The sequence below is a fragment of the Medicago truncatula genome, chromosome 1, assembly GCF_003473485.1.
Source record: "Medicago truncatula cultivar Jemalong A17 chromosome 1, MtrunA17r5.0-ANR, whole genome shotgun sequence".
Classification (NCBI taxonomy): Eukaryota; Viridiplantae; Streptophyta; class Magnoliopsida; order Fabales; family Fabaceae; genus Medicago; species Medicago truncatula.
The window spans coordinates 38,324,278-38,396,366 of record NC_053042.1 but is presented as its reverse complement, the minus strand read 5'-3'; the positions used below and the strand labels follow the sequence as shown (position 1 = coordinate 38,396,366).

Here is a 72,089-nt window from a genome sequence, read left to right as displayed (position 1 = left end):
AAAAACAAAACGTTATTTATTCATTCTTTCAAATTGATAGAATACATCAGAATCAATATTGTTGAAAACGTAAAGATTGAATCTGCGAACAAACTCACATCACCCAAGTTAATAGTATACAACAAAAAAATGCCTACAAATAATGTGATAAAATTTAAATCACCATAATATTCAGGGTTCAGTTTGGTTAGACATGCTTCCGGCGGAGTTGCATATGAATTTCTTTCGTAGAGTTGGATTGCCTAACTACAAGTTTCCTTAGTCTGCTTTAGCATTTCTTTGTTTATTTTCTTCTGAGGGTTCCCCCCCCCCCCCCCCTTCTTGTATTTTAAATAAAATTTTAGAGTTTGGCGGCACAGGTTGGAGGTTTTCCAGGGTGCCAACCTAGTTGGGATGTCGCTGTTTCCTCTTGATGCCCGTTCTCTCTCCTTGCCTAGCAATAAAAAAAAAAATCAGAATATCCATGCTTCCGGATCTGCAACGTTGGCCCAAATCATTTTTTTTATAGGCTAAATCATTGATTGAATCTGTGATTGACTGAAGTTGATCTTTCAATATAAACCAAAGAAACACCGAAACAAGATGCGAAATCAAACAACACCGCGCAAGACGACGAACAACACAATGCCGCACTTAGACGATGAAAAAATACAAAAGAAAACACTTTATATATATATATGTGTGTGTGTGTGTGGAAATCACTTATTTAGATCGAAAGAAAGGGAAAAAGATGCAGAGGGGTGATTCTAGGTCAAAAAATGACATAAAACCACTCATCTTCGATGAGTGAAAGAAAAAGAAAACTAAGACAGAAGTTGGAGTCTCTTTCACTAAAAAAACTATGTTTAGTTTGTAACTTTTCAAATAAATTCAAATTTTAATTATATTTTTGTAATTTAATATATACCATTGAAATGACAAATATTCTCACAAATATAGAGATTACCGTAACATTTATTTTTCAAATTTCAAAATTTTCTTCAATAAAATTAATTTTTCTTTAATATACACAATAATTTATTTATTTAGTTTCAAACGGGTTTTCTACGGTTTCGAAAGAGGTAGCATTGGTCAAGGTACGGTCAGACACTAAATACGAACAATTTTTTTTTAATGAGTGTAACACTAGTGCTTGGTATTATATTTAATATTTTATTATATATATGCATATAAATAAATAATATTTAATAATGATGAACATCAATAATCTTTTTGATGAAATTTTATATCATTTACTCCCTCTCCCCTTATATATTAGCACTTATTTGACTAAAAATTTGTCCCTAGCCAAAATTCTGTCCCCACTCATTGCTCAAAATTCTTTATTGTGTCCGTGATTGTAATTTCTCTCGTATTATTGGGAACCATGTATGATTCAATGATGCAAATTAAACAATCTGACCTTAATGGTCATGCTGTAAAAAAAGTTAAACAATCTTTTCATTGAAGAATTTTATTCTTGTTATCACATCTCTCTAACTTCTAAGGTGGAAGGAATCCTTCATATATAACCAATGCTACACTCACCAATTTAACCATCGTGGATATTTTTTACCCGACTTACAATTATGTTATATCCACGCCGAAGTTAATTTCTTTCACTATGAATGATTCCCCTTTTAAGGCTGTTCATTCCTCCCTTCAGGTAATATGCATGATAATATATTTCTTTCTTTAATTTTGTTAAACTAAAAAAAAATTCAATGGCTAGAATGCTTTTGAGCATATATAGCTAGGAAGTATCAACTCATTTTAGTACATAAAATATTACTAATGAATGTGACCTGCATGCTGAATTCTTTGGTATAAATTCCTTTAGATTGTTTTTCTTTTCTCAGTTTTTGCTTCATGAGATGATATATCACTTAGTAAGTAAAATATTCGCCCTGCTAGCATTTTAATGCATTATTTTGTTACTAGATGTTTTAATATTAACTCCTCCAGATCCTAAATTTTTCCCCCTTTAGATACATGCATTATTTAGCTCACAATCTTGATGGATATTGTATTTGGTCTTTTTCACTTTCAATTTTTGTATCATTATTTCTTAAAGTGAATCTATGATTTCTGATTTAAATTGCCATACTATAGCATTATTTTATGAACCATCAAGCTAGTTGTGGTATAATTGATTATATGAATGTGTTTAATTTGCTAATTTCAAAATATCTTCCATATTGCAGTTTGGTTATATATCATGCATTATTAATATATTTGTTTGAAATTCTGTAGGTTATATATTATGCATTATTAGTATAAAAACTTCTTCCATTGGAGATAATATTGAGGTGATCTGTCAAGTGTAGTGTGTATTTCAATTCATGTTCAACAAATGTTATTACAGGGAATAATATTTTAAGGAGCTGTTGTTGATTCATAGTGGTTCTTGTGAAAGGAATAACTTTCTGCAGAACAGTTTGATTTTCTTCAAATATTAATTCTGTAACCAAAATGCACACCCCTGATTTGCATTTAAAAAATTACACTTATTAATTACTATCGTATAAACTATGCACTTTGCACCTCCTAAATATCAAGTCTTGCACTTGTGTCCTAGTCTCACCCGTTTTATTTGCGCCTGCAAACTATTTTGATGACATGTTTCGCTGGGAAGTGATTCTGACCGAATGTCATGTGTTTTGTTAGGAATCATTTCATGTGTTGTTAAGTGAATTTTAAATAAAATGACAATAGAATACTTGGAGAAAAGCACTTCAGCCATGATTTCATGTGGTTTTGTACTATTAAATACTTTCATGTTTAATAAAGTGAGATAGGACATGCCAACACAGTGCGACAAAATTGATAAACAATTGACTTCCTTAAACATGTGGTTAGGAGCTCGACCCTTGAACAATGTGATTGGAAGAGCACACTATTTTGAATGATTAGTCTCTGACATATAGTAAATTCAATTTCAGCCGAAAATGAATTTGTTGTAGTAACTACGTCGCACAATTACCAATCATAATTTTTTTTATCTAAATCGAAATGCAAAAATTTGATACCTTTTATTCTATCTTCTTCTCCCATGCAAACATATGTAATGTTGTGATTAATTCACCGCAACGCAAAAATTTTAACAGCCGAAATGCAAAATCTTATACACCACCGCGACCGTTATTTAAAACCTTGTATATCTTATTAAACTGTTTGTACGATTCTTCACTGAGAATAAGGATGGGACTCTTCTCCTTCCCATGTACATTCATATCAAAAGTTTTCTTTGTTCTTTGTGGTTCTCTTCGTTTTTTTTTTTTTTTTTTTGTGATAGTTCATTGTGGTAGTTTTTATTTGCAACCACTCCCATTAAATATTTGGTTTAATTGCAATTTTAATCCCCTATTTCGAAAAACTCCCCCCTATTTTTTATTTTTTTTTGGTTACAGAAGCAAAACTAAAGTAAAAGCAGCAAAACAGAAAAAAGGAAAAGCAACATACAGGAAAAGAGGCTAGGGCCTAGAAAAGAAGGTGCCCGACGCATCAAACTTCAGCAAAGGGAGAAGGTCGACAGGAGGCAAAGGATGCATGATGAAAACGTCTTCAGAGGAGGCTCCCAACATAGCCATATAGTCAGTACATTGGTTTCCCTCTCTTAACGTATGGCGGAGAGTGAAATTACGGATACCAAGCAGATCCTTAATATCTTGAAGGAGAGTATCATAGATGTGATAACTTGGAATGTCAACGGTGATACTGGATCTTTGATCCTCCTATTTTATCATCCCTAGGAATTTTTTGGTCCACCACCATTTTTTGTGATGTGGCAGAGTTGACTCTAATAAGTTAACTCCAAGTCATTAACCAATATCCATGTCATTCCATAATAAACCATATTAATTATTTTAATTTCAGAAAATTAATTAATAAAATAAAATTTGCTAAAACCTGGAATTAAACGTGGAACCCTAGAATTTGGGACTCATCCTTCTAGCTCCTTCATTCATTCATCAGTAACACTTTCAATAATTTTCTTTGTAACCGCCCAACATTCCTATCTACACACTCTCCTTCCTTATTCCAATCCTCATCGCCTAACACTTCCAAGTTTCAACTCATTCCTCTCTCTCATGCAAAGCTTCACTGCAGATGGATCTTTTCATACCACAATGATAGCGAAAATCCGGATCTAGTACGAGAAGATCTGGATCTTATAATTTTTTATTTGGAAGCATTTTGTGTCTTCATTTTCTGATTCGTGTATGTTCTTTTGAATGAAGGGACAACCCTAAACAATTCTATATTCATTGCTTCTGTTTAATACTATCTTTTCTTATTTATTTTTATTTTTTTAAATTATGTTGGTTGTAGATAAAACTTGATTCACGCAAACATTTTTTTTTGATTGTAAAGATGCAACCATTGCTCGAGAAGATAAAGATGCAGACGAAACCATTTTTACAACCATTGTTTTTTTTTTTTTTTGAGGGAGGCAACCATTGCTATTTTGTTTTTATCTAATTTTAGATTCTAAGTTAATTTTAATAATATTTAATCCTTATTTTAAATACAAAATAAATGATATGGATGTTGGTTAATGACATGGAGTCAATTTTATTATTGTCAATTCTGCCACGTCATAAAAATGGCGGGGAACTAAAAAAATCTCAGGGATTAAAATAGGAGGATAAAAAATCCGGTTTTAAAAATAGGGGATCAAAAGTTAAATTTTTATAAAATAGGGGAATTAAAATTCCATTTAAGCCTGCAAATTTTGATTGGAAACCTTTTTCAATCAAGTATTTATCTTTATACTCTCGTTGATTATCAGTTATGGAGTGATACTTTTCTTTTTCTTCAATGATTTCGATCTTACTTTTAGGTTTGTAAATTTGTGTTTTAAAGGGGCTTTGTTTTGGTATTTGAAATCAATTATTATCCATTCTATATAGGCATGGCAATGGAAAGTGGTGGGGACGAGTTTGATCTTCTCTATTACTATCATCGACTCTCATATACTTGCACATTAGTCTACCCATATTCAATCGGATGAGAAATTGAATCTCACAGGTTTTGGGTATCCCCTCCCCATCCCTGTACATAATAATTTGTTTATGTAAAAATAATAAGTTTTTTCCATCTTTGAGGTCGGTGTTGTAATGCATTATCGAATAATATGTTCACTTTAACATTTCATTGCTCGACTGATTTGATTTCTCCTTTAAATATCAATGAAATTATTTATAAGATGACAATTATCAAAAGACGACAAATTGGTCAAAGACTTTTGATGTTGCCATGTCTTTAGATGCTTGAAGTCCTCAAAGGCTACACTTCTTCAAATGCTACTAAAAGCTTCCTCTTCTGATCCAAAAGTTGACTTCTAGCAGACCTTTCTTCAGATCTTGTTCCAAGTCCCCAACTTCTCAATTTCTTTAGATGCTCTTATATGTTAAGAATCTTATCGTTTAGAACCAAAAATTGATTTTATAATTCGAATTTAATTCCATGGTCCTTCACACTTGAACATATATTAGTATATCTAATTGTTCTTTTCATACCATTTAATCTTGCAACAGGTACAAAAGTTTTAGTGTAATCTATACCTTCCTGCTGAATGTAGCCTTGAGCTATATGTCTAGCTTTATTTCTTACCACTTCACCTTTCTCATTGAACTTGTTTTTGAAAACTCATTTGGTTCCAATGATGTTCGTCTGAGGTTGGTTAGCAACTAACTCCAAGGCATCATTTCTCTAAAACTAATTTAGTTCTTCTTGCATTGCCACAATCCATTCATCATTTAATAATGCTTCATTTAAAAAAGTTGGCTCAATCAGTGAGAGCAGTCCCAACACGGAGTGTTCATTTCTGAATTGTTATACTGTCTTCAGATGACTGTATTTATTTCCAATGATTATCTCTTCTGGATGTTCTTTTGGATTGTGTTGCTTCTTTTATACCATCATGAACTTCTTCATCTGAATGTGCTTCATAGGGTACACCAACTTTTGGACTATCAAAGGCACTCACACGTTCTCAAGCTTCAAAAGCTTGTTCAAGTGCTGAAGCATCTTAAGTGATCTGAATTTATGTGAATCGTTCAACTAGATTTGGCATTTAATAGTCAGACTCTTCGTCATCCAATTTGATGTGTATTAATTCTTTAACAATGTTAGTTTCAAAATTATACACTCTGTATACCTTTGAGTGTTCAAAGTATCCTAAGATGATACCCTTATGAGATTTGGCATCAAATTTCTTTAGATAGACCCGGTTGTTCAAGATGTAACATGTACAGCCAAACTCGTGAAAGTAAGATATGCTTGGTCTTCTTCCTTTGAAGAGTTCATATGGTGTTTTGTTCAATATAAGTTCTTTTCTAAACATAACATGATGTGTTTGCAACTTCTGTCCAGAAGTACTTAGCCATACCAGTTTCATGAATCATGGTTCTAGACATTTCTTGTCGAGATATATCCTTTCTCTACACGACTCCGTTTTACTGTGGATTTCAAGGAGAAGAGAATTCATGGAGAATTCCATGTTTTTCGAAGAAAAAAAATCAAATGACTCATTTTTAAATTCTCCACCATGATCACTTTCTTACTTTAAGAATTTTCAATTCCTTTTGATTTTGTACTTAAGTGCAAAAATTGCTAACCACATCATATGCCTCATTTTTATTTCTAAGTAACTTGACCTGAGTCCATCGTCTATAGTCATCAACTATGACTAACCCATATTTTTTCTCACTTATGGATGCAGTAGTCACTGGTCCAAATAGATCAAAGTGAAGAAGTTCTAAGGGTCTGGAGTTAGAGACAATGTTCTTTGTTTTAAAATAAGTTTAAGCAATCTTCCCTTTCTGACATGCTCCATAAAGAGCATTTGAGTGATATTTCAATTCTGGAAGGCCTTTGACACGTTTTAACTAGTATGTCCTAAACGCTCTTGCCATAGCCATTTTTCATCACTTACTAATAGAAGACAAACTACCTTCTGATCAGCCAAATCAGATAAGTTGATCTTATAAACAATGCCTTTCCTTTGGAGATTTTGATTCACTATGTCAAGATAAAATTTGATCACATACATTTAGAAAATATATTTGATAGTGTTGAAAATAAAAATAAAAAATCATATAGCAACTTTTAAAATATACACATAGAGAATTATAATTCATAGATATTTAGATGTCTTTAATTTTTTAGATATTGATGGAAGAAATTGGCAAGTGCACCAAATCGTAACAAGTAATAAAATAGTAAGTTTATCGTTCTCCACAAGGATTGTTGTTCAAATTAGCAAAAATTATTTTAGAGAGTTAAATTAAAAGGGATTAAGAAAGGGTTGTAAGGTTTAATTGCTTGTCCAATGAGAGACTATGTTTGTGATTTAGAGGTTTAACGACGATTAGGGAATCCTTGAATCCCTCCTTCGTCTTTGTTGGAATTAACTTAGTAAATCATTAGTTATGTGGTGTCTACTTATGATTTAAGAAACTAAATTTAGAAATCCTTATTAATCCTAATGACAACATGTGCGATAAGTTAACCTAGTTAAAATTATAGTGTTACCTGAAGGAAGATTTATAAATTATCAAGTTTCATACTTAATTTCATTAACTATAATTAAGAAACAAGCAATTAGAACTGCATGGAACAAAAGAATAAATTCGGTTTGTCAATCCCACTATTCCTATACGGATCAATTTTCAAGATTATCGATACGGATTCTCACTTGAAAAAGCATTAAGCATAGTGATGTTGTATCGTCTCCACAAATACTAGTGCGAAGTTGTCGTTCAACAATTAATATTGTTCTAAGTGATAAAATTGTAAGGTGTTTGGTTTCATAAGCTATAAAACTAAAAAAAATGTAAATGATACAGAGTTAATAGAGATATGAGTATGTTGGGATTCAACTTCGTCAACATATTTCAGATGCATTCTTATGATTAGTTATACAGATTGTAGTTACTACTCGATATTATCACACATCGACCGCTCGACAAACATTATCTACGTCAACCTACTTAAATTAATAAATTTTAAAATTTCCCTTGCAAAATTAATTAATGGTCATCATTATTAAAAATTAAATATTGATATGCACAAGTAATTTATAAATAACATATAATATGGTATTGTGAGTTTAGCTCAGTTGGTATGGACAATGCATAATATATGCAAGGTCCGGGGTTCAAACCTCGGCCACCACCAAAAAATAAAATTAAAATAACATATAATAAATGGAAGCTTCGAAGACTAAAATTTATTATAAATTATTAAATAAAAGATAAATATGTATATTATTCTAAAATCTTTATATGGAAATAATATATTTTAAAAGTGTGAAAAGATTATATGGTAATAATATATTTGACTAATAATGTTTTTATAAACTATTGACCATAATAATCAATCTTGACCTTAATTAATCATGATTTTTTTTATTTGTTTTTGTATTTATTGATAAATTTGACCATAATCTATTTTTATTATTTTTTTATTCACAATTAATAAATTTGACCAGAATCTATTTTTTTATTCACAATTTATTGATATCTTTAATAACAATTATTAAATATTATAAATTTTTTTATTTTTATTGTATTTATTGATAAATTTGACCAGAATCTATTTTTTATTATTTTTTTATTCACAATAATCTATTTTTTTATTCACAATTTATTGATATATTTAATAATAATTATTAAATATTATAGAAAAAATATTGATTTTTTTAATAAATTTGGCCTTTATAAAAGCCAGAAGGCATTTGCATAACAAAGCAAGAAAAAACTGATTCCTTATAGTTTTTCCATGATTAGGAAGAAGGTGAAACTTGCCTTTATCTTGAATGATTCGGCAAGAAAGAGAACCTACAACAAGAGAAAGAAGGGTATCATTAAGAAGGTGAGAGAGCTCACTACTCTTTGTGATATTCCAGCCTGTGCTATAATTTCCAATCCGTTTGATTCTACAACAGAGGTATGGCCAAATATGGAGGGAGCTATACAGGTGATTGAGAGGTACCAAAATGCATATATCAAACACAAGAAAAATAATGTGGACCAAGAAAGTTTTCTTTTGCAACAGATTACTAAAACCAGGGAACAACTAGAAAAGCAAAGAGAACAGAATAATGAGAATGAGCTGGACATTCATATGGTTAGGCACTTGCAAAACCAAGAGTTGCCTGATGATTTGACTGTTACAGATTTAAGAGATTATGATAAGCTAATTGAGAAAAAGATGAAGGAGATTGATGACAAGATTGTTGCACTCAGTTTATGAAATTGTTGTTGTCTTAAACTTTATGTTGTGATTTTGATTGATGTTGATGTTATTTCAATAAAAAATTTATAATAAAAAATAAAATTGTCAAAATAAAAGCTTATTTTACTAAGTTATTCAGTTTTCCGCTTATTCAATATTACGCACTCCAAAATAAAAGCTTATTTCACTTTTTTTGTATCGCTTTACTTTTTCGCCTTTACCTTTATTTTATGAATTTCTTAATTTATTGGCTAACATTAATTTCAGGACAATTTTTTGATAAAATCTAAGGTCGATTATTCTTCTATGGCATTTTTGAATCTTTCTTAATAAAATCTTTCTTGATATATAGCATTGCTCTATCTAAAATGAACTTTTTTTTGCCTTGATTTGTTGTTGTTTTCCTTCCATGGGCTTATTTTTGGTGAATTTTTTCCCAAAGCTTTTAGTTTTTAGTTTTCTTTGTGTTTGGGCTTACAATCTTACATAAAAAAAAAAAAATCTCTTGAATAATCATATCCCTAGATTGATTTTTATTGATAGATATTATATTTAAAAGTATTATAAAAGATTTATTCCAGCTTAATCAAAGATCTTATGTTTGAATCTCTTGAATGAGAGTTTTGTTATTCATTGTGGTTCTACCCAATTCAAATCAAAAGTATTATATTTTTTTTTTGTTGACAAAAACAAAATGATATTCATTCATTCAAATCGAGGGATTACATCATCCATTACCGCTAAAAACGTAAAGGATGAATCTGCGAACAAACTCACAGGATCCAAGTTAATAGCAAATAATGACATAATGCATACAAAAATATATGATAAAATTAAAGTGACCGGAATATCCATGGCCTCCGGATCTGCAACGTGTCCAAATCGTTGATTGAATAATCGATCTTTCAATATGAATCAAATGAACACCACAAGAAGACGAGAAATCAAACAACGCCGCACAAAACGACGAACAACAAACCACCACACTTAGATGATGAAATCAAAAAGAAAAAACCTAGATCTATGTGAAAATCACTTATTTAGATTGAAATAGAGAGAAAAAGTATTATATCTTTTTTTACGGAAAATATTACATCAATATTATTTGTTTAAAAATTATATCTATCGACATTAAAATTAATAGTCACATTTTTAATAAATTTTATGATAATATTGAATCGTTTTTTTTTTTTTTTTTTTTTTTTTTTTTTTTTTTTAAGTCTAATAAACAATAGAAATTAGTACACAAGTCCTAGTTTAACTGGTAAAATATCTAAATTATTAGGGAAAGCGCCGTAACTGAGGTTTGAACCCTAACTCCTCCACTTAAGTATGTGAGTTTTCAATGACTCATGTGATTTCTTCTATCAGAAAATAAAAGTAGAAATAAAAGTTTATGTACATGTCGTCGGAGGTTTGGGTATATTGGAATAATATACTAATTTCTCAATCTCAGTCAAGAGTTATGTACATGTTTATGTCTGATAATGCTATAATTGAAATTTCTTCAATGGAGCGAGCATATGAGAACAAAAAAAAGCACATGTTTAAAATAGGTTAATCGTATGTTTGATCCCTTATGTTTATTTTAGTTTTTAAGTTGGTCCTTTATATTTTAAAAGTTTTAAATTGGTCCCTTACGTTTTAAAAATTTCAAGTTGGTCCAAAACGTTACTCACGTTAGAATAAGTTAGTCCCTCCATTCACTTAATGTTTAAATATTCGGGTTGACAATATGGGTGATGAAACTTAACTTATTTAGAAAATCAGTTTTAAAGCATTTTTTTAATTTTATTAAACTCAATATCATGTCGTGGAGGGACTAACTTAATTCAATGTGAGTAACGTTTTGAACCAACTTAAAACTTTTAAAACGTAGGGGACCGAGTTGAAACTGTTAAAACATAATGGACCAACTTAAAAACTAAAATAAACATAAGGGATCAAACATGCAATTAAACCTTTAAAATATTACTCCATGTGTTCCAATGTATAAGTACCCTTTGCTTTTTCACTCTTATTATGAAAAATTGGTAGAGTAGTAATGGGTCCATTTTATGTATAAATGTACTTAAAATACATTTTTTATATGCATGTAGTAAATTTTACTTGTTACACCAAGTGGAATAAATTATGAGTTTATTTTTTTCGATAAGCAAGGAGAAATGACAAGCATCAAGAAGAAACATCGACATCCCAATAAGGTTGGCATCCCGAGAAACCTCCATCCTATGCTGCCAAACTCTAAAAAATTTATTTAAAAAAGAGAGAAAATTATATACATAAAGAGGGGGGACTAGACGAAAATAAAAGGAATAAAAAAGAACAACAAACTAAGGAAATCTGTAATCAAGCAGACCACACCGATCACGAAAGAAATCAAAGTGAAGATTCGATGGTAACTTAGTCAACCAAATTGAGCCCTGAACCACCTATCAGTGAAAGAAATAACCTCGAACATTCCAATAGAAAATATTCATTCACTGAGTATTTGGAGAGGAGTTACCCCTTGAGCGGGTTCGATACGGCGGGTTTCCCAAAACCTGTTGTTGCTCCAATTTTTGTTTCTACTTTTTGGTTAAGACCGTTGCGAATGGCTCTTCAAATATTTGATCGTACTCATGTATTCTCTGCCACAATTCCATATCATGCTGAATATTAACATTGTTGTGTTGTTCTAAGCTTTCCCTTTGCATGACCATGTTGTTGTCCTCATGTATCATGGTTGTATTAGTGTTACCGTCAACCAGATGAACAATCTGACCATCTAAAATCTGAGTATGCACCGTGAGCTGCTCATGGAAAACAACTGTAGAGACAACCAATTCTAAAACAATGTGACTCTCAATATCACTAAGGCGAACCAGGGCCAATTGAGAATGAGACCTCACTATCAGATCCATCGGGTTGCCATTATCTTCTGAATATCGGCATAAAATCAGAAGCCAACGTGAGGATCGGTTGAACATCATGTACTGGAGATTGTGGCTTCACTATTTCATCGAAAACATTATGCAACGACATATGAAAGGTAGTCCCAGACTTGTCCATATGATGTGGGACTGTTTGAACAAGTTGACTCTCTATCTGTGCATCTAAATTATCGGCATGAACAACTTGCGCTTTCACTATTGGCTGCTCAAGCTGAGTGCTATGTACCTCGACACTCTCTTGCTGAATGGCGGCAATTTGGAGAGCCTTTTCCACCCTTGCATGTACCATTTCTGCGAATTTACCGACTTCTTCCCTTTGTCAATTGGATGCTTGTGTTTGTCTGCTTGTTTCGAATGTAACCAACGACAAGACGTTACCTTATGACCAAGTGCAAAAATACGGCAGCCCCTCATATTCAATCTCCACCGGGAATGCGAAACCTTCGTGTTCCACCATCACTTCATAAAAAATGTCTTTGGAAAGATCTAAATCCATCAATACCTTGACATAGTGTCCAAACAACCTGTGTTTTCAGTAACATTCTTAATTAATAACGGTGTCCCGACAGCCCTTGCGATTTTAAACAAAGTTCTCTCAATCTAATATTCCTGCGGCAATTCCCACTATCGAATCCAAACCTGTGTACGTGTCCACAAAAATTAATCGCTAGGATTCAAGGATGCTCAGCAGCGAAAAAAATAACAAGCCAACAATCACCCAATTGATGATTAAAGGAATGGATGTAATGGACAATAATCAATTGAAGGCAAAAGAAATTGAACACACGTGAATCAATAAATGGATATGGAATTGAGAAAAACAATAAAATTATTGAATAAGAGCGTTTGTTTCCATCCCATAAAAAAAACAATAAATATAGCTTGTATTCCTTGTGAGCTTAGTTCAGTTGACAGAGACAATGAATAATATATGCAAGATTTGAGATTCGAATCCCAACCACCACAAAAATAAATAAATAAATATATCTAGTAATTTGAAAAAGAGCATATATTTATAGACAAACTTTTAGACGTCCTCGTGAGCTGAGCTCAGTTAACAAGAATAATGCATAATATATGCAATGTCGGGATTCAAACCTCGATCATCGTAAAAAAAAAAGACAAACTTTTAGACATATGAGAACTAATAACATCTCCTTAAACAAAATTATTGAATAATAACACTTCTTCCAATTAATAATATATGTAAATGGCAGTGTAAAAGACAGTTTCAACACAACACTGTTAATTTCGATGATATATGTGAGTACTGTGACAAGAGATAAATGCTTCTATTATTGTAGGGAATCAATGGAACTGCTATAAGGATTTACATTTCAAAAAAATTCGGGAAACGTGACTTTTGGACAACCGTTTGATTCAAATCTTCTGAAGAACATTCCTTCAGCAAGTACTATGCCACCCTTGGCAAAACCTTCATTTGGGAGGACTCCAAACGAAATCAACCCTATAATTGGACTTCCTTATGGCCAACTTGCATTAAAATAAAATAACAACTTGATAAATTTGACTAATGTCACTAGGGAAGTGACTCTGACATGGGACTTAGGCGCATCTCTCTCTCTCTCTCTCTATATATATATATATATATATATATATATGTGGGATTTGCTATAACACACCCACTAGTTTTTATGTGGGAGTGTTTTAGCAAGCTACACCTTAAGGTGTATTTAACTACTTTTTAGTTATAACTTGCTAAAACACACCTTTTAAAAAATAAGTGGGTGTATTCTAACAAATGCCTATAGGAGTTGCTAACATACACCCACTTATTTTTTTAAGAAGATGCGTTTTAACAACATTCACCTTAAGGTGTATTTTACAACTTTTTAGTTATATCTTCGCTAAAACACACCTTAATAAAAACTGGTGGGTGTATCCTAGCAAACCCCTATATATATATATATATATATATATATATATATATATATATATATATATATATATATATATATATATCAAAAATATCATTTAATAAAAGAATCTAAAATGTTAAATATGTAATTTTTTTAAACCCATAACATGGTTTTAAACTGTGGTCCACAGTTGCAATATAACAAATTTTGAGGTCTACGAAATAGAATTGAAATCAAGATTCGGATGATATTGGCTGGACTTTTCCACAATATAATGTTTACAACGTAATAACAATCGTAACCACAACTTAAAACCATGACAAAACCTTACTAATTATGTGGACAACTCTCATTCAAATGGAACATTCAAGATACAATATTGATTGCCTGAAACTAAAACTATCCAATTAACTATGCCATTTAAATTAAAATTTGAATTTGGATTCAGTTTCGCAAAATTGTCTCTTCGTTGTTTAATAAAAATGTGACAATTTATAATTAAAAATGAAATCAGGGACACCACTTGTGTACCATTGGGATAACAATGTTATATAATATTGGCCAATGAAGATGTGTCACATAACACTTCACATGCATATCTTTTCTCTTTCCTCTTTAGACCTTCATATGTAGCACACTTTCATTGACCAATATTATATAACATTGTAGAGATGGAAATATATCACTTATGCTATGGACAAAAACCGAAATTTAATATTTTTTAGGGATGAATAACTTAGTTAACCAAACTTACTAAATATCCGTAGTTTTCCACTTGTTTAATTTTGTGCATCACAATGTTTTATCTTACATTAATCAAATTTGCTTGCTGACAATGATCCCATCATGAACTTCAAGGAGCAAACTTTGCTATAGAATTATCTGCTAAAAAGGGATGGTCACATCTTTGGTTAGAAGCATACTCCATGCTAGTTAACTTATCATTTAAGTCTCATAAAATTGTACCTTGGCACCTTAAAAACAGATGGGAAAACTGTCTCCACCTAATGTCGTCTATGTCGTTTATTGTACCTCATGTTTACAGGGAAGATAATCATTGTGCGGATAAGTTGGTTGTGATTTGGTTTAACTGTACAACATAGTGACTGGTGGGATCAAATACCTTCTCAAATCAGGAGTGATTTCTATAGAAATAGGATGGGTTTACCCTATTTCAGATTTTCTTGATTTCCTTGAGGGTTTAGGTTGATGTCCCCCTCTTTTGTTTGCTTATTCTTCTCTTATACTATAATTCAGGGTTTGCTTCATTCGCAAGTTTCCTTTGTTTTTTTATAAAAAAAAAAACCATCATGAATCTAGCCTTGAATTAGGGCTTGATAACACTTTAACACTTGAGTAAGGCTTGTTTGTTTTCACTGTAGTAGGAGAGTGGATGCATAGTATTTGCAAAGATTTTTCTTGGAGCTTTTCTTGATCGTTTGATGTGAGACACCTCATTGTTAAAACAAACCTTAGTGACCAAATATAAATTATTTTACAATCACTTCACTTTTAACTATTATTAATTAATTCTTGTAAAAAAAACTAAAATTAATTAATTTTTAATCAATTTTATCACTACGAAATCTAACACACACTTTACACATTTTAGGTTTATTCTAGTTTTTTTTTTTTTGGAGGTATTTAGTTCTTATATATGCAAGAAATGTGGTGAGCAGCACAAGTATCCTGCATAATATATTTTATACTCTTTTTTTTTTTTTTTTGCTAAATTTGATCTTACTACAAGAGAATCTAAGAAAATGGCGCCAACGTTAACGAGTGAGAGGCTGAAGATGAAGACGGACAAACACAATGAATTGCCAAAAATAGTTCTACTTTACATAATGTCATTTATGATGAAAAAAGACGTGGTTAAGACTAGCATCTTATCAAAACGATGATTGGAAACACCTCCCTCATCTTAAACTAATTTCATTTGAAATCAACAAGCTAATGTTTTTTGTTGCATATGTATTTGGATTGTGTCATCTCGTAGCAAAGGAAAATATCCCTTACGTACTCTTGAATTCTATCATCGTTGTTTCTTTCAACATAAGATATTCATTGATCTCATTCATAACACTTCAAGGCCTCAAGAAATTGAAAGCAACAGTGTACTGTCACCCAATATTGGTTTGTCTGATTGTGTTTTTATTTATCATTTTACCGATCTCTCTTCATATTTATGGTTCAACTTGTTATCCTTGAAGAAGAAATGGACCTCGATCGAAGTATCTTAATCTTCATGCTTTAACAAGTTTACGTCTTGACTATGTTGGGATTTAACCTATAAAAAATTAACCTTTTCATTAAAGATTTTTATTTTCATTATCCCAGCTCTCTAACTTTTATATGGTGGAAGGAATCCTTCTTATAACCAACACTACACTAAAAAATTTAACCATGATGGATATTTCTTACCCAACTTATAATTATGTGATATCCACACCAAAATTAATTTCCTTCACTGTGAAAGATTTCCCTTTCCAGGCTTCGGATTTTCCATTGGTGGAGGTTGATCTTTCCTTACTTCATGTAACATGAATGATAATATCTTAATTTCGAGGGTAGCTAGGAAGTATATCAACTAATTTTAGTACTGCTGTCTTTCATTGAATAATGGACTTCCTTAATTTTTCCCCTTTTTATATACATGCAATTAAGTAGCTCATAATCTTGATGGATATTGTATTTGGTCTTTTTCACTTTCAATTAATTGTATCATTATTTCTTATAGTGAATCTATGATTTGTGATTTAAATTGGCATACTAAAGCATTATCTAATGAACTATCAAGCTAGTTGTGGTATAATTGATTGTATGAAATTATACCTTATTATTCATATATTTGTTGTCTGGAATTTTGCAGGCGACGGAAGAATTAATGAGTTTATTTTAATGATATGTATAAAAACTTCTTGCATTTGATATATCGCAGAGGTATTTTGTCAAGTTTAGTATGTATTTCTATTCATGTTCAATAAGTGTTATTAATTAGAGGGATCTCCCAGCATGAGCGCCGCCGCCCCTTTCTTATGTCAAATTGATTTCATTTCTCCATCCTTTTTGATTGTTCGGTGCTGACTTCTGATTGTTTTTAATTGGAATATGGCATCCTTGAATTCATTCAACTCCTTCAATTCATTTTGTCCTCAAACTTATTACTTCTAATACATATTTGGACCTTTTACAAACTGTCCGTCTTTTTGAACCTCTAAGCGGTCATGCCGTTCGATTGGCAGGCTGAGTTTGCTGCTCCAGCCGTGCCAATTCCTGCTGCAACTCAACCTTTTGTGGCGCGTCAGGCTTCTCCTGCTCCATCATTTGCCCAAGTGTTGTCATCGTCGAACTCATCTCTTGCTTCGAATGAACCTGAATTGCCGCAGCCTAATATCCAAGGGGATTTGGTCGGTATCCGTATCTCTCAGACGGTGTATGAAAAAGGTATTGACTACTGTAAGCGTAATCTCCGAGGGAGATTGGTCTTAAACAAAGGGGATAAGCCATGCTCTTCAGCTGAAATTCATCAAAAACTTCAGAAACAATGGAATACCTCCGCCCCATGGTCGTTGACGTCTCTTGGACGAGGTTATTTTGAATTTTTTTTTTCGCTTCTGAATATGATATGCGCTCAGTGTGGGTGGTGATGGGAACAATTAATTTGAAGCCAGGTTTTTTGCGCCTTTTTGAATGGACTCGTGACCTTAATATGCACAAACAGAAAAACACTCATGCTCAAGTATGAATTTGCCTAATGGAGCTCCCACAGGAATATTGGATGGAGAGAACTCTTCGTGAAATTGCAAGCGCGGTGGGAACGACATTTGTTATTGATAATGCGACTACGAAACGGTTATACAGTCACTACGCCATAATCTTGGTCGATTTGGATTGTGCAGAGATTTTTTTATGAAATATTGGTGGAGCGGGAGGGTTTCTCCTTTCCTGTCGAAGTGGTTTATGAGCGGATGCCGGAATTTTGCACACACTGTGAGAATATTGGGCATAGTTTATCTAGATGTCGGTGGCTGTACCTGTAACGCCCGTTTCAAATTATTTAATTATTTAATTGAGTCTAGAAGTTATTAAGACGAGTTTATATTATATTTATATAATATATGTGTGATTTATATGATTTATATGATTGAGGTGATTTTATGTGATTTATGAGGAGTTGTGACTTATTTTATTGTTTAATAAAATAAGATTTGAAAATAAAATAAATATTGAGTTTAGGGGTTGTTTTGAGATTTTAGATAGTTTTGGGGGAGAAAGAGAAATAAGACAAGATAGATGGAGGAGATATAAATAGGGAAACCTAGTTTAGAGAAAAACATAACGTACGATCAGTTTTGGAGAAAAGGGAGAAAAAGCCAAGAGAAGAGCAAGAGAGACCTAGAGGCTGCGATTTTGATCTATAAGGTAAGGGTGAGACTAACTTACAATTCTATTAATCTATATAAGTATGATGATCATATTTAACATGATGTAGGATGAGTTTTAGAGGAATTGGAAACTAGGTCAAAATTGTAGAATTGATGATTAAACGATGGAAACTTGTTAGATTGATGTAGAAATTGTTCCTAGACATTAGATAATGATTATGATGAATTCTGGAATCAAAGTTAGGCTTAAAACCATGAGAATTAGTAATTTTTATAAAAAAACTGCACTTCTGCCCGTAGTGACATTCATCGCTCGCCTCCCGAGCCATGATCCTCGCCACGGCGAGGGATGAACTTCATCGCTCGCCTCGCGAGCAAACCTTACCCGCCTCGCGAGGTGCACCTTGCAGCTCGCCATAACGAGCAGATGAACTCGCCTAGCGAGCTTGACCAGAGAGCATGCAAGATTTCGTGATTTTGACTTTTGAGTTGATTCTTAGATGCTTTTGAGTGCCTGAACATGTCTAATAATGATTAGGAAAGAATGTAGGATGAGATTGAACCTGGAAAGATTGTAGAATGAACTTTTGGAAATCTGACCTGAACTCGCCACGGCGAGCAGAGGCTCTCGCCTCACGAGTGACCCAGAAACAGAGTGTCATGTTAGGTTTTTGCGACCTTTGTTGCACGAGTTGTTGAGGGTTGAACCTTGGGGTAGTATTGAGACTTAATGATGATGTTAACTATAATCTATGAAGCTGTTTAAGATGTGTTGATGTTGAATATGATGTGATATAATGTTATAAGCATTACTTGAGATATGAATGTATAATTAAGATGTTGTTGACTTGCATTTGATATCATTATGTCATGCTGTTTTTGTATACTGCCTATGTTGCTGTTGTTATTTAACTAAGCTGCATGAGTCGGTCTAAGTTGATGAAGATGATGAAGTTCCAAATTATTGGATTATATAAGAGGTTGTCGATTTAAGATGTTTAAGAGGTCGAGTCCATGCATTAGCATTTCATTGTTGGGGGCTTGATGCCCTGGAGCATTGTACTCAACACGATGGAGCTTTAGCTCAAATAGCGATGGGTCCTTGATGCCCTGGAAGTATATTAATACTCAAATAGCGATGGGGGCTTGATGCCCTGGATTGGTACCACATGCATATAAGAGGTCTAAGTTGCATTGTCACATTGTCGAGTCAAAGATGTTAAGTTGCCAAGATGTTGAGCTGTGTTCCATTTATGAACTATTTATGAAGTGATATGTGATATATTATTATCCATGATGTTATTATGATGTTTCCAAGTTGTTAAATATAATTGTTGAATTATATGTTTAATATTATTGTTTTGTGAAATCTCACCCCTTCTGCTTGGAAATGTTGCTCTTCGTATGAGTAACTTGCAGGTAACCAAGAGTAGGTTGCTGGTGTTGCTGTCGTGAGTGATTTATTCCTCACTGAGTCTTAGGTTGCTCTGATACGTAACGGGAGGGGATCTTTAGTGGCTATTTCTCTTTCCTTTGCGTATATGATATGATTATGTTGTTTAACTGAACATATGAGATGATTTTCATGAGGCCTGCGTGCCAAGACTTTTTATGATGTTGAACTTAATTCCGCTGCTAATATGTTGAATAATTATGTCGACGAGGATAATTTGTTAATTATCTCTTTTATGACTTTAAGAAGTGTGATATCCCGTTTATGTGATGTTTTACTCTGATAATATGTTTGAACTTTTTAAGTTGGGAAAACGGGGTGTTACAGTACCCAAGGAAAGAAATCGTGGAGACATCAGCAATTGACAAAGGGAAACTGAAGGTTCCAGTTAAGAGAAAAGAATGGGTTCCTCATCGCACCAATCCTTCGGGCATTGGTTCTTCTAACGTGTTTGAATCATTGGCCGACCCACCCCCTATAGAGCAGCCTCTGGTGACTAAGAATATTGCTGAAAATTCCTTTAGTTTTGCTTTGCAGGGTGTTACGGATGAGGTACCACAACGTGTATTGTCTACAACAGAGCCTTTATTGACGTTGGCGACAACTGAATCACAGGCTGCCGAACTATCTCCAGAAGGGAACATCACTATTCCGGCTGTTACATCTTCGGTGGCTGCTGGTTTCCCTTTGGTACATGTTAACGCGCAGGAGGAGCCTATTGATGATGATCTAGTAGACACTACAACAGCGACTACGGACACACTAGCTGCACATATCTTTGAAGGTACAGACACTGATGTCGACATTGTTAACAAGGATGTCTCACCAACAGCTCAACTTGTTGACAACGACGGTGCAGAATTGGAGGATACAAACAACAACTGTATTGTCCGAGAGGAAGGAATGACACATACTAATCCTTGAATTCAACATGATCTTGATATTTGGCAGAAAATTAAGGATTATGATAAACGTTCTTCAGAGACTCCATTCGTGCTCGTGTTATCCAAAAAGCATAAGCAAATGTTAAAGAAACACCAGTTCGACGGTAAACCGCCTTACAAGACCCGCTCCACGGGGCCGATTGGATAGGAATATGGTTTAGTCTTGTATTGGATGCCTTCATGATATTTTACATGAAAATAATACCACCCTTCACATGGATCGTCAGTTGCATATGGATTTCTTCACGATAGAGTTGGTTTGCCTAATTACAGATTTTCTTAGTATGTGGTAGTTTATTTCAGCATTTTATGTTTGTTTTTCTTCTGAGGGTTTTGGCCTAGTCCCCCCCTCTTCTTGTATATATTTTTCCTTTTTTTAATAAAATTTTAGAGTTTGGCTGCATAGGACGGAGGTTTCCCGAATGCCAACCTAGTTGGTATGTCAGTATTTCCTCCCGATGTATGTCCTTACTCCTTGCTTAGCAAAAAAAAAAAGTATTATTTCAAAAGAACATTAGTTTAACAATGGAGAAATCCCACATCATTTTCATAATGTAAGTTAAATTCTTCTATCACACCTCCGCGACAAACCTCAGTCAGAAGGAAATAGGGAAGTCTTTAGCAATGAGTTTGAAACTTTTATTTCACACATCATTATAATGTGACAATTAAATGTAAAATATCTAATACCAATAAGTATTGAGTCTAATGGAAGTGGTTAAACTCCCATAACACATTAGCTTGTAGAGATACACATATTTAGTGTCTAACACACTTTGAACATGATTATCTATAATGTATAGAATCAATGAAAAAAATCAAATTTAAATTATCCAAAAACTTTAAATTGATTTTATCACAAGTCTTCATCATTCTCCTGCCCACCTTTTTTTACACTTGATCGTAATTTTAAAACTTCCAACTGATGATTGAAAAACGATGAAGGAATTAAATGACTTCAATGAACTTAAAACGATTAATGAAAATTTAAGAGAGATATGGATATATAAATAAATAAGACGCTCTTTATTGAAATAACAGATAATACAACACCATTATGATTCAGTCCTAACCAAGTTACATACATATGAAACTAGTTAAGCATGTGTGCTTTAATTGAAATTAACTTAAAATAACATGAAACATAAAAAATATAAAATAAACTAATAAGAGCATCTTAAGATGGATCTATGGGCTTGGATCAATAGCATCCGGAGGGACCATGTCCACCATCTCCTCCTATATTGTTGAAACCAAACAAATGAGGTTGCAACATAGGGTTCTGAAAAAATCCAGCCGGGAAGATTGAAGCTTGTTGATGATTTGACTGGTGCTCGATAGGCATGTTAGAGGACGAATCATTGCCAACAAAAAATGGAAGGGTTTGGGTAGGAGTCCCCTGATTTACAACCATACCAGCATGTTCTGCAATTCGTTTCTTAAGATCCAATAAAGCATTTTTCAATAACTGAAGTTGGACCCTATTCATCCCTTCAATGGGACAAGCCCACCAAAACTGAGCCTCCTTCTTCTTGCGTAAATCGCTCTGCTCATTCTCGCGCTTCCTCTCGATTCCTTGTGCATCATTGATTTGAGTCAGCATAACATTAAGCTTGTGCAATTTGACGCTGCGGTGAGCGTCAATGAATTGCCAGATCCCATTGTTTTGGGGTGGGACCTGAGATAGATAGCGATCTATGATCGTCTCAACATCTGGGTGCCCAAATGAAAACACCTTATCACTAGGTGAGAATACAATGAGAGCAATATATGCACCACAAAGGGTGCAAAGCTCACTAGCTTTCTTGAAGAGGCCACTACGGCGCTTCGAGAAAGTCACTTGCAAATTGCTCTCGTTGCTCATTTTTTTCATCTCAATTTTTTGGCGACCTTGGCTTTTCTTTCCACTCGACATGATTGAAGCACAAAAAAAGAGAAGAAAAAGGTGGGTGAGTATGTTTGTTCCTAGGACTAAGAAATGGTACATTGAAGTTGGGTGTGAAGCGGTCGTTTTATAGACAAAATTCATGAATATATTTTTAACACGTGGTTCTTATTCAAAATTCTACCTTTTGCTTATATGGAAGGTTTTTCAATGTTTTATTTTTTATTTTTAAAAAGGGTTATTCAATGTTTTCTTTTTGAAAGAAATTCAATGTTTTTTTTAAGGATAAAGAAATTCAATGTTAAAATAGCGTTCTTTTGCCAATTTGTACATATCTTATCTCATTCAACATTTGTTAGATAAACTGCACTTGGATAGTTCTTGGAATTTGTAATAATGTTTTTCATATTAAATTAATTTTAAAAATAAAAAGAGTTTGTGGTATAGTATAAATAAAGAATGATGATTGTGTCCTCTAGAAACAATCTAGCAGTTCCTCGTATAATTAAAATGTGCAATGTATCTGGATTTTTTTAGAACATGGTTGGAGTATTCATCGTACTCTTTGTCATTTTTTTTACTTATCATATAAACCAATATGAAATATACAAAGTGATAGAGTAAACATTAATTATCAGACATATTTTTGACAAAATTAATTATCAGACATTTAATATAATTATTTAAGATTATAAAATTAAATTCCTTCAAAAATAAAATTAAAAAGTTTCACTTTGTGGAAAATATCATATAGTTATTATGAATTTTATAAAAAATGAATACAAATCATTTATTTTTTAATATCCTAGGCAGAGTCGAAAGGTAACATAGAAATCACGATTATTACTTTTTTCCTTTTTAAAAAGGTAATATTATTATTCATATATGCATGAGATTTGAAGGACAAAAAGAAAACAACAATCCACAAAAATGTTGCAATTAGGTTATGATAACGAGTTGTAGGAGAATACAAATTTTAAGAGTACACTAGAGCTGACTTAAAAACGGAGATTAAAATGTTGACAGAAAAATTTTGAAGGACCATTGTTTGAAGAAAACTATTAGAGGGATTAAAAACGAAATATAATATATTTATAGGAAGTACAAATTTATTTAACCTTTATTATTATTATTTTTTTTGAACACATCAAAATGGAATACATTGCTCAAAGAAAGATAAATTCACCCCGCATAAGGTGTGCTAAAATGGTGAATCACCTAATATCTATTACAAAAATCAGACACCTATGAAAAAAGTGTCACCACCGAAACAAACAAAAAACAATTACATGACATCCATAAAAAATAGAGGATGTCTCCACCAGTCGTGAAAAACCAAAAGCTAAAGGAATATAATTCGAAGATAACCATAAAAAGGAAGTCCGCTTCACCTTGTCAAGAATATTACGAGGATCGATTACCGCATTTTTGAAGACACAATTGTTTCTCTCCTTCCATATTACCCACACTGAAGCAAGCCAGATAACCTATAAATAATAGTATGAAGCTCTGGGCATGCCCGCCAACTGGGTAAATATTGAATATAAAATTCTTTAATACACCCTGGATAAACAAATGAGATTCCAAGCCAATGACAAATTAAATACCAAACTTTCTTAAAAGGGGTGCATTCAAGAAAGAGATGATATGTCGTCTCGATGCCATCACAACCACCAAGACACAAATTTTCATTCGGTTGAAGAACATGACACCGCACCAAATTTGCTCTTGTCGGAATTCTGTCTTGAAGAAGACGCCATACAAAAATTGATACCTTTGCCAGAACAAGCTTATGCCAGACATCATTGTAGTCACTATTAACCGTCGATTCATCAGCAGAAGTTAGAAATCAATATGTCCCGCGAACCGAGTAGCCATGAATAGGATCTAGCAACCACCGCCAATGATCTTGAATATTTTCCTGCAAAAGTACGTTATTCAACAAAACATAGCACTCCCTCACACTATCCTCCTCCCATGCCATCAAACGCCTCCTCCAGCCCCAAGCGCGACCACCTTCTTCCCACCCCAGACTCGCCATATCCGCCACCGAACACTCCTTATGAACTGACAAATCATATAGACGACTGAATTGAAGCTTTAAAGGAACCCCACCCAGCCAGTTATCAGTCCAAAAGAAAATGTTTTTACCATTACCAACCACCCGCCTAGTATTGTCCTCAAACCAATTTCCAACCCCTGACCCAACCCCCTCCCTCACGTGGCAAATCATCCTCCACCACAAAGAAGCGTCGTTACCCCCTTCCTTAATACGACCACCCACTTCACCATATCTAGCTTTTAACACACGGTACCACAATTCCTCCTTCTCCCATAATAACCTCCAACACCATTTTTCTAACAAAGATAAATTAAATATCCCAACCTCCGAACCCCCAAACCACCACAATTTACAGGTAAACAGATAGAATCCCATTTAATCCAAGCAATTCTTTTAGAGACCTCACAACCCCCCCCCCCCCCCCCCCCCCAAAAAAAAAAAAAAAATTTAAAAATAGATTCAATAAATACTAGTGGGTGTATCCTAGCAAACTCATATATATATATATATATATATAAGACTGATAACTTACACCCACCTAAAAACACTAGGGTGCAAGTTAGCAAGCTACATCCATCTAAAATTATTAAGATGCAAGTTACCAACCTACACCCACTTGATTATTTATACTTATTTTTTATAAGTATTATTAAGGTGCAATTTAGCAACCTTCACTAATTTATATCCATTTTCATCATTCCAAATATTGTATCATTAAAAGTTTGTTTCATATTATTACATGTTTTTAAAGCTTTTGTATGTTCCCACATCATTGGTTTTTCTTCTTTATTTACTTTTTTTTTATGAACCTTATGTTTAATTAATATAAACTGAAGTTTTTGTTTTGAGAAGAATAAACTGAAGTTTTTGTTTTAGATGTTAATTACTATCTCCGTGCGCTTTCGAAAAAACAACATGAATTAAGATGGTGAATATTTGTATTAAATATATTTGTAATTACTATTGCTTTTATAATTTTATCTTTTAAGAGAGAGGGTTGGTTTATGTTTTCAACATGTTATTTATTGCTGATTGAAAAAAAAAATGTATAATAAATATGGGCATGTATGTAAAGAAATAATTAATGCAGTTGAAAATAGCAAATGAATCTTATAAAAAAGGACGAATTTTTTTTTTCAAAAGAATCTTATAATTAGGGACGGAGGAAGATAAACTATATATTTTTTTTGGTTACTAGTTAATGCTTGAAATTTTTGCTTTAAAAAAAAATAATCCTGTGATGTACTATTATGCTTGCAATGCATTGAAATTAAATGTTCCTCCTTTTGTTCCCAGCATGCATCGAAGTTAATTGGAAGTAATTAAACTCTCACGTAAATTCCACCGGAAAACTAGGAGAAACAATTATGTCTTTAAAGTTAGTTATAAAATTGTCCTTCTATTTAAAATAAGGGAAATGTTAATCGGTGTTCCCAGACATTGGTTAAGGAATCAATATCATAATATTTGCATTGAAAGTTGTGTAATCAATGCATTAAAAGCTTAAAAAATATCTTTTTTAAGTTAAAATTTTCTCTTTTCCCTTCCTTAACCGGTGCCCCGGGCACTGGTTAACAAGACCCTGAAAATAAATATTAATAGAGACTAAAGGATATTTTAGTAAAATACAAGTGTGTAGCTTGCTAAGCTGCACCTTAATTTTTTTAGGTGTGTGTAAGTTAGCAGCCCTTTGTATATATTGCTCAATTTGATCTTATTAGAAGAGAATCTAAGAAAATGGCGCCAACGTTTACGAGTGAGAGGCTGAAGATGAAGAAGGATAAACACAGTGAATTGCCTCAAAAAAATATATAATGTCATTTATGATGATAAAAGACGTGGTTAAGACTAACGTCTTATCAAAACGATGGGAGAATCTTTAGAAACACCTCCTTAATCTTAAACTAATTTCATTTGAAATCAACAAGCTAATGTTTTTTGTTGCATCGCTGTATCTGGGATTGTGTCATCTCGTAGTATGGGAAAATATCCCTTACATACTCTTGACTTTGATCATCGTAGTTTCTTTCAACGTAAGATATATTCACTGATCTTATAACACATGTTGTTTTCCAAGGTCTCAAGAAATTGAAAGTAATAGTGTCACCCAATATTGGTTTGTCTGATTGTATTTTTATTTCTCATTTACCGACCTCTCTTCATATTTATGGTTCAACTTGTTATCCTTGAAGAAGAAATGGACCTCTAAGTCTCTTAATCTTCATGCTTTAACAAGTTTACATCTTGACTATGTTGGGATTTAACCTATAAAAAACATTAAGTCTCTAACCAAAATGCACACAATGGTTTTCATAGAAATCAAGCATAAGTAAAACTGATAATACATATATGTGGGACACACAAATTTCGAGAAATATAATGATTGATGGTTTAACATTGGATTGAAAGCTTTCTAATATTTACCAGCGGAAGAAGGGTCAAATGCGAAACCTGAAACAAAAATATGCGGAGTTTTCTGTAGGCGTGAGTTTTCTGTTTGGGAAGCCCAGTGTTTGACAAATATGTTGATGCATTGATGGAGGAAGCACATGACCAAGGCTCCTTCTTAGTTAGTTCAATTTATTTCTATCTTGCCAATTCTACTTTCCCTCCTCCTTTAGCTTTGATGGAGAATCTTGATTATTCGTCATTGGTGTGGGAGAGCTACGCACCATCAAAAGTGGTAGTTTTTCTCTTGATAATTGCTTCAAAAAGCTACAAACTCGGATGAATTTGTCTAAGAATTTGTCAAAGTAATGGTGTCTAATGAATGGTTGGGGGTAGAGTGGATTCAAGATGTGTTTAGCGTGCGAAGAAGTAAATGACTCGAAATCACGCCTTTTTATAACATATGACCTTGCTAGTGCAATTCGGTATGAGTGTTCAAGTGGATAGGTGCGCAGTGGCAGAGCCGGTAATTTATTAGATACTGGGCAAAATATTTTGCCAAATATTTTCAGAATATATATTAAACAGTTTTAAGATACTAACAAAATTGTGGGCTAGTGCGGTGGTTTGTTTGTTGGATCTAAAATAGAGAATGGTGGTTCAAATCCCTACATGACCTCCTTTTTTGAATAAAAATATTATTAATACAATAGAAAATAAAAAAAGAGGGTACCATGGATCGAACCCACACCCTTTGGGGATTAAGGAGCTCGGCAATCCACTATAACACCAATGTAATATATTTGAAATTACGGATAATATGATAATTATAGGTAACTTGGGGGCTGCAGTGGCTCCTAGGAGATCCGCCACTGAGCCCGGACGTGTGCCCAAGCTAGCTGGTTGGTAAAACCGCCCATGTAGGTGTGATGGTGGTACTTCTATATAATACTTAAACTTTGCTTAAATTTTTTGCGGATTAGGGAAGAAAAGGGAAAGGGTTAAAAGGTTTTCTGTTGATATGGCACACAATTGTGTGGCAAATTTGGAATGTAAGAAATTATTGAATCTTCAACTCAAAATTGACTTCGGAGGGAGAGGTTCCTGATGCGATTTATAATACCATATCTTCTTCTCCTCCTTCCTGATAAAAGAAATGTTTCACCCCATTCTAATCCATTTTTTATAAGTCAAGGGAAAGGGAAAAGCATCAAGAGGTAAAGAAAACCAACAGATTAGGGGAATATGTAATTAGGCAGACCACATCTGCACCGAAAGAAATAAAAATTAATACCGGTTTATGAGCTAGACCAAAATAATTTTTTAAAGAAACTCTTGTGTTCGAGTTACCAATACCTCTAATTTTTTTTAGTAACTCTTGTGTCCGAGTTACAAATCCTCTGTCAAATGCTCATATATATTATTAAGAGAGGGGGGGGGGGGGGGGGGGGGGGGGGGTAGTTTTACAAAACGGTGCAGTTTGAGAAGATGTCACATGTCCCAAAACAGAGAGGCAAAATTGCCTAAAGATAGAGGATCAAAAGATCATATTTCACTAAAGTTAGAGGGTCAAAAGAGCATATTTCCCTAATGATAGAAGGTAAAAAAAAAAATTATTTTTTTATTAGGGGGCCAAAATCGTGCCGTTTTGAAACACAAGGGAGGAAAATTGCATTTAAGCCAAAGTAAAATTGTCACTCGTTTGCCTTAAAAATGTATATTTCCATATTTAACAATGAGATTATATATAACCGATTATTAAATAAAACTCCCTCCAGTTTCAATTATAAGCAATTTTTCACTTTTTAGATTCATTGAATAAATAATGCATGTGGTCTATAATTAAGACTACGTACATCATTTATTCAATGGATCTAAAAGATGAAAAATTATTTATAATTGTGACGAGAAAGAGTATATAATTTAGAGTGGGTCTAGCAGAAGAGACTATTCTTCTACAACATGAAATATTAAGATTTGAGTCCTTGTAGAAACGTGCCCAAAATTATTGATCGACTGTAAGTTGAATAATATTGCCTCTAATGGAACCGTAGAGAATCTATCAGCAATGAAATAAATAATAAATTAAATTATAATGTATATTGAAAAAAATATATTATTTTATTGAATTTATATTTTAAACTTAAAAATTATTTGACTAAGATTTTCTTTTTAGCAATTTTATAATTATGAAAAGATTTTATTTTCAATATAAAAACTAAATTATAAAAATATAACTAAGATTGAATCAAATTTATTGGATACTTTACAAATAAATATTAAAGATAAAACTTTCAAAAAAATTGATCAAAAAAAAAAAAACGTTCAAAGAAAAACATTAATGATAGAAGAATATAATTTGACTGATATAAAATAAAAAATTTAAAATATTGACCATAATAATGAATATTGACCTTAATTTTTTGAAGAAGATAAACTATCCCACTCAAACTAGTATCGGAGAATATTATTGAACCTGAAACCTTGAAGATCCTTACCAAAAAAAAAAAAAAAATTTTTGAAGATGAGCAAACTCCAAAGGCCTAACTTAATACCATTAGTCCAACCTTAGTAGGTTAATATTGACAGTAATTAACCATAATTTTTTTCAATCTTATAGCATTTAGTAATAAATTTGACCATATTATACCTTGTATTTTTATTTGAAAGAACCTTCTATTACTTTTTTATTTTTCAAAATTAACCTCCTATTTTTTATTTTATTTTATAACTATCATTAAATATCGTTGAATATGTTTTTTTTAATATGTAGACCATGTAATAATATTATTTTAAAATATAGTATTTATTAAAATTCATTAATAGGATTATCTTTAAAATATATCATTTAGTTTTTTATTAAATACTAAAATTAATAAAATAATATATGTATTGCACTTTTTTTCAAGAGACTAGCGGTATAAACAAATATTGCTCTCTATAAAAGCTGGACTGCATTTTCAAACACAAAGCAAATAAAAAAAAATCGATTCCTTATCTTTTTCTGGTCAATTACATTGTGAAGCCATGACTAGGAAGAAGGTGAAACTCGCCTTTATGTCCAATGATTCAGCAAGAAAGGCTTCCTACAAGAAGAGGAAGAAAAGTATCATCAAGAAGGTGAGAGAACTCACCATTCTTTGTGGTATTCCAGCATGTGCTATAATTTCCGATCCTTTTGATTCTAAAACAGAGGTGTGGCCAAATCTGAAGGAAGCCAAACAGGTGATTGAGAGGTATCAGAACTCATATATGAAAGATGAGAGAAAAAATGTGAACCAGGAAAGTTTCCTTTTGCAACAGATTGCTAAAGCTAGGGACCAACTGAGAAAGCAAAGACAAGACAATCGTGAGAATGAGCTGAACATTCGTATGATTTGGTACCTGCAAAACAACACGGTGCCAGATGATATGACTGTTTCTGATTTGAGAGACTTGGATAAGTTAATTACAAAAAATATGAAAGAAATTGATGACAAGATGGCTTCACTTAGTTTATCAAACTGATGTTTTCTAAAACCTTATGTTGTGATTTTTATTGATGTTATTTCAATTGGAAAATTCTAATAAAAAGTAAACTTGTCAAAATAAAAGTTATTATATATCACCAGTTTTTCGTTTGTTCTATTTTGTGTGCTTCAATGCTTGATCTAACATCATCAATTTTTTTTGTTGATAAAGAACTGATCCTGAATCTAATCTAGAATTAGGTAGGAAATTGATCTTCTATTTCATTTAAGGTTATCATTTTCATTTCACACAAACTGAAAAATCTTAGAAGATTTTGGTTGGCTTTTAAGATGAGGGAGCAATCACGTTTCTCACCGGTGTACTTTTTATAATATATCATAAGATCTATTAAAGGATCTAGATTTGTTGAAAGAAAAAAAAAAAGAGCAAAACATATGCCTTGACACCCCCGTTTTTTTCTTCAACAAAACCGTCCATGTTAGATAGTAAGGTTCATCGATGATTCCACTTTGAGAGAGAATATAAACCCATCAAGAGGGGTGATATTAAGAATGTTGGATATAGATTGATGCAAAGAAAGCCATGGTAAACTCTTGCTTGTATGAATTGGACAAGACCATTGTTTAGGATACAAAATGATGGTTTGGGTGTATGAATTCTTATCATGTTTCTCTCCAACATATAAAAATCGGTTTTATTGTACTTAACTTTTGCCTGCAAATTTTCCTATTACGTGAAATTCTTGGATTTTAGGGATTTGGATTAGTTTCTTGAAAATAATTTATAGTGATTGTTGAATCAAGATGGGTTTTAGAACAATATCTCTAAGGTTTTTGATGATAACAATGTCTAGAAGAAAAATTGGGCACTCTAAAGTAAGTTCAAGTGAGAAAGACCATATAATTAAACTATGACTTTGAAGTCAACATTTTGACCCTAAAACACAATGCTCTCAACAAACAAGAGCAATTTTCATGTTCAAGAGAAGCTCTTATGATAAATGTCTTATATGAAGAGGGTTAATGAAAATTAATGTTTTGATCAAGTATTCATCAAGTTGTGAAGACGAAGCTCTAATCTAAAGTCAATGGTCAACACTTTAATGAACATCTGACTTACTTTAGTTTTCTTTTAAAGAAATGTCATTGTCTGTAGGACAATAGTACTTATTGTCAATGATTAATTAAAAGAAGATAAGTTGCAATAACGTACATGTTATCGCGATTTTCGGGTGTCAAGTCATTAATTAGGCTTGAACCTTTCAATCTTTGATATTCTCTATTTTTTCTTGGGAAGGGCAAAATGGAGAAAAACCCTTAGAGTCTAAGTTCGGGGGTCGTTTTCGCTACGGAAAGGTGTTAGGCACCCGGAACGATTATGGTATTCCATAAGAACCGTTCTCCTAAGTTTCTTTCTACGCTTTATTTTTTATTGCCTACTTATTAAAAAAGGTTTTATTTGAGTGAAGAATGGGGAAAGAAGATGATTGAGATTTTATTTTACTTGGCTTGGAGGAGTTTTAACTCATTGCCTACGTACCCTTTTAAGGGATCAAAACCAAACGTAGTTCATTCTCGAAAATTGTTTTTGTTTTTGTTGGTTGATTTTAAATTTGAAAAAGGAATTTTGAAGAATGGAGATGAGAGGCCTCAAGGGCATGAGATTTGGAAAATGTGAGGTGGAAGTAGTTATTTTGTAAAATAAAGTCTAAGTATGATTAGAATTCATTAAGATTTTTACTTAAGAAAACAAAAAGGAAAATGAGGAGTTTTGACTCCTATTTTAGAAAAAAAAGTTTTCAAGTGAGGTTATTCACATTTTTTTTTGGAAATGATTTTTGTCTAAGCGTTGCAAAACCTAAGCATACATCTAAACATACATTCCCTAATCATGCATCTAGAACATCCATGTGGGGTGTGTGCATGTGTCGGTGTTCGTGTCGGTGTACATCACTTATAGTGTCCATAGTCCTTTACATCGAGTCCTAAATACATGCTATGGTCTTGCAAGAATTTAAAAGATGAATTTAAACTAGCCTAAAATATTACATAACCATCTTAACATAGAAATTAAGAAGAAAAGAAAAAAGAGATAATGTCTAAACTATGAGATGGATGAAATATGAAATGAAATGATTAGTACCATAAGGCATAAAATAGTAAAAAAAGGAAGCAATATTGAAATAAGATAACAAAAAGAAAAGAACAATGAAAAGAAATAAAATGACAAAATATGCCTAGAATTAGGTATAACACTTAGACATGCACATGACTTATAATTCTTTCATCATAGCAATGTTAAAGGGGTTTGATTTTGAGCTATAATGTGAAAATAAGGACACATACAAGCCAAGCATTATAACACAATTATAGGAATATTTTACACTTTATTTCTTGACACAAAAAAAAAAACACATATATTTTTATCAATTTTAATCATGAAAAAGAAAAAGAAACAATCAAAAAGAAAAAGAAAAGAGAGAAAAAAAATAAAAATAAAATACATCAAGAAATATGTAAGAATTTTTAGGAATTTTTCTAAACACAAAAATGTCAAAAAAAGTGTAAAAACAGTATTTAAAAAATAAAAAAAAGAAAAAAAAACAGTTAAAAAAAGAAATAAAAAAGACTCAGCAGGGTTTAATCTGGACCGTTGGATGAATCCAGAGGTCCAGATTTAAACCTCAAGATCTCATCACAACCTTTAGATCAAAATGATCCAAATCAAAGAGTTTTAAACAGGAACACAAAAGACCTTAAATGACTACACACACATGAATCCACCCAAGAGCATCCTGGATCGTTGGATCTGAGATCCAACGGTCTAGCATTGAGGTCACATGAACGTCAAAGGTCACTCATACATACAATCAGGAAAAGAAATGCACAGCAGCCCTCAGATCTTGGAACGATCCGGATCTGAGGGCTCACAACGTGAGGGAGCATCCAATAGCATGCACGCGCGCGCGTAGGAAAGCGTGGTAGTATAAAAGGGAATTCAACAAAAAAAACACAAAATCCACAAAAAAACTTCTCTCTTCTTTGGATTCTAGAGAGAGAGAGTCTGACCTCTCTCTAGAATCCGGTTGTCTTCTCCGGCGTGGCATGCTTTTCCGGCGCGGTGGCCGGCCACCTCAAGGTGGCGGCGCCGCCGCCGGAAATTTTTTTTTGCTCCGATTCAATTTTTTTTTACATTTTCAAACATCATTTTTTTCTCCTATGCATGAATCTGAGCTTAGTTTTTTGAAAAAGAATTTCAACCGGAGTAGATCTGAGTTTGAAGTTGCGGTTTTGAATGAAGCTTTTTCAAGTTCTTTTTGCTTTTTCGGTTAGAAACTTCTAAAATCCTACAGATCTGCACTTGATTCACCTTTTTTTGATGTTCTTGAGAAAGGAAGATGAAGTTTGAGTTTTACCTGTGATTTTCTTGGTGATTTCGAACCGAATCTTCAGGAAATTTTGAATTGATTCTTGTTCTGTTGATTCTGGCTTGAGTTCTTGCTGTTCCGATCCTCTCTTCTTTCTCACAGGTTCGACATCTTCATTTTCGTCCCTCTTCTTCGTCTCCGAGAAAGTCTCTGTGATCGTGCTTGAGTTTGCCGCTTTCAGTGGTGAATTCGCACTCGAATTGCAGAGCAACGATTCAATGATGATGATTCCTTGATGAATCTCTGAGAATCAAAGCCATTTCAATGGATTCTGGTTCTGGAAATTTCTAGGGTTTTTGGTTTGTTCTTGGTGATTTTTCTGTTTTGATCTAACAGAAAAGAGAGAGAAAATTGAAATCTGTTTTTGGTGATGTGTCAATGATTCTGTGGATCTGTGCAGAATAATGCTATTTATAGACTGCCATGTGTATCTGAGAACCAATGAAAAAATGACATCTGTTTTGGGACTGATGTGGATCGAAAATCTGGACTAAAATGCCCCTGGGACCTTTCTGCAAAATAAAAAACTTGAAGGACTGGACAACAATAAAAAATGGACTAAAATGAAATTTTTAAAAGTTTTGGACCAAAACGTGATTAAAAATAAAATTGGACTAAAAAGTAAATTTGACGAAACGTAAAGCGAAACCAAAAATAAAATCAACAAAAGGACTAAAACGAACCAATTACTGACATGAGGTATTTTAAAATACCTCCCTGTCAAAATTTTGATGGGAAAAGACCAAAATGCCCCTAGGGACTAAACTGACTCAAACTGGCTCAGATGCAATTTTTGAAATGATTTTTTTTAACAAAGACTCAACAATGATTTGTACAGACAAATTGAAAAGACTCAGAGGCAAACACAGGGACTAAAATAGGTTCCACTGCAGGAAATGACCAAAATACCCTTTTGTATGATTTTTTGAAATAAAATGCAAGAAAAAGTAATGCGACGTTTCAGAGAGTTCTTAAATGACTTGTAATGCCAGAAAAGACAGAGGCAGTAAAATACGTTTAAAAAGAGAATAAAGATTCAGAGTAAAATAACAGAGAATTGACAAATATCAGTGTTAAAAAAAGAAATTTGAACGAGTATTTTTAGGTCCAAAATCAGGGTATAACAGCTGCCCCTATTTAAGTTTCTTTGTCTGGAGGGTCAAGAGACGGAGTCTTTGGCTTGACGGGACGAAGATACTTAAATATTAACATTTGCACTGTGTTTGGACGTAAAAATACGCTTGTACATTTTCCAATATCATGAATGCCATGCAACATTTGGATTATGAATGCGAGACAAACGAGAGTTGGAATTAACAAAAGATGCCGTATCCACTGCGGGATTGGTAGACATTGACAAGATAACAGATAACAGGGTAGATAGGAGACTAGGAACAAATTGACGGGTACAAGCTGCTCTTGGATTGAGCTGGGCACTTGACCGGGAATAAAAGCAGACAAACAGGTGCGAGTTGTTCTTGGATTCGAACTGGTCACTCGACCGGGGACATAGAAAAGGTAGACAGGTACGAGTTGTTCTTGATTCGAACGGGTCACTCGACTGAAAGCAAAGGCAAATAGACAGGTGCGAGCTTGTTCTTGGATGCGAACTGGTTACTCCACCGGGGACAAAGACAAATAGACAGGTGCAAGCTGCTCTTGGATCGAGTATTTTTAGGTCCAAAATCAGGGTATAACAGTACAAATCTCTGTAAGAGACATAGTGGATGCAACATATCATTTCCAAAGAAGCAATAAATTTCTGAAGTACTATTCAACATAATTATCCTTAAGAGACAAATATTTGAAATCATAAGAAAATTTCTCAAGGAAGCTTGATGTGCTGGCACTCTTTTCAAACAACGACTTTATTCAAATTTCCTATAAAATGACCTTGGGTGTTCGAAGAAAGATAAAGACCTACATGCTTTCAATTGTGCCAAAAATATGACCAATTTAATTTCTAGAGCAATAACATATAGAAAAATTTCTTACAAAGTCTCGTCGTAGAATTTCTTAAGTGTTTAGAAAACTCTTTAGATACAAAATCATTTGTAATGTGCTTAATTTAGTTTACCACTCTTTAAGTTTGAAGTATGAAGAAACAACAAATTTTGTAAACTCTTAATCATGTTGGATTAAAGAAAGTTCTCAAAAAGAGGTAGGAAATCTTAGATGTTGTGTCTAAGTTATAAGTAATTAAGTTTGCTTATAGTTGAAAAATCTCTAAAGTGTTAAGGGCATGGACGTAATCCCAGATTGTGGGGTGAATCATGATAAATATATGTGCTGATTCTTCTCTCTCTCTCTCTCTCTCTCTCTCTCTCTCTCTCTCTCTCTCTCTCTCTCTCTCTCTCTCTCTCTCTCTCTCTCTCTCTCTCTCTCTCTCTCTCTCTCTCTCTCTCTCTCTCTCTCTCTCTCTCTCTCTCTCTCTCTCTCTCTCTCTCTCTCTCTCTCTCTCTCTCTCTCTCTCTCTCTCTCTCTCTCTCTCTCTCATGCTTTCTTTTCTTATCTTATGATCTGTTTTAAGTTAGAAAAGATTTTCAAACAACGAAAACACAATTCAAACCCCTCATTTCTTGTGTTTTTATCAGCTTCAACGACCATAAGAATCGTCTGGATAATTCATTTATGAATCCTTAACAAAATCATATTGGAATTGAAGAGATAAAAAAAAAGGCTTAAATATTGCACTCGTTCCTGCAAATATGGTCTGTTTAAGTTTTGGTCCTTGTAAAATAAAAATTCAGACATCAGTTCCCGCAAAAAAATCTATCTTTTAAAAATACCCCTGGGCCCATTTAAGTCATGACAAGTCACCAAAATGCCTACGTGGCGCACGCTGATTGAACCCATTTTGTAGTTTTTGGTCCCTACAAAATATTTTGTTTTTTAAAAAGGTCCCTGCAAATTTTTTTGTTTTTGAAAATAAACCAGGGACTATTTTCAAAAACAAAATATTTTGCAGGGACCAAAAACATTTTTTTTTACACGGACGAAAACTTAAACGGGCCATATTTGCAGGGACGAGTGCAATATTTAAGCCAAAAAAAACAATATGTGTTGCTATTTTTTGTTTCAACAAATCTAGATCCTTAAATAGATCTTATGATATTTTATCAATATTTTACATCAGTGATGGGGATGAGTGCTCCCTTATCTTAGAAGTCACCTAAACTTTGATTCATAGTTTTGTTAAAAGTCTCACTAAATATTTTCGTTAATTGTTTCTCTACTCGCTTGTTGAATAATAATTTTTCTTTGTTAGTTTAGTTGTATGTCTTCTAGTTTATGAACCGACCATGTACAGTTCAACTAATTTTTAATTTTTCACCTAAATGAGAAACTCATCCAAAAATAAAGTTGAAATTATATGAAAAATGAGATTGAATTTCTTTAAAAAGCAAAATATATTAGTTTGTGTTTTTTGGCGAGAGATTTATTTATATATTATGAATAAATAAATAAAAACACCAGGAAAAACCAAGTACATGTAAGATCCATGAGAAGGCCTGTGGACATAGTGAATAAATAAAAAGTAACAAACAATACATAAGAAACAACTTCTCAACAACATAGTGTCTCAAATGAAGTCAACCTTACATAGAGAAACATGCATGTCAGTGGCAATCATCTAGTTTTGTATGAAAACAGGGGTCAATGGCACTATAATGAGGGTTACTTAATGCATTTCATACATAACTCACATCTAACATATAAAACAAGAAAAGTTCTATGGTGAAGTGATGAGAATAATTTTTCTGATGAAGTTAATTCTATGATCAATCATTAAACATTTGTGTATTTAATCCATGCCACATCAGATTATAAGATGTATTCCACGTCAAACTATTGTAAAACTTATGCATCAAAATTGTTCATATTCATCAGTTCCTTTCATCTATGAGCTTTTCATCTCCTTCATCTTTTCATAATTTGTAGGAGGCTTCAACTAGGTGGGATATGGGGAGGCTTGATGTAAAATCGACATTTTAGATTCATTCAATTAATGATGTATACACCATAAAAATCATTTAATGAATGAATCTAAAATGTTAAATTTTTCTTATAATAATAACGGGAAGATGCAGTATTTTTAAACTCATAGCATGGTTTTAAATTGGGGTCCACAATTGCAATATAACAAATTTTGAGGTCTTCCAAATAGAATTGAAATCAATATAATGTTTGCAACGTAATAACAATCGTAACCACAACTTAAAACCATGACAGAAACCTTACTAATTACGTGGACAACCAAATCTCATTCAAATGGAACACTGGACGTGTAAAAGATACAATATTGATTGCCTGAAACTAAAACTATCCAATCAACTATGCCATTTATATTAAAATTTGAATTTGGATTCAGTTTCGCGAAAATTGTCTCTTTGCTGTTTAAAAAAAATGTGACAATTTTATAATTAAAAGTGAAATCAGAAGTAGTTAGAAGCAGAAAGTCTAATAAGCATGATGCCTTTGCTGATAAGTCATCCTTCGGTGCTTAGGGGAATACTTGGTTATGGTGCTCTTTTTGTGCTTCATGAAACTAATTAATCACTATGGTTACGTTGTTGTAAAATTAATATATAGTTTGATATGATAAAATTAGTATATTAGATTGTGCATTTACTTTTATTCTAAATGTAGCAAGAGGTCGTACGTATGATATCTTCAAACAAGATCGTACATCCAGATTTCCATGTTGCTAAACTTATCCAAAACATTACTTGATTAAGTGTAGAAAATAGGGGATCAATTAAAGCAATTTTGAGGTTTTTATAAATAGAAAATAATGTGAGTCAGAGAAGATGTTTGTCAAAGACTTCATGAATAACCTTACTAGGGGAAATACTCTTCTCATTAGTAAATCCCATATTCTTATGATAGGTAGACACTCTTAATGTGTACACCACTTTGTACCACTCTGAAAAATTTCAGTTTACAAAATATATGGTCTGTGTGACCACATTTTTTTAGTTGCGTGACCACTAGTTTTTTCAGAATTTATTTGGTTAACTAACTAGAAAAATAGTGGTCATGCGCATTTTATTGCATGACCACATTTTTTAGCTTCTAAATAGTGGTCATACAACTGAAAAAATGTGTCACACAGACCATATATTTAGTTAACTGAAATTTTACATAGTGGTACCAAAAGATATACACATTAAGGGTGTCTACCAATCATTTCTTATTTGGATAATATTTATGCAATTAATATTCTAATGAAATCCGAGCCGCTGTTGTTATTCTCTCTTCTATGTGATGTTCTATATTGTTGTTAATATGACTTCTACATATCGGGCAACTAAGGTGGATTTTTTCATAATCAAAATGATGCGGCTGTGAGTTGTTTCTATATCTATCTTGGTATAAAACTACTTTCCAAGCAAAATTGAAAATTTTGATATTTGTTATACAAGTGGCTCCCTAAAGAGGTTGGACAAATCTATAGTTAAACTTTGATTCTTCTTTGGTGGTGCAATCTTTCACAACATCTTATAATCATGTTCCTTGGAAAATTTGGGACAAATGGTGTAATAGTGTCATCTTCAATGCATTTCAAAGTTTATCATATATTTAGGAAATATAAATAGATATGATATGCGGATAAGCTAGATTCTTTTGGAGTAATTTTAAAATTTAACTTGGTGAAATTATACATTTCTCCCTTTAATAGCATCGACTTCGATCTTATGCAAACTGTTTAGGTATGCCCTTAAAACAAGCGATGATAGAAAATTATACATTTAAGAAATTATTTAAGATTTTGAAAGGTATACATGAGTTGACTTAAAACAAGAACAAAAGTGTTGTTAGAAACTATTTAAAGGACCATTGTTTGTAAAAAATAAAAATAAATAGAGGGACTAAATATGAAATTTGAAATATTTATGGAGAAAAAAACTTATTTAACACTTAGAAAATATCAAAAACTATGTAACCAAAAGAAAACCGGTAACTATTGCATGTCACAAGAGTAAACCATTGGATGAAGGAGGGTTAGATATATCATATATTACTCATTTCTCTTAATAAAGCATCTAACCTAAACTTTGCTGGGAATTGGTGAATTCAGATCAAGATTGGGATATCCTGCTGAGGGATAAGGCTATTAACCTCAATTCTACTATAAGTGTCTTTATTTTTAACTTTAACCGAAGCATTCCATCCTCAGTTCAGCTTATATTTTCCGACAATTGAACCAATTAGTATGGAAAGTCACAATTCCATATGTGCCAATAGAAGACACAATAGTTTGGCCTTGGTTTGCTACCATTCTCAATGTCACTCTGCAGTTTAGTTCTATTAATGAGATCTGGAAAAAAAATTGTAGGCATTGGACACCTTAATGCAAGGTGGCAATCAAAGCTTGTATCATTATTTTTAACTATTTGGTATTCTAGAAACCAAGCAAGATTTTAGAATAAGATGATACACTAGAAAGCAACTATTAACATCATCATATCAAGTGTGTCTCAGTCAGGGAACAAGACTAAGAGGACTGCTATGGTAAATATGATAGAATTTTTCATCTTGACAGCCCTCAAGATCGATATTCATCCTCCAAAGATGCCTCTCATCAAAAAAGTTATGTGTGTTGGATCAAAGTGGGTTTTAGAACAATGTATCTAGAGTTTTGATGATAATAAGGTATGAAAGAACAATTTGATACTCTAATGTGTGTTCAACCATAAATTGAATTTTGACTTCGAGGTCAAGCTTTTGGTTATGATACATCAAGCTCTGAATACAAAGAAAAGCAATTTGGTACTCAAAAGAAACATTAGTAACTTCTGAAGAACTAGAAGATTATCTGAAGAAAAGTCAACGAAAAGTCAAATCTCTGATCAGAAGATGCATCAAGTCTTGAATGCTCTAATGAGAACAAGCTCTGATGGAGTCATACTCTGAAGGGAGAAAGTTCTGAAGCACATGTCATCAGTCTGAATGACTCTGACCAGTTTTGTCTTCTTATGAAGGAACGTCGTTTTCAAAGTGCTGATAGTATTGTTTGTCTTTTTTTTGACGACGTGCAGAAACAAACAAAGAACTTCAATGACAAAGAGAATGTAATGGATCATTCACAAAGAATCAAAGGACCCCTCTAGTACTATTCAACGACTTTATTCATTAGAGGCAAAGTTTTCAAATCTGATTAAAACTTCTCAAGAACGAATTTGATGCACTGACACTCTTCAAACAACGGCTCTCTCATTTCACTCCTATATAAGGACCTGAACAATTTGAAGAAATTAAGAGACTGCATAGATTTTAAAAGTGTCAAAACTCTGTCAAATTCAAAAGCGTACAAACACTTAGAAAATTCTTACAAATTGAGCATCTTAGAATTTCTTAAGTGTCGAAAGCTTCTTGAACTTAAAGTTAGTTTAGCGCTCAATTTAAACACATACAAATTTATTTGTAAAACTCTGATTGTATAAGTCATCTTGTGTGAGTTAAGGAAGTCTCTAACTTGTGTGTTGGAGAAATTGTAATCTTGTGTGATTATAGTGAAAATTCCATGGGAAGTGCAAGGAGACTGGACTAACCTCGGAATATGGGATAAACTAGGATAATTTGCTTGTGTTGTCTCTAGCTAGTCTCTCTCTAATTATCTCTTACTTTGTTTTTGTTCAAACACTAAAAAAAAAATTAAGAAAAAAAAACCAACACAATTCAACCCTTATTTCTTGTGTTTTTCTCACCTTCCTTTTGGGAGACACCTATTATTAATATTGGATCAAGGTTTAAAAATAATGGTGCTTTAATAAAAAAAATCTATTAAAAGCTTATTTTGGGGAATATTAAGAAATTTCAATGGTCTCTGCATAGGTTGCTTTGATCAGAACCTTGATACAAACTCTAGCCTAAGCATGGCATTGGGTCAGGATGGGAAGAAGTTGTACCTTCCCCCGTCCCCGTCCCCAATAGGTTTGGGTATCCCCGCACAATCCTGTCCTCACATAATTATTTTTATAATAAAACAAGAAGTTTTTTTAGTCTCGAGGGTAATGTTGTAATGCCTTATCCAACATGTTCATTTTAATATTTGCTAAACTGAATGACTTGGCTGCTTCTTTAAATATCAATTGCAAATTTTATAACATGGAAATACCAATGGATGATAAAGAACTTTTCTACATTGGGAAGAATTTGGTTATGGATTCGGGGTGAGTACATATGTACATGTGACCCGTCAAATACCTATGTTTTAAAATCAAGGAAAACTTAAACTCATACCTAAACCCACATAAAGCAGAGAAAACCCATCAAACCGAGGTTGGTTTGGGCGGATAACCGCATGTATGGCTTTTTTTGCATAGCTAGATTTTGCATTCATGGAAGAAGTCTCATGCTATGTTAGCCATTGAAATAGAATCTCAAAACAATTGGTCAAATATTTGGTTTGAAATAGATTTTATGTTAGTTATGCTTGTTTTTAAGTCTTCTTTATGATTCCTTAGAGCATAAGAAACAAATGGTTTTATTGTTTAGAGCTTACAAAGGGGATGAACTTTATTATTACACACTTTTTTAGGAAAGGAAACTCATGTGCTGACTCTCTATCCAATTTTGGTCTATTTGTCAATAATTCCTTTTGGTGGCAGGACTCGCCATACATTGTTAGAAGTGAGTTACTCAAGAATATGTTGGGTATGTTCAGGTTCATATTTGTAACCTTTTTCGAGAGGGTTGGGGGTTTGTCCCTCCTTTTTTTAAAGGTGTCTCTCCTTTTCTTTTGTGTGGTAGTTTAATCTTTTGTGAATGGAATTGAGTAATGCACTTTGCATTACTCTTGTTTAAAAAAGAAAAAAAAAAATCTAACGGCTAAAATTAGTGGTACATGAGTAAAGATTTATTTGAACCTTCACCTTTATTTTTGCAAGAAGAACTCTCTCCCTATGAGTCACCAATTTTATTTTTTTTTTATACTAAAGCCACCAAAATATTATAGCTATATTTTTAAGATAAAACAATCATCAGTATAATAACTTTTAATTTATTAGTATTTGGTGGTGGTAGGAATCGAACTTCAAAACCTTCTTTAGAACTTCACTTCTTAACTCTCCCACCCTAGCCACCAAGTCAACCTTATACCCCACAAAAAAATATTGTAAATTATAGTTTTTTTTTTTTTTATGGTGTCCGGAATCCCGAACCTTGCATATATTATGCACTGTCATTACCAACTGAGCTGAGCTTACACGGACAAATTATAGTTAACTCAACATTAAAAATAATAGTCAGCCCAATATTTAAAAAAAAAATTATAGAATTGGTTTATTTTATTGCAGTCTAAAAAACATTTTAAATAATAATTTTTTTTGTGGTGTTTAGGATTCGAACCCCAGACCTTACATATATTATGCATTATCCCCATCAACTGAGCTAAGCTCACGGAGATATTTTAAATAATAATTTATGTACATGTCAATGAGGGTGGACATACTGGAATTAGTTATTCTACTGCAATGTTATGTTAGAATGTTTGAATTTCAGTCGAGAGTTTTGTCTATTTTTAATGTTTTTCAATTCTCGAATGTGATTAAGATTGAAATAAATTTATTGAATATCTTTACAAATTAATTTAATAATACAGAAGTTAATATTACATAAATTTTTTTGAAGAACATTACATAATTTTTATTTCCTACAAATCAACCATAGTATGATAAATTAAATATAAATGTTATTAAATAATACGAATTTTAAAATAAGTAATTAAACTTTTATAAAATGTTATTTTAAAAATATTGACCGTAATTTCTTCAACAACAAAAAAATTTTGACCATAATAATCAATATTGACTTTTTTGGTTTGTTTTTGAAGGAATCAATTTGACTTTATTAATGATGATTAATTTTTTTGAAAGATAATCATGATTATTTTGTGTCTTATAGTATTTAATAACAATTTTGACCATAATCTACTTTTTATTATATTTTATTTTGGCAATTTAACTCCTATTTTTTTTTAATTATTTTAGTTTCAATGTAAAAACTAAATTAAGATTAAAATAAAATTATTGGATTTCTTTACAAATGAATTAAATAATAGTATAAAAGTTGAAATTATATAATGCTTTATTCCTACAAATCAACCATAATACGATAAATTCAATATGAATGATATTAAATAATATGAATTTAAATATTGACTGTAGTTTCTTTAAAAAAATAAATGTTGACCGTAATAATCAATATTGACTTCTTTTTTTGTTTTGAATGGAGTATTTATTAAAATTCATTAAATTATTTATAATTATTTTATTAAAGATCCTAGTGGTGACTAAATATTTCTCTTATAAAAGCCAGAAGGCATTTGCAGAGTAAAGCAACAAAAAAAAAAAAAAAAAACTTATTATTTGTTTATTTCCTTGCAATTACATTGCAAGGCCATGGTTAGGAAGAAGGTGAAGCTTGCTTTTATCTCCAATGCTTCAAGAAGAAAGGAGACGTACAAAAAAAGAAAGAAGGGTATCATCAAGAAGGTGAGGGAACTCACTATTCTTTGTGGTATTCCAGCATGTGCTATAATTTCCGATCCTTTTGATTCTAAAACAGAGGTGTGGCCAAATCTAGATGGAGTCAAACAGGTGCTTGAGAGGTATCAGAAATCATATATGAAAGATGATAAAAAGAATGTGAACCAAGAAACTTTTCTTTTGCAGCAGATTACTAAAGCTAGGGAACAACTGAGAAAGCTGACACAAGACAATCGTGAGAAGGAGCAAAAGATTCGAATGAAAAATTACATGCAAAACATGCCGGATGATTTGACCGTTTCAGATTTGAAAGAACTTGATAAGATAATTGAGAAAAATATGAAGGAATTGGATGAAAAGATTGTCGCACTTAGTTTATCAGATTGATGTTCTCTAAAACTTTATGTTGTGATTTTGATTGATGTTATTTCAATCAAAAAATTATAATAAAAGAATAAATTTGTCAAAATAAAAGTTATTATATATCAACTGTTTTTTGCTTGTTAAATTTTGCACACTTAAATGCTTTATCTGACATTATCAGTTTTTCCTAATGATAACGGGTCAATCCTTAATCTAGTATGGAATCAGGCATGTAATTTATCTTCTATTTTGTTTAAGGTTGTCATTTTTATCTAAAACAAAGTAGAAAGCTTAGAAGACTTTAATTCGCAGTTTTTTTTTTCATCGTCTTACAAGATATTGTGCTTGTTTCTCTACGTACGTGTTTGTTGAATTATAACATTTCTTTGTTATCTTAGATGTTTAAATGATTTCTAGTTTCTAAACCGACCATGTACAATTTACACTAATTTATAGTTTTTCACCTAAACGCGGAACTCATCTTGAAATGAAGTCGAGATTGAATGATAAATGAGATATATTGCGGAACTAATTTATATATTTTATAAATTAATAAATAAAAATACGAAGGAGAATAAGTACATTATGGTGCAGAAGAAGGCTTGTGGAATTACAGAATAAATAAAGAGTAACATTCTGTACGTAACTAATAGCTTGTCAACAACATATCTTCCGCAAATTCAAATACTTGTATGCCAAATGAAGCCAAAGTTGCATTGAAATTAAGTGTCTAATTAAGAGAGTTATTATCCTAGAAGACATGGCAAACATACATGTTCGTGACAATTATCTAATTTTTTTAATGGAATTGCAATATGGGCTGCTTAGTACATTTTAGAAATCAGATCTAACATATAACATAAGAAAAGTCACAAAAAATTTCTTAAGTTGATGTTTTAATGACAACAAACTTAATTGAACATAGACATGAAAATGATTCTAATATATGTTATTTTCTAACAAGTTTCTTTGAGTGTTCTTTGAAACAGGATATTACAAAAAAAAAATGCAAAGATATCCAAAGAAGCATGATTATTGACATCAAAATGTGTTAAGAAGGACTTCAGATTTATCAGAAGTTCTTCAGAATGAGATCATAAACATCTCATGGGAACATCAGAATGAAGAACAAGATTAACCAAGGATATGAGAGATCACGAGTAAATCTCATTAACAAAATACTTCAATAAAAAGGAAATTTAGAACATGCATTAGAAACACTTCAGATTGTATCTTAGGAAGATCATAGGCACTTCAAAATGGCTAGTTCAATGCAGATCAGAATCGGTGTTCAAGAAGTCAAGATAATTTTTTTTAAGATCATAATGGAATCAAGTGTGCGCGTAAGAGTGAAGATTAGGTAGATCATAATTTCAAGTTAGAAGCACATATATAAGATTGAGATACTGAACATTAGAAGCAAGATCAGTATGGACTTCAGAAGGAAAATTTAGAAAACATCAAAAAGAATGATGAGAGAAACATACCCAAAGGTATGTTAGTGGATAAAGTTCAGGGATCAGAAGCTGAGAAGCAAAGCATAAGGCATAACATCAAGTATTTAGAGAAAATTGGTCATCAAGGCAAAGCATAAAAGACAATAATAACTGATAGTTTTCTAATGGCAATCTCCTTGCTTGATCACCAAGAAAAAACTCTATAAAGATAACCATGATTCAAAAGAGATAAAAAAAACTCTCAACTCACGTCTCTCAACAAGTCTTTTTGCAAAAGAGAGTCATACATTAGATCTAAAAAAGATTAGAAGCAGAAAGAATATATTGCTTAAAAAATATCAGGATCCCTTCTAAAATTGAGATTCATTCTCAAACATCAGATAGAAATCCTAAATATACTCAAAACTCTGCTGTATCTTTAGCACATCATTTCAAGCGTATAATTTTTCGATACCTTTGATCGGATATAATTTTTCAAAATGCTGATCTCTACTTTCTTTGGTTTCCTGCTGATTGTATATCTTCAGATGGTAGCAAGGAAGATAGTTTTACACCTAAAAAGGTGAAGAAATAGGCATTTAAGCACCCTGAATGCACTCACAAGTGCCCATACGCACATGAAGGGGCGCCAGGCACCCAGAGTTGGCACAGAAGCGTCCAGGCGCATGGGATGGGACGTCAGGCGCCTGACTTGACAGGCATATGCGCCTAGCGCATGGTTTCAGGTGCCCAGCACCTGTTATTTGCAGGTCAAGCCACTATTTTGTGGAAGAAAGCCTGCATTTTTAGCCCAAAATCAAGTGGAAACTTTCCCTATAAATACCGCCTTTCTAATTTATAATTTCTCGTTCAGAACTGGAGCAGTTCAAGAGGAAGATGGTCATTAGGAGCTTTTAGGAGGAGTTTCTCTCTCCTCTCTCCAAGTCATTTTAGGGTAAGTGTTATTTCATTATTTGTAATTAATTAGATTTGTTACGTTTTGGGTAACTAAATATTTTTAGGCTAGGGTTCTAAGAAGAACCTCCATTTTTTTATTGGGTAATTATTTAATTTAATGTTGTTTACTCAGATATTTTATGTTCGCTATGTAGTTTTATTGTAGTGCGTAAGATTTGTTTCCTCTGTAGCGCAACCCTAGTTTAGGCACTAAGGTGCTGGAAGGGCCTAATATTGATATTTATATCGTGATGTTTATATATGTCTATCTATGAAGTAATTAGTTAGTAACTATTGAAAGATACCGAAAATGAGTTGACCCTAGTAGTAAGTACTTAGGAGGTAACATTACTATTATTGAGTAAAATTTGTTGAACCTGAGATGTAACTAGTTAGTAATTAAGGAAACAAGTGACTTCATGACTTAAATCAACCCAATAACTGCATTCTCCTCGCACATTCGTAAGGTAGGCGTTGATAGGGCTACCTGTTTGTAGAACTACCGAGAGGGATGATGTGCTATGTACTCCTAAGATTCATATATGGGAAAACCTTTAGGAACATTGGGCATCATACCTTTGGAAATTTAGGAACGCCAACTTAAGTTTATGTTTCAATTACCCGTGAGAGAGTAAGACCCCACACATAAGGATCACATGACCAGCAGGTGCAACTCAACATGCGGATGGATAGACCGAAATCAACCTAGAGAGTAAGACCCCACACGTAAGGATCGCTGTGCGACCAACATGTGCAACTTGACAAACCGATTAGGTTATCACGTCCCGACGAACTCATCACTTAGATAGTCTACTTAGAATAATCTAACAAATAAATAAGGAGAATTCAAAGAATACTGACCGCTACTAACATTTTTACAACAAAAACAGGTAACTTGCTTTGTTCCAAACATATAAAAATTGCAAATATCTTAACCATCACTCTTTATTTTATTGTTTTGTTCTCAAATAAGTAACACGAATGTTTTGGATGAAATGACAGTCATTGTGGATATAATATTCTACTTATCACTTTATTACTTGGTAAACGATTTTGTACATTTGTCTAATTCGACGATCAAAATGAAATACATAAATAATTAACTTATAACTTATATTAACGAAAATATTATTTTTATAAAATTAATATTTAAAATTTAAAATCATTTGACTAATTTTTTTAGCAATTTTATAATTGTGAAAAGATTTTCATTTCAATGTAAAAACTAATATATAAAATATAATCAAAATTTAATTAAATCTATTGGATAATTTACAAATTAATTAAATAATATAGAAGATGAAATTATATAATTTAATTTTATATAAAAATTCCAACATAATATGATAAAAATATATATTATTATTTTTTTGAATGATAAATATTAATGATAGTCAATAATATGAATAATAAATAAGTAATTTGATTCATATTAAATTAATTTTTAAAAGCATTCTTAAAAAAAAAAAAAAAAAAGTTTTAAAAGCATTGACCATAATAATGAATATTGATCTTGACCAATTATTATTTTTTTTGGCAAAATTACACTTTTAGTCCCTTAACTTTATTTTAAGTAACAATTTAGTCCTTTATCTTTTTTTCATTTCAATTTTGTCATTTTGATCCATTTACATATGAATTTTTAAGCTTAAAATTCATGATTTTATTTTCTTATGGTCTTTCAGTCTTCAAATCTATGATCCTTGTTTATGTTTGCATAAGAATATTTAATTTGAAGCTTGAAATTGTATATGAAAATGGACAAAAAGGACCAAATTGAAATGAAAAAAAGATAAAGGACCAAACTGTTACCTGAAATTAAGTTAAGGGACTAAAAGTGTAATTTTGCCTATTTTTTTCTATCTTATATTATTTAATAATATATTTGACCATAATATTCTTTTATTATATTTTACTTTTCACATTGAAGCTCCTTTTTTATAAGTAATATAAATTTTTTTTTAAATATTATGGTTTATCAACAATATATTTAATAATATATTTGACAATAATATTCTTTTTTATAAATAATATATCAACAATTTTCACATTAATTTTGCGCACTCGAATGCTTTATCTGACATCATCAATATTTCTTGTTGATAAAGAATCAATCCTAAATCTGGTTTGGTATTAGGCATGTAATTAATCTTCTATTTCGTTTAAGCTTATCACTTTCATCTCAAACAAATCAGAAATCTTAGAAGAATTTGATTCAGAGTTTTGTTCAATGTCTCACAAGATATTTTCCTCGCTTCTCTACTCGTTTATTGGAATGTAATCTTTCTTCTTCTTCTTTTTTTTGACAAAAAATAAATAAAACGATATTCATTCATTTAAATTGAGAATACATCAGATATAATAACATTTTCAACATCACTAAAAACGTAAGAGTGAATCTGGGAACAAACTCACAACACTTAAGTTAATAGCATACAACGGCAACGCCGTACTCATACAAGAAAACACAAGAAAACACAAAAAACATAAACTGAGATCAAACGAACACCACATACGCGAAATCAAACGCCACATAAGACGACGAACAATACAACGCCATACTCAGACGAGGAAATCACAAAAAACACAAAATAAAAAACTTGATATGTGTGAAAACCACTTATTTAAATTAAAAGAAAGGGAAAAAAGATGCAGACGAATGATTCTAAATTAAAAAATGACCTAAAATCGTCCCTCCTCGATGAACTGGACATGTACAATTCTCACTAATTTCTAGTTTTTCATCCAAATGGGGAACTCATCCAAAACTGAAGTTTAAATTGCATGATAAATGAGATGGCTTTGTTTAAACGGATACCTATATTAGTTTATGTTTGTAGGCAAGAAAAAATTATTTATATTTTTATAAATAAAAATATGAAGGATAAATCAAATGCATGTAAGGTGAAGGCTTGTGGACTTAAGTGTATAAATAAAGAGTAACAAGACATACATAACAAACAACTTGTCAACAACACAGATTCTACAAATTCATACACGTGTGTCGAATGAAGCCAAACCTGCATAGAAATGAAGTCTCTACGAGAGTTATTATCCTAAGACACGGGGTAAACATGCATGTCAGTGACAATAATCTAATTGTGTTTATAAACAAGGGTCGAATTGTAATAAGCATTGTTGTTAAAATCCCGACTTAAATCTTAAAATTTGGGATTTTGTGACTTTCTTCACCTTCAACGATTCATATCATGTAAATAGTGATCTTGTTGCATTAGCCACACAAATGTTAAGAACTAGTAATATTGACCCCCAAAAAGTGAAAATGTCCAAACAAGATATATAGCCCTAGTTCAAGTTCCACATCTTGTTAATTAATGGTATAATGGTTGTTCCAGATTATAATGAAAACATTAATTTGAAGTCGAATATGACGGGTGTAAGTCCACAGGGTTACACTATGGCAATGTATATGTTGTGAATAGAAATGATCTAAATGTAAATTTTCTCATAATAGGGAAACTGAGATAGGATATTTTTATTGATCAAGAACAATATTGAATGAGATTCAAATTGATGAACAAGTGTTTAATAGATTTGTTCTAGATCGTATCTAACAAATTGAGATCCCAAGAGGGACTATGGTTCCTAAACTTACAAGGTTTATTGGCGATACTGGATATTCAACCAATGAAAATATTTCCAGATATATACTACAAATTTGGGAGAACTTGTTCATGATGAAGGATTGAAAATAGAATGTTTCCCCAGTTCATTGACAAAGAATGCTTTCACTTGGTTTTCAATGTTAAAACTCAATCATGTGTATAATTGGAACCGATTTGAAATAGATTTCCACTGTTAATTTTATCAATGTGACATGAGATTCAATCTCACTTATTTTTTTCAATGTAAAGAGAGAATTCAATGGATTTGTCGATGATTATCTTTCTAGATTTAGATAGATGAGGGTCAAGTGTTTCACAACCATCCTAAAAAAAGAGGTGATCAAAATGGCAGCCGATGGATAATTAACCATGACCGGGAGACCTTTCTTGTTGGGTGTATAAATTTTGTAAGCCAGTGCATTAGAAAAATTTTGTAAACAAGAAAGGCCTCCATAAAACTCGTCGATACCCAAATGAAAATTTATACTTTCTTGTTGGGTGTATAATTTTTGACTTGAAGGTTAGTGGTGTATTTGATCTTCAGCAAGTACACTTGTTGCCTTCTTTATGTTTTTGTGATTAACACGTCTTTGTTTTCTATTTCTTGTTTCATCTTTATAAATTATCTATGTAATTTATAAATTAATTGTTTCCCACTATCTTTATTTTGTCATTTTTTTAGTTATGAGTATGCGTTCATTGTTGGTCAAGCATGTAGTTCTTATTGTCTTTTGGTGACAAAAGTAAGGGCAATATGATTAGTATTTGTGATCAACATTATTTACCAATGAAGGGGACTCTTGTTTGTCTTGTTTCCTCTAATGGCTCATTATCTTTATGGTGGTTATGGGTTTCCCTATAACTTTTCTGGGTATCAATGAGATTCTCCATTACGTTAATCCGAAGGAATTGGCGGCGCAACATTTGATTACCATTTACCTCTAACATGGACGTTGTAGAGAGTGTCCTGTGTGGTTGAGTTGGGAGTTACATCTTCTTCCAGTGGTTCTAGGCTATCTGGGGCCCTTTGTTGTTTCTTTTGTGTAATGTTTCTTTTGAAGTAATCTCTGAATGTTGTAGGATTACGTTATAGTACTCGATTTGATGCATTATTCTATGAAATGATCTTGCATAGTGATTATGATACGACATGTATTGAAGGAACGATTAAGCTTCATAGGAGTTTTGCATCTACTATCGTTTGGAGTTTCATGTCTTTGATTTTGTGTTTCATGTGATAATCTTTGTGCCGAGAAGGACAACGACGTTAGTGATGCTTCGAGTTTCTATTGTTGTAGGTGGGTTTAGCAATCTCTTAAATCATGAATAGTTCCCGAATCACTTGTTGTATATTTCAGGGCAATAAATAACCTAGATCAAGAGAACTTTTTATGGTCTCCAACATAAATATTTTCCCTAGATCTATATAAAGATTGTTGGCTTTTCATCAAGATTCTAGAAAGTGTGTTATTTTGAATACATTCGGAATTAAAAATCCTAATTTCTATTATCATAACCCTTTAAATTTAAAAATATTATGAATTACAATTGTGCATGGTGGACGATGATAAGTAGGATTTGCACTGATCATTGGTTCTCAACCATTGTCAATCTGATTCTGCTCACCGATCACCTTAGTTTGTTGTTGAATTAGTTTGTGCATGTCTTCGAGGCGCATGTGTGTACCAGAAATGTGGGGTCAGGGAGGAACTTCCTCAGCCAACTAGTGACAGACTCCTTGCTCGCTCGGTGTTTTGTGGGGAGGAGGATGTAGAGGAATCAAGATCGGTGTGACCTCCGGTGATCTCACTCTTTCAGTGGCATAGTAATTAGGTAAATTGTAATCCTCGTCAGCATTCAACATTTAACCGTTGTTGTTTTGCCATCTTTTCTAGACAATATTTTGGTGGTTAGAGAGTGAAAAGGATTTGAGAGAACAATGTTATGAGAATTTTTTTTAACCCACTTTGATTGTTGTAGTGGTGTTGGCTATTGACTTTGGAGTGTGATCCTTTAAGGTCTCATGTTTGATTATCTCCGATGTCAAATACGGTAGGCTAGTTTGGATTTTTCCAAAAAAAATAATGTAATATTTTTTTTAAAAAATTTAACTAACTTGAATGATTTTTAGCATTGGGGTCACATTTTAGCACATTGTCTCATGGAGTACTGGAATTTATTTTTTCTTTAAAATTACGACCATAATGTCATGAGGTTATTTGCAAGAATTGATTTGATGGTTATTCGTTTCCATCTTTTTCTCCCCTCGCTTTCTCTGTTTTATCATGTCAAGTTTAATTTCTTTTTAGGAAAAGGCTATTTCTCTAGAAAAATAGTATCAAGAATTTTTCAAGACAAAGCTGACAAGTTTTAATTGCATGATTGATTTGTTCACTTCCTATTTTTCAGCCACACCTCCTTGAATTGGGGCAGATAGTGCATTGTGATTGGCTGCTCTTTATTCTTGAAGAATTCTTGATGTTATTTTTCTAGAGATATAGCATTGCTCTTTTTTTTAATGGCCATGTCAAGTTTGTATATATTCTACTTTGGGAAATGATGGATACAGTGACAAAATGTATTAAGAAAATTTTAAGACAGTGTTTTAGGGTTAAGCTAAATTTGGTTTTGATTTCACTTGTGTGTGTGTGATTCCTACATAAATTTTCAATTACTTGAGTAACGAACAAATTATTTCCTATTTCTGATGATGAAAAATTGAGTTCATTAAGCTAATAATAATCAAGGGTAAAAAGTTTGCTTCTAGGGACAAAAGACTACTTAGTAAGAAAAAAATTCACCCTGATCGCATTTAAATGCAATATCTTGTTTCAATATTAACCCCTCTAGATCCTTAAAAAAAATTTCCCTTTATATATGCATTGTTTAGCTCACAATCTTGATAGATTTTGTACTTGGTCTTTTTCTTTTTCACTTTCAATTTTCATAACCGTATTTTGTATATATACTAGTTTTATCTATTTTTTTCTCTTGTTGGTCGTGTTATTGATTATTAGAATGTATTGAAATATAGTTTCCAAGTGTGCAGTTTTTCTTTTAAAGTCGGTTGTTATGCATTGTTATGGTAAAACCATACCACATTTTATTCATATATTTGTTGTCTAAAATAGTGTAGGTGACACTGACAGAAGAACGGTTTTCTTTAACTAATGTAGAATGTCTCAATTTATGATTTGGATATTACCGCATTTTAAATATTACCAAGCTATTTAGCTCACAATCAAGGTAATGTTGTTGGAGGTGGTGGCGCTGTCGGAGGGTACGTAATAAAAGCCTGGGGCCGGAGGGGTATAATACCGCATTTTCAAGGCTTTATGGGGTGTTTATGGGGTGTGCTAAAAGAAGACATCAATGTAACGATTCAAGAATTCCATTACAAGTCTAAACATCTTATCGTATTTTGTTACTTAGGTTCCAAAGACTTTTAGTTCTCATTCTTTGGGTGAATTCCTACTAATTTCATTATGGGAAGTCTTTACAAATTAGTAGCAAAGGTTCTGGCAAAGAGGTTAGCGGTGGTAATGGATTCATTAGTGTAAAAACAACATTTCGTGTTCATTAAGGGGATGTATTTGGTGGATGGGGTGATAGTGGTAAATGAAGTTGTGGACATTGCAAAGAGACCAAAGAAATCATGTTTAATTTTTAAAGATGATTTTGAAAGGTATACGACTCGGTAAGTTGGAAATTCTTAGATTATATGATCTTGCGGTTTAGTTTTGAGGACAAGTGGAAAGGTTGGGTGAAGGCTTGTGTGTTTTTGGGGTCGTTGTCGATGCAGGTAAATGGTGGTCCAATGGAGGAAATTGTAATTAGTAAGGCGGTTAAAACAAGAATCGTCTTGTTTTACTCGCTTATGGGGAATCTCATAAGAAGAAAAACAATTGTGTCAAAAATGGTGGTTTGGGTGGAAGATAGGTGGAGTTGGACGATTTCTTGGAGGAGGCCACTCTTTGTATTGGAGGAAGAAATCGGGAAAAAATTATGGAAACAAAGATGCTTGGAGTTGTGAAATTGATAGTATGGTAGATTTTAGGTAAATGTAATGTATCTTCATCTTTGTAACTCTATCTTTCCTCCTTTAGATTCGATAATATGTGGAAAGTTCGAAAAAGTTTGGGAAAATTTTGCACCTTCCAAAGCGGTGGTTTTCTCTTTGCAATTATTATTGAATTGTCTTCCAACAAGAGGTAATAATTTGAAAAGGAAGGATTTGGGTGTTGCTAGGGATGTTGTTTCTGTGATCACTTGTTCATGACATGCAAATTTGCAAGTAAAATATGGCATGAGGTTTTTAAATGGATGGTGGTGGTATAATTATGCGTACGGATAACATTACTACTTTCTTAGATATCTTTGCTTCTTTGGATAGAAGGGAGTTATGTTGATTTGGCACACGACTCTTTGACTCATAATTTGGAAGGGGCGGAATGTAAAAATATTTAAAGCAACAAACTCAAGAGTAGAAGAGGTGGTGGAAGAAATCAAGAAAGTATCTTGGTTATGGTTTTTGGGATATCCTTGCCTTTTCTATGAATGGTTTTCAATTCCATTAATGTTTTTGGAAAGATGGTTTTGTTGGATGATTAATCCATTTTGATTACAGCAGAAATTGGGAGGAAGTGATTTGGTGTATAGTTGCAATCTGCAATATATTTAATATTATGGTATATAGTTGCAATTCAATTAATCAATTATTACAGCTTATGTTTACATGAATAATGCACATTTAGTAATGCTGATACACTCACCTTTGTCTCTGCTACATATAGCAGAAAGAAACTTTCTCTCATTTTCGGTTTTCTATTTTTTCTTCTATACACACTTATCTAGGTTTCGATTTCAGCTTTTTCTTTACTTTTTCCCTTGCTGATTCAGCCACCATATCAGATGCATCTTTTTTCTTTTTGCAATAGGTCCAATGTATGGACCCCAAAAGTATAGCCATACTTTATAGTTATATTTTGGGATAAATATTTTTTAGTCCCTATAAAGTTACAAATTTCTAAATTTTATTCAATTCATTTCTAGTCCCTATAATGTTAAATATTTTTTCTTTTTGCAACAGGTCCAATGTCTTTGCTTTTTGTTTCCATAAAAGTTAACTAAGAACTAAAATTATATAAAATTTATGTAAGGAATAAACTTGAAAATTATAAATTGTATAATATTTAGCCCTTATATTTATACTATCCATAACCATAGTGAAAAGTGAAACATGGGGTAGTGGATCTTGTGACAGAAATCTTAAATTTAGATATCTGAACATAACGAAGTACAAATACTAATTAGCTCATGTTTGAAGCATTTTCTAAGTGCCAAATACAAGTGTTATAATATGCAAGTATTGATGAACCAGGAGTACTATTCATTGAAGCATCCATAAAATCTATGCCATGACTGCACAAATATCAGTAATGGACTGATTTTGCATGAAGGATACCTTTGACAAGAAAGAAATAATAATTTTGACCTAAATGTACATGCATGCATGCACAATATTTGGACTTGGCTAGCTATATTGGCAGGTCACAGATAAATACGCATTTCCAACATGTAAAAACCATAAAAACACCCTGATATATGTATATAAGAAATCACTTATATTCTGTAAGAAATAAGTTTGGTTATTCATTCTCTTCACTCTGTCTCTCAGTTTCAGACTCTCATCAAATCATCTAAATGTGGTTTGAACTTTGAATTGCTTTCACATTGTCTCCTTTAAAAACATGAAAAGGAAATTGAGTAAAAAAACATGACTGTTATATAATTAAAAGTAAATATAGAAAAAGAAAACAACAAGACATTTTTTCAAACCAAACAACTTACTATGGCTTAGTATAATCATCAACAAAGTTGCAATTATCTCATACGTAGATAGGGAAATACTTCCTGATTCAATGGTTAAACCGGCCTCGCCTAACTGTGGTACTTGCATGAGAAGAAGAAAGTCCAATATAGCCAAGGAAAAACTTGCCGGCCGGAGAATATGCATGCATGAACATGAATGATCATTTGCCTTTGCCTTCACTAACGCCGGCCGGCAAGTCATCCTTGGCTGTACTACACTCTCTGCCTCTTCATGTAAGCTCCTCTTAGGTGTCATATATGCTTCTTTTTTTTCTACTTCATGAAGCTAATTGATCACTATGGCTATTGTATAATCATATATGTCTGATATGATATCATATATATTAGATTGTGCATTCACTTGTATTCTAAAAGTAGCAAGTGGCTATATGATATCTGCCAACCAAAATGACAGCTAGATTGCCATGTTGCCAAATTTGTCCAAAACCATGCTTGATTGGGTAGAGAAAATAGGGGACCAATTCAAGCAATTTTGGCCCACATTTTTTCCCTTTTTGTGTCATCCATATCATCTATGTTATTAGGAAAGAAAGATAGGAATCTTGCATTGGCATTCAATTTTGTGTGGGTAAAGATTGTGACTTGTTTTTGGTTTGTTTGTGTCATGAAGTTTGTAAATTTTAATAATTAATTGCCAAGGTCATGTTTGAAATCACTTAGAATTTGACGAAACCACGATAGTACCGTGATTTTCTCAAAATTTCAAAGCATAACACTTACAAAAACAAAATGACACAACAATGTAATTGAGTCAAACTCATTGTCAATACAAACATGTATTAAGTGCCGGTAAAAAAAGTTTTAAGAGCATAAGGTTTGATAGGGACCCTTGACAAGTTAGAATCCCTAAAATGAAGGGATTGTAGAAGATTAATAGTGATGCGCATTTAATTTTTAATGGCCAAGTATGACATCTATGTCGGACACTATATGCAACATAGTGTTCTTTTCTATAATTAGGCTTTAGGGGATTAATTAATCATATTATTATTTATGGATAAAGTTTATGACACGATGTTTCCTTTTGATTTCATTTTCAGATCATAATTATTTCTTGAACTTTAGCTTCTTCATTATTTTCTGCTTTATCCCAAAGAGGATCACCTGTTAGCAACAAATTAAATTAACTTTTTAGAAAGCATTATTCTAATGTTACTTGTTTTAGACTAACATTTTTCGAGTATAATTGACAGACATATATTTTGAAGCATTCTTGCAAAAGCTAGAAAATTTGTTTATAGTGCGATATATGTAAGTAAAATTAGTGGCTTATGGGGATTTAATTAAACATTCCTATTATTGTATATAAGAGTTTAAAGGGACACACTCTAAATCAACTATAGACATGTATCAAATGAAAATTCACTATTATAATTATATTGAAGTTGGATTTGAGTCTCACATTAGCAAGGTCACTTGACTATTATAATTATTGAAGTTGGGATCAAGTCCCACATTGCCAAGGTCACTTGACAATGAAATATATAAATATGTTTCATCACCTTCACTTAGTAAGGTTATCTGGGGCTTCAGAATGATATACTATCATAAAGTATTTGGATCTCCTGATGTAACTTTTTTTTGGTGAGATTGAAATATTAACTTTTGTATGAACCTAGTGGTAAAATTAGATGTCAAAATAAAACTGATTTATACCCATAATATATACCCTTAATCTTTTACAATAATCCAGTAACTAAACTATGTCTACAATTAGTCTCAATCTAGCATAGGAGATTATGAGCCAAGCAATTTCTGATCTTGATGATAATGAAAACATGAGGGACCCATAATGCTGGTTTTTAGTCCTTTTGTTAAGAAAATCCATGATATGGATTGCATGTGTATTCTAGTACCCGTTTGTTGACTGATCAGATCATCCATACATATCTTTATGCCCCCAATTGCTTTCATGCTTTAATTTTATAGTGCTCCAAAAAAGTTTTATGTCGGCGTTGCATACGTTAATTAATTATCACCTTAACATTGGACCATACCTTTTGCAGCTCTCCTTATGTATGTATATTGGATGACACAGACACAGTACTCACTCTTGTCACATTTCATGCTTTCGGTGTTTTTGTCTTGTCTTAATTCAGATTAATATGTTGTTTATAGGGAAAAATATGTGAAAATGGGATGCATGGCAATAGCATATCAAGTAATTATATGGGTTGCATATTTCTAGCCAAATTTTCTTATCTTTAACTTATGCTATCAAATATGGCTAAATTGATAGCTAAACATTAACTCTTTCAAAAGATTTTAAGTGGGGTATAGAAATTTAGAATACGAAATGGAATATCTCATTTGGTTTTCAACAATAAAATTAATTAAGATCTAGTATATGCAAATAAAAAAAGCTAAATTATCTTCTTCAAAAAAAAAAAAAACAAGGATCTTATTAGTGTATCTTCATGCAACAAATTGATTATGTTATCTTTGCCGACTCTGTATCATTCCAATTTTATCGGATGTCCCCGAAGGGACTGTTATCTTTGCCGACTTGATTCACCTGAAGAGTTCCTCCTAATTTGAGCTCAGTAAATATCCAATGGTTAATAAACTTAAGGAAAACTAAAATATAATATTGATTGTTTTTTCTTCTTTTCCAATAGAGCTGTTACATAAATATCTTAGCATGTAAACATTGCAACATTTTAACATGATATAGTTTCATAATTATAGATAGCACTCAACTTAAGATCGAGTTCATGGTTAAAAACATACTGAGTAAAGAGTGACTCCCACATTGGAAGAGGAACTATATTTTGTTCTAAGGGATTTTAGAACATTTGCTTCTGCTGGGGTCAGATCATATCATCAGCAACTATTTGCTTTACCTGCAGTCATCAGGCATCTGGAGAGAAAGAGGATGATGAGTTGTACAGGAATCTTGACGTCCAAGATAAGCTAAACAACACTTAGTTTCTAAAGATCTCCACCCAAAGCAACAAAAATTGATGAAACTGTGATCCTCCTCTTTCGTAAAAGAATCGTCTGAATTTGAATTTAGTCATTGGCAGCAAATACAGAATTCTTTGGCATCCTTCCTTTCCATTTCTAGAACATAGTTACAACTATTTAGCCTTTTTCCACTCACTTTCTTGAAAGCTTTCTTATCTTCTTCAGAATATTAGTTATACAACGAACGAACACACATAGTTTATCTTATACTACATGAACTCCCAGATACAAAATTTTGCTTAAAAACCTAGCTTCTTGTCGATTTAGTCCTTAATGTTTGCTAAGCGAGACATGTATGTCACCACTTAATAGAGTAGAACTAATGGATGGACTACTTCATCAATATTTTGATATAAATGAGAGACTATATTCTCAAAAATCGATAAAATGAGGGACTAAGTTCGTACTAGTTTCCAGATTTGGTATTTACTCTCTTTTTTTAGCAACATAACTATTCTACAATTTTCGGTATAAACTTAAAATATGACTGTTATCACGCCATGGTCCAATTCTACATCTTAACATGGCAAGTGCAAAGGAAGCATCCAGTTTACACAAATATCTAACACCTCAGTTCTGAAAGTACACAACCAGATTATTGTATCACTGACCTTCTTACCATACTGCTGTAGCTAAGAAGCAATATATTATTTATATATAGAATAGGAAGATTCAAAATTGAAGACGCTGCAAACAGTGAACAATATTGCTGGTAGCTTAGAGCAAATTGCAAGGATGTAGGTGAGGTGGTGGAAGAGGTTAAGGCATTGACTTGGTGCTGGACTTTAAGCAGACTTCGGATTGCCTCTTGCCTCTACTATGAGTGGTGTTGGAACCCTCGGGAATGTTTGATTCGGAGGCACTGATTGGTGTTTTGACAGGGTCCGAGTGGGTTTTTTAGGCTGCTTGACAGTGTGCTGCGCTGCCAGTTATTTTTCTGCGCTTTAGGAGGTTTTTTCTGGTTATGTTCCAGCGGCTGTGCTGTGCTCTTGTTGAGTTGTAGCAGCTGTTTGGTCTTTCTGCTGTCTGTTTGCGCCTATTGTTTAAGGTATTTTAGTTTGGCAATGTCTTGCCTTCTTGTATTCATCTGCCTTTTGCACTTCTTGTGCCAGGCTTCTTTAATGAAATATGCCGATTCAAAAAAAAAAAAAAACAAGCTTTTTGTCAGAGTTAACCCTAAAGAACTGAAATGCAAGCTTATAATCTTTCAGCATCACAAAGCTATACCATACCAACCAATCAAATGGGAATCTTCGACCGCACTGCAACCTTTTCCTTCAATCCACTAGTTTTCGGTACCACAATGTGACTACGACTATGAGAAAGAGTACAGCCGAAGAATCAAAATGAAAAGCAACTTCAATAGCAGCTATCATAATAATGCAGCCTATATATTATTGACAATGCAATAAACATCGCTTGACTTTAACTAGAAGAAAGGTAACATTAATTTTATCAAATTTTAACTGCGATGTTATCATAATAAAGGTTTGTGTTCATCACGCACAGAACTGCAACACAATTATTAAAGTCTTAACTGAGAAAGAAAAAAAAAAGATAATAGGAAACTAGACAGTCTTGCCTATAATGTGCTCAAACATACTCTGAATCTTCTTTAGAGTATCTTCAAGAATATCTATTTCAATCTGTGGGTCATCCTCATCAAGAAAATTTGTGGCTATTGTAATTAAAGAATTGATCTTCTCGTTTTCTTCCGATGAGTGTTTCAAATCATTTCTCATTCTGTTAACGCAGTCAACCAATTCATTCATTAACTCGGCCTTCCTTAAGAATTTCTTATCTTCAACACGGTAATCCTCAGCTTCTCGAATCATTTCTTCAATTTCTTTTGTCGACAACCTTCCTTTGTCATTGGTTATTGTAATCTTATTCTTAGTACCAGACCGTTTTTCCTTAGCAGAAACAGTTAGGATGCCATTTTTATCAATATTAAAGCATACATTGAAAGGAAGGCCCCTACATCTACGGGGTAAGTTGTCAAGAATAAAAGACCATAGAAAATGATTGTCACTCGCTCTTGTTCTTTCACCCTCGTAAACATCAATAAGAACAAAGGATTGTTTATCCTCAACAGTACAAAATACTTTTGTCTTCCTAACAGGAATGGAAGTGTTCCTCGGAATCACCACAACCAAGACATCATCTTCTATCATCGAACCTAGTGACAATGGTGTAACATCTCGCAGCACCAAGTTTGGAACATTGTTAAAGCCTTTACTCAACAAAGCAGCTTGCACAGCTGCGACATAAGCGACAGCCTCATCAGGGTTGATGCTATTGCATAGATCCTTACCATTGAAAAAGTCCCGCAATAGCTGCTGCACTTTGGGAATCCTAGAAGAGCCCCCGACAAGGACAGCATCATGCACACTACTCGTGTCCATCTTAGCATCAACAAGACAACTCACAACAATCCTCATGCATTAATCTTTAAAGAAGTCCATATTGATTTCCTCAAACTTGGCACGAGTGATTGACGAATGGAAGTCAATTACCTCATATAAAGAATCTATTTCAACAGTAGCGACAAAAGAGTGTCCTCTTTGCATTCTCGCACGCAGTTCTCAACCTCCTCAAAGCTCTAGGGTTTCCACTAATATCCTTATTATGCTTCCTCTTGAACTCCTTTGCAAAGTGGTTCGCCATTCTATTATCAAAGTCCTCTCGTCCGAGGTGAGTGTTACCAGAAGTGGCCTTAACTTCAAAGACATTATCCTTAATTGTAAGGAGAGACACATCAAAAGTCCCACCACCAAGGTCAAAGACGAAAATATTTCCTTCTTCCACAAAGTCAGCTCTCTTGTCAAGTCCATATGCAATAGCTGCAGCAGTGGGTTCATTGATTATTTGCAAAACATTAAGGCCAGCAATAGTACCAGCATCCACAGTAGCTTTTCGCTGAGAATCATTAAAATAAGCAGGCACGGTGATAACTGCATTCTTAATTGGTGATTCCAAATATTCCTCTGCAGTATCCCGCATCTTTGAAAGGATCATAGATGAGATTTCCTCAGCACATAGGTGCTTCTCCTGACCCTTATACTTAAGGGAAATCATTGGCTTGTCATTAACACCAGCAATAACTTTGAATGGCCATAACATCATATCTGTTTGAACATCAGGATCACTAAATTTTCTGCCAATTAACCTCTTAGCATCTGAAAAAGGATATTAATAATTATTTTTGATCTATCATTTGTTCAACAAACATAGCAATGCGGCAATAATAGTAAATATTGTTTGTTTGAGTTAAAAAAATAGTAAACCACTAAAATAGTTCTTGACTTTGAGATACACTATCAATTTAGTCCTAGAGATTAGAGAATATGAATATTTTATATTAATCCCCGACTATGTAAAAGGTTTCTCATATTCATTTGTTTGTGAACGTTTGTGACGAAACGTGTTTTATTAGATGATGTGTCCGTTAAGTTTCAGTCGGAAGTCCTAGTCACATAATGAAGAATGTAGAACGAGTGTACCACTAAATTGATCCCTGACTTTGTGAATAAGTCTCAAATTAGTATTTGACATCACAGAAATTCCAAATAAAAAAACTCAAATCTATAAAATGTTACTCAAGTTAGTCCTTGTACTATGTGAGTGCGTTGACGAAGTCCCAACTGCTGACTTGGTTTAACGACCATGTCCACATCTGGGACGATGTCAACTCATGGAGTTTTACAGAGTGACTAACTTAAATGTTATACATATTCAAGTAATTTTTTTTTTTTAAATGTCCATAATCAGGACTTCTAACAGTACACTTACAGAAACATTATCGATCAACACCATACTTAGTCACTTAAAAGACACATTATCAAGTAACAACATATTTAGTCGGACATTCACATAAAGATGAAAAAAGGAAATGTTTTACCGAATTAGGGATTGATTTAAAACATTCATATTGTCAAGAATTAAATTGAAAAGTAAAACAATGTCAAAGACTATTTTAGTGGTCTTCTCAATAGTACATATTTAAAGCATTATAGCAGCACCGACACTTCTAATCGAGAATGTACATGTGTTTGTGTCCAACGCTAACACGACACAACATATGTCGACATGTGAGTGTCGTATTCGTGTCTGTTTGTTAGTGTATGTGCTTCATAGATTTAAATAAGTAAAGAAATGAAATGAAATTACCAAAAACAGTGTTCTGTGGGTTGGTAGCAGTTTGATTCTTAGCAGCATTACCGATCAATCTTTGATCATGAGTAAAAGCAACAAAAGAAGGTGTGGTTGTGTTACCTTGGTCATTGTCAATAATCTCTACTCTACTGTGTTGTTCCTGCCATACTGCAACACATGAGTAGGTTGTGCCAAGGTCTATTCCCACAGCACGTCCTTCACATTTTTTCGCCATGATCTTTCAAAAGCTTAGAGTAAACTCAAGTATGAACTCTAAACCCTAAAGCTTACATGGTGTTATGAAAGAAAAATATAAACCTTTCATCAATGTGTAACTGCAAAAAGAATACGCAAGCGTCACCTTTTCATTTACAATTGGAAGTCCTAGTCATATAATGAAGAGTGCATAATGAATTCCGAATTCTCCACCGTTTCATCTTCCAATACAAATTATATTGCTGAAACTATTTCCCAACAAGGCATGCTATTTTTTTAAGTGCATTAATAAAAAATTTAGGCTTAAATATGTATTTCATCCTTGCAATTAGGGGTTGTTTAAAAATTGGTCCATGTAATCGCTAATCTTGGCAATTTACCCTTGCAATGTTTAATCATTTAAAATTTTGTCCCTCTCCCCACTTAATCACTGCCATGTCACTAATTTGATGACGTGACAATCACTGTCATACATGAAATTCCAATTTTACCCCTGGTTTTCCAATTCTTTCTTCAATATTTTGTCCTCTTCTTAAGGGCAAAATTGGAATTTCATGTGTGGTAGTGATTGCCACGTCATCGAATTAGTGACGTGGCAGTGATTAAGTTGGTCAAATGACGAAATTTTAAATGATTAAACATTGCAAGGGTAAATTGCCAAGATTAGCGATTACATGGACCAATTTTTAAACGACCCCTAATTGCAAGGATGAAATACATATTTAAGCCAAAAATTTACTATTACTTTTTCATCATGCATGTCTTATTTTATTTTTTCTAAAGGGTTAAGAGTGTTTTACCCTCTTGTAATATAAGTCATTTTCAGTTTTGCTCTTGTAAAATTATTTTTTTTGTTTACCCTGTAAAATGTTTTAGTTTTGGAATACCCCCTAATAGGTCATTCAAAATCGAAAAATTTTGCAAAATATAAAAATAAAAAAATATTGGTTTTTGAATGACATGTTAGGGAGTATTCCAAAACAAAAACATTTTGCAAAGGGGTAAATTAAAAAAATAATTTTACAGTGGGAAAAACCGAAAATGATCTATATTACAAGACGTAAAACATCAAATATTATTTGTTCAGATTCTATAATTCAAACCATTTTATAATCTGAATCGTTGTATTATTACGGGACGGAGGGAGTATAAACCAATAATTACCAACCAATCACATTTTAATGAATTACTTGCATACTATTAAAGTCATCAAAAGTTAACAACAAAATGGAATCTCTTTCTCTATCTCTATAATATACAAAATGACTTGCATAATTTTTAAAGTACACGTGTCATGTCATTTGGCTTATAAACATTAATTGTTTTTTTTTTAAGGACACATTAATTATTTTTATTTGATCATATTCAATCATTTGCATTAATGTTGTGTAATTATCACGAATTATAACTGGCAATAATTTCTGAAGGTTGATTCTCATATCTCCCCTTGATTTCAACATCGTATGTACACCCTATTAGTATCAATATTTAATGCAATTATGGGTCTTTCTAAAAAATTTTTTTTTTTTTCATTCTTTACTTACCAACCGACCGAACTACGAATTACTAGATCTTTTTATCCAACAAACAGTATATGAGGTTTAATAAAAAAAAATGATTTTTCTTTAAAAAAAAAATATAAACATTCATTTTATAATGAACCGTACAGCAATTTGGTCCTAAACTTTTGATTGAGAAAAACAATACAAATTGCTGAAATCATCCCAATTAGTTTCATCTTCACCGTTTCATCTTCCAATACAAATTGCTGAAACTATTTTCCAACAAGGTATGCTATTTTTTTAGTGCAATAATAAAAAAATTTACTACTACTTCTCTGCGGCCTTATTTCTTTTCTAAAATTTTATTTGTTCGGATTTTATAATTCAAATCATTTTATAGATATTTTAGATTATATAATCAAAATCTTTGTATTATTGCCCAGATTTTCATAACAATCGTGACTTTTTTTTTTTAAAATGGCAAATTTTATTCTTGACGAGTATATGCAAGACCCACAAAAAACTCGTGGAAAGTAGGGAAAAAATACAACAAGATGCCGCATATATACGGAACACCAAAACATCAAAAAGAGAAAGTGATATGATAGATGTGATATTTTGATGATGTGATGAAAAGAGGAATAAAAAGAAAATAGTATGTTGATCGGGTATTAGGAAATTATAGGTGTTCAAATATGACTCTTGAATTAAAAATAGAGACTAACAATGACAAATGACTTCCTTCAAAAAAGAAAAAAAACAATGACAAAGGACTATTTAAAATATGGGTCATGTTAGGGCACAAGTTAAGGTTTTAAAAAAAGAATTAAAACATAACTTTTGTATTGAAAATATAAGTTTTCAACCTTTCAAGACATTGAATGCACAATTTTCAAAAATAAATTTCTACATTTGACTTCTAAACTTGTGTCTTAAGGGCACAAGTTAACATTTACCTTAAAATATTTATAAAGCAAATGACTATATTAATACAAATGTCCAATTTCATAGACTATTTAGATATTTAGTCATAATTATACACGCTAGGTGTGGCCTGTTCGAAGATAATTATCTTTAATAGTATGCCTAATTTGTTCAAACAATGAAAAGCCTCCACTAATTAGGATATAGGATAAAAGGTTAATGAATATGGTAATCACAATCAAAGCCACGACAGAAAAGCTAGTTCATGATTCATGAATAACTTGTGTGAGTAAAACACAAACACCTTTACAACTTGAAGTAGTAGATGATGCAAATCTAATTACATACGTACACACATATATTTTCTATCTATTTGATGTTATAGTATATCTAAGGTTTAATTATTATTGAGGTTTTTGAACTCTTTGAATAAATTTAAATAGCTTGATAAATGAAAATAAAGATTTGTACCTAAGTTCCTAAACTTGTTAATAATTTTAAAAAAGTCCCTACCCTAAAGAGTTTTTCATTGATCCTTGAATTTTCAAAATAATTTGTAATTGGATCTCTAATAAGAAATGATTTAAAAGTTCATAAAAGACTTAATTACAAATTATTTAAAAGTTCAGAGATAAGATTACATTTTTTTTTCAATGACCTATATTGAAAAAATACCATATAATTCAAGGGGCCTTGATAATTAAACCTCTAATTATCTCTAAACATCAAACATAATTGTCTCCTCCTTTGTCATTAATCTTCACTATATGTTGCTTTCCATTTCCACAAACAAAGTCTAAGTTATAAAGCACTGGAATCATAGCAACAGAACACAAGAAAACCAAGACAGGTCCAAAGATCCAAAGCAAAAGAGGAAATGCAGAATAGAAAAGTCTATTTCCAACAGTGCTCAAAACAATTCCTTTGTCCAAAAGCTCAGACAAATATTCAGGTGTGATGACAGCATAGGACAAGACATCTTGTGGTGTGCAAATGAGGATGCTTACTTGGTTGAAAAACCTAATGGACAATGTGTGACAGAAAAATGAGAATAAGAATATAGTTAGGAGTGTGACATATTTTAGGGCTACCATAAATTCACTATGAGCTCCATAAATGGAATCATTGAGAGGCTTCTTCACACTGTATGTGCTGCTTATCACTGCTGCCAAACCAGCTGAGAGAAGAATGGATGTAGTTGCCATAAGTGTTGATCCCATTATTAGGTTACGTAGTGTTTGAACTGCTAGGATGTTCTTCTTTTCAATGTCCTGTGATGAACAAAATGAAATGTTGATTTTGTTGAATCTACCTTTGCATGGTTTGTATATGGAATATAAATTAAGTTAGGTACATTACAAGTTTACAACCACTACATATGATAAAGGAGGAATATTTGTATTAGTTAAAGTAACACTAATAACTATTTAACAACTTTCTACAAAGAAAATTGAACTATAATATTAATACCAACTAAACTCTCAAAAGAAATGTGATCAAAACTTTATTCAAAACATGGGCACATGAAAAAATATATTTATTAAGAGATACCGAATTCTTAAATGAATATATATGTATTTCAAAAAATTAATTTATAACATAATGTTCTAAAGCTTCTAAATCAAAACATATTTTTCATTTTAACCATTTAATCTTTTAACTCTAACTCTATGTTGTAAAGTATGAATATGTTGTTAATTATGAATAACCATTGTAAAGTATGACTATTTGGTTTTAAGGTCAAGGGTTAAAGTAAATTCAAGTTAAACCCACTTGAGTTGGCTTAGTGGTATTGACTTGAGACCTAAAAGTGTGTTCCTCCTGAAGGTCTCAGATTCAATTATCTCTGGTTCCAATTTAGGTGGACTAATTTAGTTTCTTCAAAAAAAGGTAAATTCAAGTTGCATCAAAAGATAAATAAAAACAGATAAATGATACGATCATAATAGTTAACATTCATTCATTCAAACTTAAATTCTTTTAAACGATTCGTTATTACTAGATATCATTAAACACTAAAGATGATATGTGGGGCTTAGCCTCTTTTATTAAAAAATAGATAAAAATGGGCACACCAAAATAATTTTTTACAATTAAAGTATCTATATACGCTTTGATCTCAAACACACGCCTTGAAATTATTTAATCAACTCTTGGAAAAGCATTCTCCACTTAATGTAAAGACAAACCATCATGGATTGTGGCCAGAAACATGAATATGTCACATTTCCTTTTACTAAGATTGCAATTTATAAATCAACTTAGGACCACGAAAACAAAATGCAGACGTCAACCCACTTTTTTCCTATGGATTTGATTTACTAATCCACTTTTATGAGAAAGTGATGGGCCATATTTTGCAAAAAGACCCTGCATTTGCATTAAAGAATTTCAAAACCTACACCAACCAATTGTATAAAGATTCTCTCAAATATTCAATTTTGTATGTATGTAATTTCAAGATTCCAAATTGATAAACATCGATCATACCAAAAGTAGGGGCCCTGAAATCCATTTAGCTAGAGCAATATCTTCCATGTGGGATTATTTCTGCTTAAAAAAAATATTAATGCTTTGATTATTTTTTGTTAATTGCACTTTACATTTTCAACCCGGTTGATTCTGAAATCTGAAGTAATTTAAGTGTGTTTAAAATATATTCGTAGTGTTTATTTTCTCTTTGAATTGGTGGCTTGCTCATGACTGGATCTATATATATAACTCACGGTAAAATATTCTTCAACTAAATAATTAAGTATATAGTTTTTGGAACTTTAGAATTGAAAAACAATTCGAAAGATATGAAGTGATTCGGAATAATGCGAATCAAATCAATTATTATTTTTCTCTATCAAAAACCAAATATATTGTTTTCTTTCAAAATAATTAAACCAGAAGACTCGAGAAACACTTATATATTGGGGTATAACTTCATTATACTAGGAGTATTAAATAAGAAACACGATCGCTTGAGAATTTAACAATCTATTAAAATCAATATTATCATAAGAAAATATATTTAAAATGCCAATAAAGTTCAAAAAATGTCTATTAGAAGTTAATAACTCTCATTACGGTTAATCAATAAAAAGAAGTACGGGTATATATAACATAACTAACAATATTGATTGATTTTGACCGATTAAAAAAAGTTAAGGAAGATTCTCCGTGAGGGGCCGTGGTTTGAACTCCGGACACTCCACTTTTTCACATTTAAAATGTGTGAGCTCCGGTCACTAGGCTACTTGACCAACAAAAAAAAAGTTAAGGAAGAAATTTCAATAAGACTAGGGATCTCAATAGGGCTGAAAGTACTCCCCACTCGCATTCTTCATAGAGATCCCCACTTACATATATAAATTGATATATCTAAATGAGACTTTATATTGTCATTAGTTAACAGCAGTGACGGAGCCAGGAATTTTATAGAGTCTGGGCAAAAAATTTATCACAAAACGTTACTTCCTTCCCACGAATAATTTCACATTTCCTACAGATATATCTTTCTTGCGGATCCTAAAATCCTAAGGTATTACCTCACCTGAGAACTTAAATCCTTGGCAAAATCTGCAGGAAATGTGTTTCCTACGGAAATTCCACAACAATCCGCATGAAAGATACTTGATTGGGCCTGCTACAAAGAAAGTTGGAGCTGAGCCTGGGCACCTAGCTGGGGGTGGATCCTCCCTTGGTTAACGGGTCTTCGAACAATATAATCATACAATTTTGAGGGATCAAGTTAGTCAAAAAGTTACTCCATCCGTTTCACAATACTTGTCGTTTTTTTAGGAAATTACACATACCAAGAAATCAAATAAATTTTTCTATTTTTTATGAAATTCTGTGTTTTTTCTATAATAACCTTACTAATTTATTATTTCATTCTATTATTTCTCTCTCTATAATGAATATGTAAGGGTATTATCGGTAAACCAATAATTAATGTTGCATCGAAACTTGAAAGTGACAAGTAAAGTGAAACAAAATTATTCTCCAAAAGCGACATATATTGTGAAACGGAAGGAGTACCAATTGGTATGACATAAGTTATAGATGTTTGAGTTTCTCAATCATTTGGTCAATGATTCCATTCCTAGTCAATGCATGCGGAAAAAAATATGTTATGAGAGAACTTTTTGCAATTGCATGCGGAGATACGTTGGTTTAACAAACAAAAATTGAGCATAATTACTCAATTTAACTTTACTACGATAACTATTAAATTTCAAAAATCCAAACTCTAATCAAGAGTTTTTATTTTGTCAAAAAAAATTAAAAGTTTTTATTGAATAAATTAACTCTATAATATTGCAGAAAAAATCAAAACTATATGATTATCAAATAACTTGAAGTAGAAGGTATATACGTTTTTTAAATACACAAGTAAATGCCTACTATAGGATTACATAGCTACTAATTTATATAAAAGTTTGTGTGCTAATCTGATCATTAATATGATATGACGATATATTCAACATTGGATCAACAAAATTCAATATTTTTAATATGTTATAAAACAAAGTAATTATGCTTTAGCAACCTAACTTGATAACTCCTGTACTCCGAGTATGAAGGCACTCCTTATTATTTTGCAATTGAAATATTATGATAATCTTTCACCAATCGTTTAGAATTGTACATAAACACATGACATAATCTTTGTAGCTAAAACATGCAAGATTATATAGTAGGTATTATAAGATCATAAAAATCATTTGGTGATCATGCATATGATATCAATACGTAGTTTCACGCATATCATATGTCAAAATCATATTAAAATATATTTTAATTTTGTTAATTTTTTTAGGATAAGAAAAAGAGTATACGTACCTTAAGCATGGAAGGTACCCAGGAACGTCTTCCATGAGTATTGATTCCAATTATGGTGGAAGAAGGTTGAGTTCGAACCTTATGCCATAACCAAACATGATAACTAATTATTACCATAAATCCTAAGGGTACTAGCAAAGCATCCAAATAATATTTCCTCCATTCCATCTCAATGAATTTAAAGCTATGGAAACTATGTTGTGTATGCTAGTTTAATTTCAGTACTTCCTCTCTTTGCAGGGAACCTTTGGTGATTCTTTCTCACAAAGAATACAACGTTTTAATTTGAACAATTTTGGACTATGATGTTGCGTTTATAAAGGAAAAGAAAACTACGTGAGTGGGGTGAAATTTTATATACTAGCTACTATAGTAGGCATGATCTATAAAATGAATCTTTATTTGATCAATATATACATACGTACTACGCATTTATTATTTTATTTTATTTTGCACATGTGATTTAAATATTTGAATGCTTAGGTATTGGGATAATAATGGATGTAAGTGGAACTATGAAATGGCAAAATTTGCTGGCAACTACATAATCACCGTGGTTAAGCACTAGTATTATGGAAAGCTCAAGTTGATGTTGTTAATTTAAGGATATAAATTATTCAGTATTTTTAAGAGAGAGAATCTTATTTAATGAGTAATGATATTTTGGAAATC

General features: G+C 32.3%; 6 protein-coding genes, 1 long non-coding RNA gene and 1 pseudogene across 7 annotated transcripts; 3 read left to right on the top strand and 5 right to left on the bottom strand.

Moving 5' to 3' along the window:
- Positions 1 to 8,766: 8,766 nt before the first annotated feature.
- Positions 8,767 to 9,240, top strand: LOC25484532 (agamous-like MADS-box protein AGL80). The gene has a single exon (XM_013613377.1). It carries the CDS (start codon positions 8,767 to 8,769, stop codon positions 9,238 to 9,240), a length of 474 nt encoding a protein of 157 aa, XP_013468831.1.
- A 12,781-nt stretch (positions 9,241 to 22,021) lies between these two features.
- LOC25484531 (agamous-like MADS-box protein AGL62) lies at positions 22,022 to 22,735 on the bottom strand. Its single transcript, XM_013613376.1, has one exon. The coding sequence runs from the start codon at positions 22,733 to 22,735 to the stop codon at positions 22,022 to 22,024; it is 714 nt and encodes a 237-aa protein (XP_013468830.1).
- A 1,819-nt stretch (positions 22,736 to 24,554) lies between these two features.
- Positions 24,555 to 25,142, bottom strand: LOC112418620 (uncharacterized). Its single transcript, XM_024775053.1, has one exon. It carries the CDS (start codon positions 25,140 to 25,142, stop codon positions 24,555 to 24,557), a length of 588 nt encoding a protein of 195 aa, XP_024630821.1.
- Positions 25,143 to 30,182: 5,040 nt separating this feature from the next.
- On the top strand, positions 30,183 to 30,662 carry LOC25484530 (agamous-like MADS-box protein AGL80). Its single transcript, XM_013613375.1, has one exon. The coding sequence runs from the start codon at positions 30,183 to 30,185 to the stop codon at positions 30,660 to 30,662; it is 480 nt and encodes a 159-aa protein (XP_013468829.1).
- Positions 30,663 to 44,459: 13,797 nt separating this feature from the next.
- LOC25484529 (agamous-like MADS-box protein AGL80) lies at positions 44,460 to 44,933 on the top strand. The gene has a single exon (XM_013613374.3). The coding sequence runs from the start codon at positions 44,460 to 44,462 to the stop codon at positions 44,931 to 44,933; it is 474 nt and encodes a 157-aa protein (XP_013468828.1).
- Positions 44,934 to 56,178: 11,245 nt separating this feature from the next.
- On the bottom strand, positions 56,179 to 57,091 carry LOC25484527 (uncharacterized). The gene is made up of 2 exons (XR_003008798.2): positions 56,779 to 57,091; positions 56,179 to 56,668 (listed from the first exon to the last, which is right to left on the bottom strand). It is a non-coding gene; the product is annotated as an uncharacterized lncRNA (long non-coding RNA).
- A 4,170-nt stretch (positions 57,092 to 61,261) lies between these two features.
- LOC25484524 (heat shock cognate 70 kDa protein-like) lies at positions 61,262 to 64,177 on the bottom strand (annotated as a pseudogene).
- Positions 64,178 to 67,144: 2,967 nt separating this feature from the next.
- On the bottom strand, positions 67,145 to 71,789 carry LOC25484523 (uncharacterized). Its single transcript, XM_013613368.2, has 2 exons — positions 71,418 to 71,789; positions 67,145 to 67,855 (listed from the first exon to the last, which is right to left on the bottom strand). The coding sequence occupies exons 1-2, from the start codon at positions 71,583 to 71,585 to the stop codon at positions 67,310 to 67,312; spliced, it is 714 nt and encodes a 237-aa protein (XP_013468822.1). The 5' UTR covers positions 71,586 to 71,789; the 3' UTR covers positions 67,145 to 67,309.
- Positions 71,790 to 72,089: the final 300 nt, after the last annotated feature.

Coding starts and splice junctions, on each gene's coding strand:
- LOC25484529 (XM_013613374.3), top strand. CDS start 44,460: ATGGTTAGGAAGAAGGTGAAGCTTGCTTTTATCTCCAATGCTTCAAGA.
- LOC25484532 (XM_013613377.1), top strand. CDS start 8,767: ATGATTAGGAAGAAGGTGAAACTTGCCTTTATCTTGAATGATTCGGCA.
- LOC112418620 (XM_024775053.1), bottom strand. CDS start 25,142: ATGGGATTCTATCTGTTTACCTGTAAATTGTGGTGGTTTGGGGGTTCG.
- LOC25484523 (XM_013613368.2), bottom strand. CDS start 71,585: ATGGAATGGAGGAAATATTATTTGGATGCTTTGCTAGTACCCTTAGGA. Junction 67,856..71,417: donor GGGTACCTTCCATGCTTAAG/GTACGTATACTC, acceptor TGTTCATCACAG/GACATTGAAAAGAAGAACAT.
- LOC25484531 (XM_013613376.1), bottom strand. CDS start 22,735: ATGTCGAGTGGAAAGAAAAGCCAAGGTCGCCAAAAAATTGAGATGAAA.
- LOC25484530 (XM_013613375.1), top strand. CDS start 30,183: ATGACTAGGAAGAAGGTGAAACTCGCCTTTATGTCCAATGATTCAGCA.